We start from the raw sequence: 72,089 nt of genomic DNA, 5'->3' as shown, positions 1-72,089 counted from the left end.
ATTGAGCCAGATCCACTACTGGCTATGTTTGGATCCGTGGCATTCAATCCCTCTATTAAATCATTCGAGGGTCAAGCCATCTCCTTGTGCACACTGCTGGCCAAACGTTTAATTTTGCAACAATGGAAATCTGAATCTAGTCCTCTGTTCCAGCAGTGGCTTAGAGACTTGGGCAATGTCCTACACATGGAGAGAATTCGGTATGCAATCATCAAAAAAGATAAGGTCTTCCTGAAAATATGGCAACCCCTGTTGGACAGGTGGTCGGTCTCCATGAGTGACGGAGCCCGTGCTCGAGGTGGCCCCTCAAGTGTTTGAGAACAGTGTGGGTTGAGCTTTCTCTGTGCCTCGTTTGTATATCACAAGCTGTCATGTCATCTAATTTGATACTCTTTTGGCTGAGTTTTTTTTCTTTTTCTTTTTCTTTGTTTTTTTGTCTTTTTCTTTTTGTCTTTTTCTTTTTTGCCCTCTTTCCTGTACTTTTTAATACATTGTCAATTGCAACCTTGTGAGGGGCGGGTGGGGGGGTTTGTGTTTGTCTTGTGCGTTTGTTTTTTGTTTCACAGAAAATCTGAAGAGTCCTTTGTCATTGTTTATTCTCCTGTACAACTGAAATCTTCAATAAAAATTATGTGAAAATAAAAATAAAGTGTCCTCTCCTATATTCAGTCTATATATAAATACAATACATTATTTTAAACATAATCTTTGTCACAGTAATTTATAGTAGTCCATGCACTGCATTGAGGCATGCAAGGAGAGAAATGAACTATCAGCTTTTGAGACAGAATAAGTGTGCACAATATATTACAATGTATATAATTGTATTATGCTTTATATCATACAACGCCATAAAGCCAGTGGCTTGTTGCGTCTTTTCTGTTAATTTACACTGTGTGTGTGTGTGTGTGTGTGTGTGTGTGTGTGTGTGTGTGTGTGTGTGTGTGTGTGTGTGTGTGTGAGATGCGCAACGAGTGATCGGCGGGGGCGAAGGGGGGGGGGGGGGCAGCCGGTGTTTCGGCATGGTTTCGCGTTTCAAGCATTGTTTGTGTGGCCACATGTGGAGGAGGACCATGTATACGTCACGGGAGAAGGGAAAAAACAAAAAAAACGTGTACACGTGATGCGGAAGTCTGCCGCGGAGGAGCTGTGGAGAGTGGTCGAGCGTACACTTGATGTACACTCGCTAAATGCGGAAGTGGAGAGCCTCCTCGGCTCCTCCACTCGACTCCACTCGCCTCCTCCAAGAAGCAACTGAATAATTGGACCCTGACTACTTCCGGTTTGAAGTCGGAGTGACCGAGTGGGAGTGAGCGAGTGGCCTAGATTTTTGGGTTTGGAATTTGACTTATGTGAGGAGGACATCAGGTCGCCATGGTTACTCCACATGTTAGTGACTCTAGGGTTGATATGTTTAACTCTTTCCTCTCCTACTGCTGTGAGCATGTTGTTGGTTGATTACTTTACTTAAGTAAAAGTATCAATACTGCAGTATAGAAATACTCTGTAAGTAAAAGTCCAGAATCCAAAATTTACTTAAGTAAAAGTACAAAAGTATTGGAATCAAAATGTACTTAAAGGGATATTTCACTTTCAAAAAAACTTTTGGTCATTTTATCGTCTACTCAGGCTTTTGTGAGCCCCCCAGACCGTTTTTAAGTTGCTTGATTTAGTATTTAGATATTTGATAATCATTTTATCAGACACGCCCCTTCCTATACAAACCCCTTATAACTTCAAACTCCATTTTTAACCTGTTAGATTCATCAAAAACACCCGTCCTTGGTTCTGCTGACTCACCCTGCCCTCATAATACGTGAGGGGGCCATGTTTTTTCGATAACTTTTTTCATTTTTTATTTTTTTTTTAAGTATTACATTTTTTTAATTTTCCAAAAAAATCGAAAAAACACGGCCCCCTCGTGTATTAGGAGTATTGAAAAATGAAAATACTCCACTAAAGCAAAAAATCCTAAAATTGGTACTTGAATACGGTACTTGAGTAAATGTACTTTCCACCACTGCTCTCATGTTCTCTTTGTAAATCACTCTGGATTCAAACATCTACTAAATGTCTGCATTCATTCATTGATGACATTCAAATCATTCATTGTTCATCTATTGATTAATTATTAGATCATTATGTTATTGTTGTTTTTATTTGAATATTCATTCCATATTATTCTCATTCTTCACATGTTATTGTATGATCATCTGTAGATGTTTAATTGTTCAATAAATGGATTCTTAAAAGTCTGATATTGTTCTTGTGTATTAATATTCATAATGTTGTCATGACAACATGGCCTCAGCTCATTGGTCATGATTGTTATTTCATGATTACAAATATAGAGTAATCCATTACTGATTGATTACAAATATAATGTAATCAATACTATTTGATTACAAATATAGAGTAATCCAATACTATATATATTATAGGTTTAATAATAATAGACCCTGGTCGCTTATTTCTCTCGCAACAATCTGGCAACAACGCCAGAACCGGAAGGACGGACGTAAAGACGTAGTACTTGAGTAAATGTACTTAGTTACTTTACACCACTGTTACACTCATACATATAATACGTGTTATTACCAGTGGTGTAAAGTACATTTACTCAAATACTGTACTTAAGTACAATTTTGAGGTACTTTTACTTTACTGGAGTATTTCCAATTGTCTATACTTTTACTCCACTACAATTATTTGTAAACATTACTTACTAGTTACTTTGCAGATATAAATGATTACATCATAAAACATACATTAACCACATTAACCCTATTTTATACCTAGGCTATTTGAAAATAGCAGGTCTACAAGCTCACAACGTGTTGTGAGCTTGTAGATCTGCTATTTTCAAACATTTGAGTACTTTTACTTTGATTTTGAAGTTCAATATTGACTCATTTTGTCCATCGGGGGCGACAAAGACCGTTGAATAAAACAGATCTATAGACCCCTGAGAACTAGATGTTACGTAGGTAACCCCGGTTCTTTTAGTTTAGGAGTGAGACACTCACTATGGGAAACAGCGCCATCTGGCGATGCAACAGAGCTACACAATACGCTCCCGGGGCCCAAGTATTGGGCAAGAGGGTATGTCACGTGACCGGCTGTCCCTTCCCCTTTCCGGAAGGACATATAAGGCCCGGTCGTGACGTAATACTTCCTCTTAACACAGTTCCTCTGTTCGCAGTGGCGAAACAAAAGGGATGTTTGGTGAGTGTCTCACTCCTAAACTAAAAGAACCGGGGTTACCTACGTAACCTCTAGTTCTTTGTCGTTTTGAGTCGTGAGACACTCACTATGGGATCTATAAACCCCCCGGAAGCGTTAAAAACGTTCAATCCCTGAAAGAAAACCGCACATGCCCCCTCCGGCCCTGGGGCCCACACACGGCGGGGCCCCGACCTCTGGGGCGCCCAGACCCACCGGGCCCGGACGCGGCATAAGGGATAAGATAAAGGAGGCTCTGACAGACCGAAGTCTGCCTTATTCAGCTAATAGACAACAAGGTCCGTCACCTACCAACCCTTCAACAAGGGAACAGGGCCCCCTGCTCCCGAGACCAATAGATCGTTAGCCCCCAGGATCACATCAGGAGGAGAAGGCACCTCAAGTAGATGCGGCTGCCACGCCCAGGACTGCGTGCACCACTGAGGAAGCCGCCACGTCCAGGCTGTAAAAGGCCGCAAAGGTCGAAGGTGACGACCAGTTAGCGGCCGTGCAAATCTCCTGGACCGAAACCCCCCTAGAGAGGGCCCAGGATGCAGCCACCCCCCTAGTCGAGTGAGCCCTCAGTCCATCAGGTACTGGGGTCCCACCACTAGTATAGGCGAGCCTTATAGCCTCAACTATCCACCTGGAAAGCGTTGGCTTGGCAACCGCCTTCCGCTGGTCACCGCGGCCATAGGAGACAAACAGCTGCGTAGACGACCTGCTGGCCGCCGTCTCCCGACAGTAGAGCCTCAAGGCCCTCACTGGACAAAGACAATGCAACCGCTCATCCTCCGCCGAAGCGAAAGGAGGTGGATGAAAAGCTACCAACTCGACCGGAGCCGGTGCTACCACCCCGGTCTTGGTAACAAAGGCCAGGTTCGGTTTCAACAGAACCCTCCTGTCATCACCAGAGAACCTCAAGCACTCCGAACTTACCGAGAGTGCATGCAGGTCACTAACCCTCTTAGCCGTAGACAGGGCCACCAGGAGGATCGTCTTAAGACTCACTATTGTCAGGCTCGCAGTCTCGAGAGGCTCAAAAGGAGAGAGGCAAAGTGCATTCAGCACCACCGCCAAATCCCAGGCTGGAAACAGAGGCCTGTTAGTCGGCCTGGCCCGTCTGGCGCCGCCCATGAAACGCCGCACCAGGGGATGTTTGCCAACCGTCCCGACATCGAAACCTTCGCGGCAGGCGGAGATGGCCCCCAGGTACACCTTGACCGTCGAGAAAGCCAAGCCCTGATTTAACCTGCTTTGCAGGAAAATAAGAATGCTGCGCACCGGAGCCCGAAAAGCCACCACCACCGGTGACTGTTCCCGGCACCATGACACAAAAATATTTCATTTAATGTCATAGGCAGCCCTCGTAGATCCGGCCCTGGCCCCTTGAATGGTAGCTACCACGTCAGGGGGCAAACTGCACGAGTCTAAGTTGGCCCTCTCACGGGCTAGACCCACAGGTCCAGGTCCCGGGGGCTGGGGTGGTTGATCTCGTTCCCTGCTTGCTGCAGCAGGTCCTCGATCGGAGGAAGGTGCCACGGCTCTGCGTAGAGGAGAGGAGTTATTTCTGATCTCCAAACGCCCCATGCTGGATCTACTAGCAGCACAGACAGACCCTGAAGTCTGACCCTCTCTAATGTTGGGCGGATCAGTTCCAGCGGCGGGAATGCATACAGCAGTTCCCTCGGCCAGCTGTGAGCCAACGCGTCCAGCCCCAACGAGAGGTATGTCGCCTTCACTGAGAAAAAGCGAGAGCACTTCGCGTTCTCTGCTGAGGAAAACAAATCGACCTGTGGCCGGCCGAACCTGGTCCAAATCATGTCCGCTACTTTCGGATTGAGTGACCAATCCGTGTACCAATACCTGCCCCTGGACAGCAGATCCGCCCGCTGTTCTGGAGGCCTGGGACATGGACCGCACGGATCGACAGCAGGCGCGAAACGCACCACATTGTCAGCTTGCGCGCCAGGTTGTCCAACACTCGGGAGCCTCCCTGCTTGTTGATGTAGCACATGGTCGTAGTGTTGTCCGGCCTGACCAGGACATGACAACCGCTGATGCCCGCCTCGAACCACTTGAGTGCGTGAAACACCGCCATCAGCTCCAGGTAGTTGATGTGGGCCAGTTGTAGACTGGAGTCCCACACTCCCCTGGCTGCACGGCCCTCGTGAACGGCGCCCCAGCCTGTCAGGCTGGCGTCCGTCGTGACAACCTTCCGTGAAATCACCGCACCCACACTGACACCCTCTGACAGAAAAAGTGCGCGTGACCACGGTCTGAGTGACTCCATGCAACGTGGAGACACCACAACCCGTCGAGACCCCATGGAGGGTGGAATGTTGAGATCCCGCACCCACCTCTGAAAAGGTCTCATAAAGAGCCTGCCTAGGCGGATCAGGTGTATGGCCGAAGCCATGAGACCTGCCTGCATGCACAGCCTGTACGTGACTTTCTTTCCTACTTGAAAAGACCTCACACAGGCTAGGAAACCTTGGATAGGCGTGCCACCAGCGTAGTTGAATCCAGTGAAATCCCTATGAAAGAGGTTTGTTGACATGGAATCAGCACGCTCTTCTGAAAATTGACGGTGAAACCCAACGACGTCAGATGCGAGATAGCTATCTCTGTGTGTCTCGCCACCTCTTGACCGGAGTCTCCTGCCAAGAGCCAGTCGTCGATGTAAGTCGACAGACGTATCCCCTGTCTCCTCAACGGAGCTATAGCCGCCTGCGTTTATTTCACGAACACACAGGGGCTCAGGGACATTCCAAACGGGAGGACCGTGTACTCGTACACTCGTCCCTCGAACCCGAAGCGCAGAAACTTTCTGTGCGGTGGGTAGATAGGAACGTGGAAATAAGCATCCTTCAGGTCTATGCTGGTCCACCAGTCGCCCTGAAGCACCGTGCGTAACAACGTCGCGGTTGTCAGCATGCGAAACTTGAATTTTGTTAGAAATTTGTTGAGACTTCTCAGATCCAGGATGGGTCGTACACCCCCCCCCCACCCCCCCCCCCCCCCTTTTTCTTGACCAGAAAATATTTCGAGTAGAAACCCAGTCGTTTCTGATCCGGAGATAATTCTCTGATGGCGCCTTTGCTTAGGAGAGAGAGAACCTCCTCTCGTAACGTTATCGCCGCTCCGCCCTTTGCATGGGAGAACAATACCTTGTCTGACATAGGAGGTTTCGCGGAGAATTGTATCTTGTAACCCTTCTGTATGGTGCGAAGCACCCAAGGAGACAAGTGGCAAGCTTTCCACTGCGCCAAGCAACGCGCTAGAGGGTGGGGGAGGGGTGCTGGTGTCACTCGTCCCACAGACCGTTCGGCCGTTGTCATGGAAACTAGTGACGTGGTCGATCGCTCCGGTGGGACCACACGTGTGGTGCCCACTAGAGACAGTATAGGCGTTAAATGACTGACTGGAAGTCACGTGACCCCCTCCCTGACGTCAACTTCCTGTCTAGACAGGTTGTCGCCATCTTGCCTACCTTCCGTGCGGCCATCTTGTGGAACCCTCTTACTACAATGGCGTTTTGGCGCCCTCTCTCGGATGGGAGAAATGGGAGATAAAACCGGCGTGACCCCTGTGCCAAGGTGCAAAGGCGCCCTCTGGCGGACAGAGGTGATACTGATTTTTTTGTAATTTTCAACAAATTTATTGGAACAATTACAGGGGATTGCATTACAGACCTCACAGAAATGTGCGACATTTTTTGCTGCTTGGCTGTGGAGGAGTGGTCCAAGACTCTGTCCTTGAGGTGCAAAAAGGGTCCCTGTCTCTTCCCCGTTAAAACCCACGGGGGTCCGCGTCCGTCCAGTCTGACCGCGCAGCTCTGGGTGGAGAGGTTGGCAGTGTTGTGTCTCCTCCCATGCCTGCCTGACATTGGGAGGAACAAGGGGGCAAATGTCACTTCCCCCGCCCGCGACGGGAGCGGGTGGCGTCGCGACGTGGAGCCCTGGCAGCAGGGGTGGGGCGAGAGGCTTGAGGTCGAGTACCAACGTCCTCTTGGGACCTCTCCTTGTCCCTGGACGTTGCCGGTATGGGTGCGTTCTGGGGACGTCCTGACCTGGTCTGGCGGGAGGAGGAGCGCCCTCCTCTCGCCGCAGGTCTCTCCCCTCGGGGTCTGATGTTGGAGGAGGAGGTGAGTGGTTCGAAGACGCCCGTGGCGGCCTCCTGGGTCGTCCTTCTCTCCTCAGTGAAGGACTTTATGAAGTTAGCACCTCCCTTGAAGAGGTTCTCAGCGTCCAGGTCGAGGGTCAGAAGCTGCTTTCTGTTCTCCTGGCCGGCTTCGCCTGGGAAATGGACGAGGTCCAGCCACCTGTTCCGTTCCTGCATGGCGCAGAGGTCCAAGGACCTTCCGGTCCAGTGAGTGGCATGCAGGTTCAGCTGAATGATGAGCTGCATGACCAGCTCGATCTCCTCAGCGTGTTCGCCCAGTGCGGGTTTCAGGTCCTGAAGCAGTGCGCTCAGGGAGCCTTGTAACAGGGTGCTGGCGTTGAGAGTCTTGGCGACGACGGCCGTCGCTTTAAAAGACTTCTCTGTGGCTGCTGAAGCAGCTTTCTCTTTCTGGAGGGCGAAGGTAGGCTTGGAGGTGAGGGAGACGCGTCCCCTACTCATCGCCCCCAGACTGGTGGCCAGAACAGAGTCCATGGGGGGGAGACTGAGTCCCAGTCCCACCCCCCCTGCCACGTTGGTGTCGAAGCTGAGCTTTATTGGATCAGCGTGGCCCTTCCAGGAGGACTGAAGAGCTTCCTTGAAGCCCGTGGCCACTGGGAGCTTTCTGATCCGCGGGCGGCGAGGCTCCTGGGCAACCATCCCCGGGAACGAGGGTGTAGCTGCAGCGGCGGAAGCCTGTGGTTCCTCTACCTGGAGCTGCTGGCCGCATCTGATTACCGCCCGCTCGAAGGCTGTAGAGACGGAGAGCTTAGGAGCGCTCGGGGCCTCGTTAGCCTCGTCGGTAGGAGCTTGGAGAGAGAGTTGGCCCGGGAGAGAGGAGGGGGGGGAGCGGGGGTGCCGGTGGAAACAGCCCGTCCGTCGTCTCCTGCTACCGGGCTGAGCATGGCGACGTCCGAGGAGTCCTGAGCACATGAGAGCTCCTCATCGTCGTATTCCTCCTCGTTGTATTCACCCTCCTCACAATAGAAATGATGACGCACGACACACATGTATGAGTCAGGAGATTTGTGATGCTATGACACAGTGACCTGTATCTTGCGTCATGACCCACATTTTACCAGTGGTGGAAGTATTCACATATTTTGATTAAGTAAAAGTAGAATAACCACAATATAAAAATACTCTGTTACAAGTAAAAGGCCTGTGTTCAAAATGTTACTTGAGTATAAGTACAAAAGTATTGGAATCCATACAGACAGGCAGGCAGGCAGGCAGGCACGCAGGCACGCAGGCACGCACGCACGCACACACACACAACCTACCCTGGAAAGGATAGAAAAGTTCGCAGTGCTAAAGTCATTATTCAAGGTGGAGAATACATACGCCCAGTTTCAGATGAATCCCACTCCCTGAAATCACTGAAGAAACCAAATGAACGTATTTGCTGCACAAATCCGGGGGCGGCTGTCAGAAACTGCAAGCTTCATTCCCCCTCCGCTCCAGAAGGAGACGCCACAATGGGGTTCAGTGGTACCTGTGGCGGTGACCTCACTTCCTCCCACTATAAAAGCAGGACTGGATTCCCGTTCTCCCGTTCTCCCCTTGTCCTTTGTCCTCTGTTAAAGCTGCTATAATAGTAAGTTCCAGTGTTTTACTTCTAGTGATGTGGATTATATTTAAGAATTGATGAACTTGAGTTATATGGATATTTAGACGTGTTTGATATTATGAAGTAAATACGTGGCCAATTATTATTTTGATGATATACAATACCTTCATGTATAATATGATTTAAAGGCCATATTTGTGTTTGATATTTTATCTGGCATGATATTATAATGCGTTTCTTTGTCTTTGTTTAGAACCATGGCAATCATCATGAAACCCAATGTCGACGCTATACATCATTATCCGGCTAAATAAACTGGATATTTGATTGCAACCTTTGTTTCCTGGTGGTTTGTGGCTCCAGTTTGAACTTTAAATCCTAACACACAACACACAACCATACACACACTCTCTCTTGTGAGAGTTGAACAGAGCTGGTGTCACTGCTGTCGTGATTCACCACAGGCTTGTTCTTGGAGAAACAGATCAGCAGTTGAATAGGAAGTTGCAAAGGGCATCAATGTGAAAACTTTAGCAAAGTGACGAGGTGATTTCTTTACAAGCCCTCAGTCGGCAGTGTTGCCAGATTTTGTGAGAAATAAGCAAGCAGGTCTAGGAAGACAAGCCCCAGAAAGAAGCAACTATAGATCACATGAACGCTTTAACCCATTTAGACCGGGGAACGCATCTGTGTCATTTTAGATTTTAACCACTTTGGCTGTTCAAAAATAGCAGATCTTACAAGCTCATAGCGCGAGCTTGTAGATCTGCTATTTTAGAAAAATCTTGAAAATGTGTGCAAATCTTTGAATATAGCCTATGTATTTTATTTTTTTTAAACACCAAAAGTTAGAATATGGAGATAAGAGGCTTCTGCCCAGCAGCGATGATATAATACGTCCACTCTCATTCCTGTGACAGTGTTTCTCAACCTGGGGTCCGGGGCCCCCTTGGGGAGGTGCCAAAGATCACGGGGTGGGGAGGCGGGTGTGAGGACTTGTCTGTTACTGGTTGTCCAACATTATAAAAATCTTTCACAAAATCATAATTGGATTTCATTAACTTTAAATCTGGCGTCCCTATAGTTTGGGCATGTCATTATATTGTCAAAAATAGTCAAACATTTTTTTTTATCAAAATAAATGACGAGTAGGCCTGTAGTTCGGCTGTTTTCACTGTTCGTCATACGAGAACTACATAGTCACTGTTGGGCAGAAACCAGCTTTCTCCATTTTTCAAATCTATTTTTCAAATCTATATATATTTTATAAACCAGTACTATTGAACACTCTTTAAATCTCTGTGTGAACCAATCAAAAGTATTAAAAAGCGCTTCTGACTAAACCTCCTAACTCCATTGGATCCTCAAACTGTCGTTCAAACCACCTAACTCCAATTTAGTTTTTTCCACATGTGAACACTATCGCGCAAGTGGTGGAAAAAGTACTCAAATGCTTTACTTAAGTAAAAGTATCAGTACTATAGTAAGTATCCATCCATCCATCCTTTTGACAGCAAATTTTGATTTAGTTTTAGTCATAGTCTTTTGAATAAAATTCCATTTAGTTTTATTAATATTTTAGTCATCTGAATTTTTTTAGTTTTAGTCTAGTTTTAGTCGACTAAATATCATAAGATTATAGTAGACTAAATCTACAGTTGATTTAGTCGACTAACATGTATTGTGGCGGTGCCTTGATGGCGTCGTAATGGCTGATTTTACACTTGGTTGCGTGCTGAAAATAGCAGATCTACAAGCTCACAACGCGTCGCAGCGCGACACGTTGTGAGCTTGTAGATCTGCTATTTTCAGAGCACAACACCCGAGCGCAACCAAACATAAAATGACTTGTCTTTTAGTTCTACTGGATCTCTTCTCCACTCGTCCCTCACTAACATTTTAGTCTAGTTTTTATTTGTTGACGAAATTGTCAATATATTTAGTCTTATTTAGTTTTTATTTAGTTTTTATTTAGTTCTTATATAGTTTTCGTAAGTGAAAAAAGGTGGTCGAACAACATTTTTCGTCATAGTTTTAGTCGACGAAATCAACACTGCATCCATCCATCCATCCATCCATCCATCCATCTGTTCATCCATTCATCCTTCTCTTTTGGGAGTGAGGGAGGGAGGGGGGGGGTTCTCCTGTCTCTCAGCAGCCTTTAGAGGCCCTCTCTCTATATCTCACACTTCCTCAAAGGGAGTCATAAACTGACTATAGACACACACTATTGCTGTAATGTTAGTATAGTGCTTTAAATGAGTTAATAAAGTTAGTAATGTTTTGTGGTCTTAACTATTTTATACTATTATTATAATGCTAACTGGTTATAGTTAAGAGCTTTAGTGGATAACAAGTGAAATGGATGGACCAACAGCGACTCCTGTTGATGATTCTCTATAGAACCGCACTGAACCATGTACCTTGTTTATCTATGATTTACTAGACCTTTTATGGTGTGAAGGTTCAGCTCATAATCTAACAGGGTCAAACCCCCCAAAACCCCCGAAATGCATAGAAAACTATGCATTATACCAATAACACAATGGTCTTACACCTGCATTAGGCTACTACATCACATTGTACATCAGCATGTTCAAATCGGATACAGGATAGGTGGGCACTAGGGACATCTGGAAACCTCCATGTACAATTGGCTATTTTGTCCAAAATGTTAAAAAAAAAATATTTGAAAAATGGTATAAGTAATGTAAAGTATAGATGATGTGAACATGCACTGTACATCATTATTAGACTTAATGTTATCCTTCAACCAACCATTTTCCCATCAATCAGCTGACTCTCTCTCTCACTCACACACACACACACACACACACACACACACACACACACACACACACACACACACACACACACACACACACACACACACACACACACACACACACACACACACACACACACACACACACACAGGGGGTGCATTTACTTACAGTGTTGGGGCTGTTATCATCTCAGCATTGGATTTTCTTTGGCTTAAGATACACCTTTATACCTTGGCCTTTTAACCCTGCTTGAGAGTTTCTGTGGTCTATGTCTTATTTGTTTTTCTGTGTGTTTTGTTGGTGTTTTCTGTGTTTTTGCCTATGATTTTCTGTACAGCACTTTGTAAACCTTGGTTGTGAAATGTGCTATACAAATAAAGTGGATTGGATTGGATTGCACTGTTCAGCTTGTTAGTGCAGTCCATGCTGTTGCAGCCCTGTCCGTGTCTAACTAACTATAAGCTAGTATGATATATTAACGTAACCTCATGCAGCAACGTATTTTCGGTAGAGCAATGTTAGATGCACCTTATTTTGTTTCGCCCGCTTGAGCATGTCTGTGCCGGCATGTTATGAAACCTCTCTCTGACATACAGTAGCTCTGGTCCAGAACGTTGCAGGGAGTTCTAACGTGGCCGTCCGACACAATGTGCAGATTCAAAAGGCTCTGACACATGAACCTGATGTAGTCGTGGTGTGTTGTGGAGGTGGAGGCCTGCTGCAAATTGCATGATGGCGTCGACAGTCCACCTTGCAAAATTATGATTTTGCAACCCCATCTTTTTTCACCCGGTGCCAATTCTCTAGGTGATCCTGGGCACTACACTCCCCCCACCAGCCTAGGGAGCCCAGGGCCGAGCTCATGCCTCCTTCAATGCATGAGAGCCAACTGACCTTCTTGTCACCGGACAGGGGAGAGTTTCCCTGGTTGGACGTAGCGCGTGGAAGGAACACGTTATTCCAACCAGTTCCTTTCCCCTCCATCAGGCGCCCCGGCTGACCAGGGGGAGGCAGTATTGTGACCAGGATTACTACATGTTTTTGTGAGGGTATTAACTACCCTGGGAGACGCGGGGAGAACATTCGCCAACCCCACCTAGGGTATGGGCGCTGGTGACGCGGAGGAGAAGACACGCCCCCAGTGCCCACAGCGTCCCCGGCGGGAATCGAACCCAGGACCTTCTAGCTGTGAGGCGACCATGTCATTTTTGAATAAGATTCTGTATTTAAGCCATTAAATTAAAAAAAATAGCAGATATACAAGCCCACAGTGTGTCACTTCGTACTGTGCTGCAAGCTTGTAGATCTGCTATTTTTGGAAAAATCGTGAAAATGTGTGCATGTCATTGAATATACAGTATATGCTTTTGAAAGCTAACATTGTCAACTCAAATCTTTGCTTCTGGGTCCCTGGAACAAAATATTTTGAGATGGGGGTCGCCGACTAAATGCATAATTTATGGGGTCCTTGATATTAAAAAGTTTGAGAACCACTGATATAGCAACATACGTTTTTCAGAAAACTGTTAGGATTTAGAAGACCATTTTAGAATCAGCCTTAGGTCTTAATGGGTTGAGCATGACTTGGCCACATGGCAGCTTTACAATAAAGTACAGGCTACAAGAAACAGAGAGACAAGAAGATAAAATTCAAGGTCATGTTTATGAGATACATATACTGTACACTACTATACAGTAATCAACATTATCCCATCTCAACCCTTGCCACAGTTTTTCCCCTACCATCGTCCAAGGCGAGTACATTTTATATTAATACCAAGTCACAAAAGAAGTAAACTGTGAAGGCACTTTTCACATAGAGGTCTAGGCCGTATTCTTTAATTAAATACACTTTTTTAATTGATGTGCTTTCAGACCACTGAATGTTTTATTCAATTCAATTTGGATCTTTTGAATCTCCCTAAAACTGTCAAAAACAAAGATACACATTCTGTTCTATTCCCGAAACAACTACTGTATATACAGCACAATTTATAGCATTGCTTGCAGTGTTTTATGGGAACAACAATATCATTCTGAGATGCAGGCATAGATGACATGAGAGTTTGTAGACGTGAGATGGTCAAAATTGTATTTCACAAAGTAGAATTAGAAACTTAACAAGATTATTGTGAAAAAAAGATTTTGCACCCTTGTGATACTGACTCAAATCCCCTCTTGCATGTGAACCCCCATCCTGCCCAGACCCCCACCCAAAAAAAGCAGTAAACCTAGGAAAAACACTGCTTTAACTGCATCTTTAAGTTCAGATAAAGTAATAAAAGTCTGCAGTTTCTGAGTTCTCTTTTCTTTTTTTTAAGTTCATTCCAGGCAAAGGGAGCACAGTACATGAAGGCCTTTTTCCCAAACTCAGTGCAGGTTCTGGTACTGAGACACGTCAGTACGATCATAGGCTGTAGTCCAGTGAGGCCTGCCTGTCAGTCACTTGGTTGTGGGAATACAGTAGATCCAGCTCTCTTTCTACAATCCCCAGTGTTCATTCATCTATTTGTATAACAGAGAGCGTACAGATGTAACCAAATGGACCCTTATGGATAGATAGAAGGTTGTTGACTCGATACTGAAGGTATTAAAGTACATTGGTACAGCTTTATATCAACCCAAGATGTCCACAGAGGAATGGGTCGATATCACAGAGAATCGATATCATGGTTGAACTCGCATCAGGTCCTTTTCTCCTCACCGTATCGATGACAAAACGTGCCATATCCTTCCCCTGCATCCCATTGGCCTCTTCCAGCTCAGAGTCAGTTAGCATCCTCTTCTCGAAAAGTTTGTCGACGACACATTTGAGATTGGGAGCTGAAATGCTGTCGATGAAGCTGCTCCGCACAGAAAACAGTCTGTCTTTCACTTCAAGACTCAGTGTGCGAGCAGGAGCTTGAAGGGATACAAAATGTTCCCATGCACAGACTGAGGTGTTAGTGTCTCCAACAGGCATTTCATGGGAGTGGGAAAGGGTTTTAGAAGGTTTTAGAAGCAGCCTAACATCCCTAAACCTTTCCTTTAAGTTCACGTCAAAAGTTGGCACGTAATTTGAATAGGATGATTCATCAACTTCAAATGTTGTCTTCTTTGGTTGAATTATGATGGAATCGTGTTGAGGGGAAGTGGAGAGGGTGTATTCTTCATTTGGGATTAGTTTGCAGGTAGCTGGGACTTCGATGTAAATCTCTTCTCCATGTAAATATCTCCTCCTCCTTACGTTCAGCACTTCATCTAGCACAACGTTCCCAGGAAGCAGCAATATTTTCAGTGTTGAACGTGGATTATCATTGGTTGGTGGTGTATAAAACGGCAACACCAATGCACGGATAGGACTGTTGAAAAATGATTTGACCAATTCTTTTAAACCTGTAATTATAATACCATAGAGTGAAAATTCTGTTATATTTATGATGACATGAGTTTCTGTGATCACATCAGGCTTGATAAGCTCAATGCCATCATCCATCACATGGACCACAGACAAGGACTTGCCTCCACCCATGGGGAGGATCTCACAGTGTGGAAGGTGTAACTGACACACAGACCCCTGAGGACATTTTAAGTCAAACAGTGGTCCTGCAGGCCTCTTGCCAATCTGGGCTTGAATCCTTTGGTTCCAAGGGACTGTCCTGTAAGTCACATCTGTCTCTGCCTCCATCTTAAACACCAGGCCAGTCACGTTGCATTGCAACAGTCCTGCTTGGGTGCAGTGCAAGCCGTAGCTTTCCTTGTTTTCTACAACAATGATGTCAGGTGTAACGTTCTGTGTTTTGTCCAGTAGAGTAACATCATTGAAACTGTGGGAGCACTTTGCTGTGAAACTTGCGTTGTTCTCTATGCATGGAATTTGGCTCAGTGAGGGTAAGCTGTGAGAACGAGGCAGGGAGTTGGATTCTCCCGTCCTCAAACCACTGACACATCTACTTAGATCTGTTTCATTTTGGTGCTCCAATGAGGGATGTGGAGAGGACAGTGACTCTGTAACAGGATGGTCTGTGGTTGAGAAATCACAGGCAGTGTCACATGACATTTCTTCTGGGGAATGTTGTGATACGGATGGGGAAGGCAACATGGGGGGATGGGGGGACACTATAGCAACAGAGGGTGGAACTATTTCCTGAAGAAATAAGAAATAATCTTGGGATGAGTGACCTTTAAGCCGTTTCTGGTATGGACTTGTGGATGCAGCATCATCATGATCAGAATCAGCTTCCCTCTTCTTCCTCAGCTTCTAAAAAAAGAGAACAGAGAAAATCAAATCAAATCATGGATATTAAATAAACATAAATAAATATGAACCAAATAAGGCTGTTCTACAGCACCAGTTCTTGAAAAGGTCACTCCCTGCCGACTGACTGACTGTGTGATTTCTGACTCTCTGCTGATGTTAGATGAACCGCTACTACCGCTCTATAGATGAACATTCTGGCATGTAGGTTTGTTTTGAAACTAGAAACCATGCACACATTATCTGATCTACCACAATATTGAATTGCATATTGAGGTGCCTCTAAGTAACGCAGAGACAAAAGCGCTTTCACTTAGACACTTAGCCACGAATATGAAAACAAATGTGATTTCTTTTTTTTAGGGACTAATTTTATATTTCAGATTTTTGGCATAACTTTTCAATTAAAAGCATGTGGCAATGCCCGACAACTACAAATCTTTCTAATTCTGTGAATTAGACACAAATGTACTCTGCCTCCTCTTGCCCCTCCCCTTTTGACTTGGCAGGGACACAGAGGTCCTTCCATCTCATCTAAGGAGCAAGGAAACAATGTGAGGAGGGAAAATAGAACGAGAATTAATATCACTACAGGTTAAACATGGATGCAGAGCAGCATTCAAACATTAGGTGACAGACAGACAGACAGACAGATTAACAGGTAATGATAATGATAATGTTTGCCCTAAATCTCAACATTGTTTGTCAATGTGGTGAAATGAAAACAATACTGAAACATCTCAATAACAACATTATTGCTGATGTCTGTATTTAGGACACATTTTCAAAACAAATATTAATTAATTAAAAATATCCGATCTACAACTGCCCAGCGCATCACATCGTTGCGCTTTGTGAGCTTGTAGATCGGCTATTGTCATGTTCCTAAACTTTTTTATTTGACAACCATAAGAGAAATTTGATGTCTCCCCGGGACCCAAACTAGTGAAAATAGCTAAATACAAGCTCACAGTGTGTCGCATTGCGATGCGTTGTGAGCTTGTAGATCTGATTTTTTCTTTATAATTCCTGAAAATTATTTATTTTTGAATAATAACAAAAACGCATATATTTAATAACCCGTGAAAAATTGGTCTTTTGTTCCCCAAACACCCATGGCCTACAGGGCTAAAGCTTAATACTAGACTCAAAGGCAAAAATCTGACAAAATCTCATTTTTCAAGTTCCAATGTTATTAGTGAAATCGAGTAAAAGGACCACCCCCCAGCCACCCCCTACCCCACCCCCCCCCCACCCCCCCCCACACACACACACACACACACACACACACACACACACACACACACACACACACACACACACACACACGGGTGGGTGACGTGACATGCTGTCCCTGGCTGTCCTCAGTGTCAAACATGTATAAATAAAAAATATATTTGTCAAAAACCTTCTGAATATTGTGCAGGACATTATGCTTCATGTGAACATACTCGAGATTAAAACATCTCATTCCTCATTTCTTCAGAATTTTCAACCAAACATAGTAAAACTCATATGGTGTGACCGTCCCGGCCTTGTTTCTCAAAGTAGGAACTTGAATAAAACTAAGAAAAAAAATTGCTAAAATTATTAAATAAATTCCATACATATAATATAGATGTCTATTTGTGAGCCTAGTCTTTTCAGAATCCAAGCATAATGTTTTCAGTAAGTTCTGATCAAAAAGATTTTGTCCCTCAAACCAAAATCATATTGTGTGACACCATTTTGGGAAATTTCAAGAGAAATTGTTTGGACACCCTTTGGGATAGAGAGGTCCTTCTTCAGTAAGGCTGTACAGCACTTCCCCAACACAACAGCATGACAGGTGTCTGAGGTGAGTTATCATTTAAACTTTTTCATGAAATACCATGTTGTTGGAACTCTGACAAATGCGACTCTTCCGGGTGTCTGTTGGTGTGACATCTTTTTCATTAAAAAAGCTAAAGTTATTAGATTTTAGGGTCATAATTTCATGTAAATCTAGGTTGCATTGTTATAGCTAGCATGTTGTTAGCATGCTAATGTGTAGCTAGTAGCTTCAAGGTTAGCCTAAATGCAAAAAACGTAATATGGTGTGACACTTCATCATAATGGTGTGACATGTCTGCCTGTCACGCCATATGACTTGATTGTCACACCATATGATATGAACTGTATTTTCGTACAGATATAACGATAAATAACAAAGTCCCATGTTTATTTTGTCCATTTAAACATTTGTTTTAAACATGTTTACATACAATCTATATCCACAATAAATTGTGTTTAATTTAGTTTTATTCTGGGATATTTCAAATTCATCAGACAGACCGGGAACCCCTTCACAAAAACTTTCAAATACTGTTTCAATCTAAACATTTTTTTCTCTTTGTCTTAAACTATACATTCCATGTTCTTCTGTCAGTTTGAAGATGGCAATTACAGAGAGAACAAGGAGATACAGGGAGAAACTGAACTCAGACCCAGCAAAGAGAGAGGAGTTGCTGAGGCGCAGAAAGGAAAAGTAAACAAGAACTATCTGTTGCCATTTGCTGACCATTAGGAAGGTCTGATGGAGATAGGGTCATTGTTGACTCAAAAGGCCTTGGAGCAGATTTACTGAAACATGGCAATACATTATAGCTAAAATGTCAGTGGACTAGAACTCTGTAAGCAGTGCTACTAAGAGGAACGTAGTTATGAAATTAAGAGATTAGACTATGGGTGGGTAATAATGATGTATTGATTCAGGCCAGCAATGAACACTTGCTGGCATGATTGGCTCACCACTGTTAAAATATTCACACTATTCTCTTTGCCTTTCAACAGATACCAAGACAAGAAATATAAGGGAGAAATCCCACAATTCAAAATAAAGACTCTTCCGCCATCACAGAGAGAGAAGCTGAGGGAGTCATGGAGAAATGCCCAACTAAAGTACAGAACAAAACGAAGGAATTTAGAACAATTACTGAACTTGACTCCATCCCCAGATAACTCAATATATGATGGAGAGATTGACCCAAATCCAGCCCCAGATCGAAGTCCAGCCCCAGATCAAAGTCCAGCCCCAGGTCCAAGTCCAGCCCCAGATCAAAGTCCAGCCCCAGATCAAAGTCCAGCCCCAGGTCCAAGTCCAGCCTCGGATACAAGTCCAGTCTCAGATACAAGTCCAGTCTCAGAATCTGAGACTGGACTTGTATCTGATACAAGTCCGGTCTCAGATACAAGTCATGTCCAGGTCCATGTCCAGTCCAGGTCCAAGTCCAGTCTCAGGTCCAAGTCCAGTGCAGGTCCAAGTCCAGTCTCAGATCCTAAACTAGCACCTCCAGACCAGATGCTGCAGATGAAGAGAGCTCTAAAGAGACTGAAGTCGCAGAACAAAAGACTCCAGGGAAAGCTCAGCGAAGAAAAGAAGAGGGCTGAAAATTTTAAGAAACAATCTGCAAGAAAACAAACTGCCAGTGAAAAATACCACTTGCCACCCAAGAAAAAAATGATACCTGAGAAAAAAGCTCAAGTGGAAGCCTTCCTGCTGTTGGATGAAAACAGCATCCTGCTTCCTGGAAAGAAGGACACTGTTGGCAGGAAAGATAAAAGACAAAGACGAGTGCTGACTTCTTCACTAAAAGACCTTCATAAGGCCTACATGCAAAAATGTGGAAAAAAACACCAACTCTCCTACAGACAATTCATAAGGTATAAACCTTTTTACATCACAGAGGCTAAGTCCAGTGACCGCAACACATGTGCGTGCTGGGAACATGCAAACATCTCTCTCCTAATTGATGCTCTTTCAAGCAGAGGCTTGATCACATCAAAAAGCTTGTCAGCACTGCTGTCAGCTATCACATGTGATACTGAAAATGCAAAATGCATGAAACGTGTATGCGCAAAGTGCTGTTATGATGAGCCCAACATGCAAGAACACAACCCAGCTGACACTGCAACATGGGAGCAATGGGAAAAGCAGGATGTTGTAGTGGGAGAGAAAACATACAAGAACTGGGTGAAGAAAAAGAAGACTGGGACAGTGGGAGAACTCACTGATGTGTTCACCCAGAGGCTCAATGTGATTGCAAGTCATCAGCTCAACTGGCTTCATCAGGTGAAGCAGTTCAGGCACATCAAGGAGAACATCCAACCCAATGAAATGGTCTTGCATATAGACTTTTCGGAGAACTATGCGTGTAAACTAAACACTGAGATTCAGGCGTTTCATTTTGGTGGCAATAGGCAGCAGGCAACAGTGCATACCGGAGTTGCCTACTCAGTCAGTGGCTCCCAGTGCTATGCCACCATTTCACAGTCCTTGCGTCATGATGAGCGTGCTGTGTGGGCACACATCAAGCCAGTTATTGATGATTTCCGAGGAAGACAAGAAAATGCAATTGACACCCTGCATGTCCTCAGTGATGGGCCAGCAACCCAGTACCGGAATCGCACAAACTGCTTCCTCATGAGCAGCATTCCTTATACATGGGGATTCAAGAGGGTCACCTGGAACTTTTCAGAGCGTTCCCATGGAAAGGGCGCACCTGACGGTGTGGGAGGGGTGCTGAAGCGTAAGGCAGACATGCATGTCCTCGGAGGCAGTGATCTACAAACACCGAGGGATCTGTATGAGTATTTATACAAGTCCTCCGATACTGTCACTGTCATGTGGATCGAGGAAGAGAAGATATCCACCATGGATGAAATGCTCCCTCCGACAGTGCGTCCAGTGACTGGGATCAGCACTACGCACCAGGTTCTTTCTTTCTCCCCAGGAAAGATATTTTACAGAGACCTGAGTTGTTTTTGCCAGTTTCCTCAGATCTGCACCTGTCACAACCCGCGAAGACTACAGTTTGACCAAGTCTCCCGGGCTGAGGTGCCAGGTGACAAGACAAGTGATGAGTAAGTAACTAAATGATTACCTTTGCCAATTTCCTGAGACCTATACTTGTACCTGTATAGTGACAATAAAGTAACTTAATGCATCCATTCATTCTTTCTCTTCCTTAACTAAGTGGTGGCCCATCTGAGGAAGTGCCCCCTTCCCAGCTCGGCAGGCCCAAAACAGCCTCCGGAACTCAGTGAGTACAACGTACTTGGCAAATTTGAGGACCTGCTAGTACAATTACATTTTGCTGCTAAAAACATCTCCCTGACAAATAAATGTCTTTCTTTGACTTTAGTGATGGTGGCTCTGCTGATGAGGTGCCTTCCTGTTCATTCAGCTCGCCCACCAGAGAACCCCAAACCCAGTTAGTACAGTAGTATAATCCCTACATATTTACAAAATGTTATGGAGTAGAAGCTAGATATTGCAATCACTGAACTGAAGACAATTAAGTGTGTCACTAACATTTGAATATCTCCTCCTGAAGGTCTTCTACTCAGGTGCTGTACACAAGTGCATCAATTGGAGAGGCCCAAGATGGAATTGAGGATTCAGACACCAGTTCAGATGAATACACAAAAGGACAGTTTGTCCTTATAAAATATGAGGGGAAACCATATGTGGGGCAGATTGTGGACATTAATAAGGAAGGAATGGACGTAAACTGCATGAAACAAAGTGGAAAAATGAAAAATGGTTTTGTCTGGCCAAAGAGGCGTGATTGCATTTTGTACCAGGAGCATGAGGTTGTCTGTGGCATATCACAGCCGCAGCAAGGCAGCCGATTTGCTGCCCTCAATAAATACGACTGGCTGATGTACAACAATACAGTCTAAATGTATACTAATCTAATACTTTTGGACTTTCCCTCCAAGTATGTTTTGACTTCCAGACTTTTACTTGTATTGCAGCATCAATTGATATTTTTACTAAGTAAACAACGCAAGTCCTTTTTCTACCACTGCCGTTAGGTTGGTTTTGATAAAATGTTGGCACTTTGGCTCCCAGTTTGTGTGGCTATGCACCTTATTGTCTCTTGAAGATCCTTCTGCCGTGGGTCGGCACCACTATAAAGACTTTGGTGTGTGTACCATTCCTGTGCACATCCTCATCATCCTTCTAGCTATTACCGGCTCATTAGAAACAGAAAGGCATTATTGTTGACTCACTCGCTAGCTTGTTTGCCTTTGTACATCTGTGTATGGTTGCTTATTATTTTGCAACATCAGGTTGTCAGGCTGCTATGGCCTATAAATCTAGTTTAAAGTTGTCTCTGTGTACAGTATACAGTATAGGCTGTGTTACGACACCCCATATATGGGCATGTTACGTTTGTGATGCCCACCATCCACATATTTTGTGCCGTACAATACTGTAACTATAAAATAAAGCACAACTAACCTTGAACTGTTAACCTTGAACTGTTAGTCTAACTGATTATTTGTTTCCACAATCGTATCCTGTTCGGGGATATTGAATTCCTTGTTATCCCATGTTAAAGCCCTACAATAATATCCTGTTCAGAGATATTAAGGCCATGTTATTCAATGTAAAAGCAATTTTCCTGTTGCTGTTTTTCCTAAGTAATTGTTTAATCAATCCGTAAAGTTCAGTACTCACTAATAGGTAGGTTAAAACACAGTTTCCTTTGAAACATGAAGATATCATCATACGGTGTGACACTAAATCATTTGGTGTGACGTTCCAAATAGTGAAAAAATCATACCTTTATTAATGATGAAAACAAAAATACACAAATATTATTATTTTAAAATATTATTATAAAAATTACACAAATATTTGTGTAATTTTAGAGAGTTTTGTCACAATAAATACAAAATATGTTGAAAGGCCGACAACATTGAGTGTTGATTGAGTGTTGATTACGAAAATAATATACAGATTTAATACATTTTCACAAAACTATAGTGGATTACAGGTTAGTTATGATAAAGGACTTTGATAAAGGGAGTAACTTAAGAAAGGTGTACTCCATTTTCATTTTATAAACAATTATTGTCATGTCACACCATATGACGATTTTAGGCACAAGCACAGCAAAATGCTGAATAAACTCTGATTTCAATAAAATATCTAAAAACAAAATATGTTTCCATAAAGATGAGAGTGAGTAGAACAAAAGTAAATCATTTGTATTCCTGTTATTTAAAGGTTTTTAAAAAACACTTTTTTTGGTGTGTCACGTCACTGACCCACTAAAGCTCTGTTTCCTAAACAATTAGCAAAATATTATGCTGTTTAAGTATTATCACAAGTAAGACGCGCGAACGCTGGAGGCGAACGCAGATTCGCCTCGATCTCCAGGCTTTTATTGCTTAGTTTTGCTAAAAAATAAAAGCCTGGCCCAGCGGGTCGGTGTACTCGGAGGTGGAAAGACTGCTCGAAAATTGTGTGTGTGTGTGTGTGTGTGTGTGTGTGTGTGTGTGTGTGTGTGTGTGTGTGTGTGTGTGTGTGTGTGTGTGTGTGTGTGTGTGTGTGTGTGTGTGTGTGTGTGTGTGTGTGTGTGTGTGTGTGTGTGTGTGGCAGGCTGTGTCTGCTGCACTCTGGCGCTGCACTCTGGCGCCCTCTACTAGGTAGTGCATGAACACAGACACACCGGACACACACACACACACACTCACAAGCCGAGCAGAGTTTCATAGTAGGCTCCACTTGGGCGGAGGCGCGGCGAACAATTATGAACCTACTGTATTCTCACTGTTCGACACATGTATGCTATTGCTAGTTTGATCCTTCTAATAATATTTCATCTTGTAATAATGACTGAAATCAGTCATGGCGATTGAGAACTTGAATCCATGTAAACTAGATTGATTGCATGTTGTTAAAATACTAAATTAGCTGGGACATAGATGTCAAATTCATGTACTTTACATAATTGTAAGCATTATTGTCCCTACTGGTATTCTGTCATTCTTTGACAGATATTATCGTGAAATTGGTATTAGATTGCATTTACAGTATGTGGTATTTAAAGGTATCAAAAATGATTGAATTTATTTAAGTGAACATGTGGTGCTTGGACCTCATTGTACTTGCTTGCAATACATGTATTATTAAGCAAGTGCAATGAGGCAAAGTACAATGAGTACCATTTCAAAGCGCTTATCTCTCAGGAAGGGGGTTGTGTCCTTGAAGCAGTTGTTGAAGAGTCTGGAAAGACATAAAAGGATGAAGCATTTTAATTCAACAGGTATGTTGCGTGTAGTAAACCATGTTGATGACTGAGTTCTCTACACACCGGGGAACAATAAGTTATTCTATTAATAATGCACACATTCAAACACAACTCCATTCTACTCACCGTACAGTCTGGATGGAGGTATTGATGGAGAGCAGCTGGACTAATCTGTCTGTTTGAGCATCAGTGAGATTATTGTGACTCAGACTACAATAACAAAAGAAAGAGAAAGGACAAAGGAATAGAATAGTACCTCATGGTCTCTCTCTCACACACACACACACACACACACACACACACACACACACACACACACACACACACACACACACACACGCACACGCGCGTGTGCACGCAAATGCTAGCCTGGTTCCAGATGAATCTGCCTTTGCAAAATTGCATCGCACTTTAGCCCTCGGCAGATTAGGTCTGGCCCCCCTCCATAGAGATTCCATTTCTCTCCCTCCGCAGTTGTGCGGAACCAACCAGGGCCCAGTATCCAAATGTGGGCGGGCTTATCACCTTATTTGGAGCAATGACGTACAAGGAAGCACTGCTCTGATTGGTTCGTGAACAAGGAAGCACTGCTCTGATTGGTTTAGGTCTAACCAATAGAGTCCGTTTGGATCTTTTTGTAACCGCCCCTTGGAAAAAAATCTATCGTTGATAGGGACCAGACTAATATCCACGCAGTGTGTCGTGTGATATTGTCTGGCCACGCGAGGCTACGCAAATGCACGCACACACACACACACACACACACACACACACACACACACACACACACACACACACACACACACACACACACACACACACACACACACACACACACACACACACACACACACACACACATACACACACACACACACACACACACACACACACACACACAGAGAATAGAACTCCATTCTATAAGACTACTCACTCCAGGACTTGTGCTTTTTGCAGGTGGGGGATCAGAGTTTCTAGTAGCTGGTCAGTGAGTTGACAGTGACTGAGGTCCAGTTCTGTCAGTCCCTCAGAGTGTTCCAGAACCAGGGCTAAACCTCTACAGGCCTCTCCTCCCAGGGCCCCAGCCAGGGAACCTGCTCGTATCACTGCAAATCTGTTTTGAGATATGCAGGGGAAGGAAAGACAGACAGACAGCCACAATCACACACACACACACACACACACACACACACACACACACACACACACACACACACACACACACACACACACAGTGCATTTAGAGTATACAATTACATATGTCCCTTGTAAATTCAGTGCAAGTGACAAAATAATCAGTTCATAATTAATTTAAGTGGATTATCAAACCTCATTATGTTTAGAGAAGGTAGATGGCTTTCATATGTAGACAAATATGAAATGAAAGGAAACACATTAACCTCAGTTGTGAGATGTAGGGTAGACACTGAAGGAAGATCCTCACTTCACTCTCTCCATCTGACCAGTCTGTCAGCTCTACTGGTTTCTTCTCTGGTTGGAGTTTCATCACCTCTAGGAGGAGGGAGACCTTTCTCTCTGAGAGGTCTATGGACCAGACTGTAGGAACTGACTGGTAAACTGATTGTAATGCTGTGAGAACACTTCTGCCTGTTTGAGTCTCATAGTTCTTCACATAGGAGTATAAGTCCAGTAGTACATCACATTGATACTTCCTGTGTTTCCAATCATCTTGCCAGTCAATAAAGGGGAATGTTTTGTAATTACACAGAGAAGACAACAATTCCAGAATCTTCTCTCCTGTTTCTTCTTTCTGTTCTGCTGCCTCACAGATGAGCTTCCCCAGGATCTTGGTTGATGCTGACATTACTGAGCTTCGATCAGCAACACTGCAAACGTTTAAATGAAAACCAAAATTAAATATTGATCTCTGTATCATAAACATAATAAATAAATAATAAAATGAAAATGAAACCGTCAACACTGTACATCCATCAATTTCAGGTTAAAGAGTCAGTGGAAAATGAAAGAATTTTTAAAGTGTATGATATACTAAACTTCTAAACCTATCATAAAGAATAACCAAGCTATGAAGACAGATAGTGTATCATTTGATGCTGGGATAAAATCACAAAAGTTACAAATAATAAATCCCTTTTAACCACTTAAGTCCTATTTCATACTTTGTCATTTACTCGAGTACTCGAGTCCTTTTTTATGGGAGAAGTTGTACTTTTACTTGAGTAAAGATTTCCACTACTCTACCCTCCCCTGGTATAGCATACTTATAGGGCATAGCAGTGGCGGCCATTTTGTGGTGCCACAGATATAAAACCCATTCATTCTTCCCATAGAGATTTCCAAAAATATTTATATAAATTGTTTTAAGCCTGGAACCAAGCCATCCAGGTTCCGTGTGAATCATAACACATTTGATTCTGTGTCAAAAAATATTTGAAAACCACAAAAAGGATATTTATTAAATATAGTATATAGTATAATTAAATAGTCAAATATGTTTCTATCTGTGGCACCACAAAATGGCCACCAATGCTATGCCTTATAGCATATAATTTCTTGTGTTGTCTCTGGATATGCTGCTCAGCTCTTTACATTAAACGAGCAGACTTTGGACTGTCATCATGACTACACAGTAAAATCCCCAGTGTTATTACATCTATTTGTAACTCTGAGAGTGTACAAATGTAACTAATACCATTTGGTTACATTTCTCTCAAAGCTAAATGAACGCTCAAGATTTTACTGTGTACAGATCCCATAGCCCATGGCAAAAACGCTAATAAACAGCTTACATTTGGGACAGTTTGATAATCAGATTTGTAGATCCTTGCATATACCAATAATCAATACCCATTTGCCATTTCAGATCGATTGGTCAACCCTAGGCCTGTCACAAGTATTATATAATCGCCTAGTCGCAATTATTTCAGACAATCACAATGATTTTTGCGTAATTGTCATAATCGTTAAATGTTAAAACATTTTTTTTAAATAATTGAAATAGCAGATCTACAAGCTGTGAGCTTTCAATGGGCTTTTAATGTATTTTTTAGAGTAGAAAGTTATTAAATATGTCAGCAATTTCTTTGTATATTAAGGTTATTTGCCATGTCTGCCTTGTCCAACTTCAAAGCCTAAAAGCCAAACATAAATTATATATTTTTTCGTATGTTCCAATGTTCAACGACAGAAACACAATTAAATCGTTAATCACAATTATTTGTGTGACAATTAATCGTCATGTAAAATGTCATAATCGTGACAGCCCTAGTCAACCCACTGAGGAGAACAAATGGACTGAGGGGTGGACTGAGACCATACTGACAGTTTTCTAGATTTTATAGCTAGATTTATAATAGGATAATGAACTTCGAAATTATAGTTGTCTGTTGTAAATTCAGTGCACAAAAAGTGACAAATAATCATTTCATAATTCATTTAATTTGATAATCACACCTCATTATCTTCATATTAAACCTGGATGGCTTTTATATATAGACAAATATGAAATGAAAGGAAACACATTAACCTGAGCTGTGATGTGTAGGGTAGACACTGAAGGAAGATCCTCACTTCACTTTCTTCATCTGACCAGCCTCTCAGCTCTACTGGTTTTTTCTCTGGTTGAAGTTTCATCAACTCTATGAGGAGGGAGACCTTTCTCTCTGAGAGGTCTATGGACCAGACTGTAGGAGCTGACTGGTAAACTGGTTGTAATGCTGGAAGAACACTTCTGCCTGTTTGAGTCTCATAGTTCTTCACATAGGTGTATAAGTCCAGTAGTACATCACATTGATACATCCTGTGTTGCCAATCATCATTCCAGTCAATGAAGGGGAATGTTTTGTAATTACACACAGAATACAACAATTCCAGAATCTTCTCTCCTGTTTTTTCTTCCTGTTCTGCTGCTTCACAGATTAGCTTCCCCAGGAACTCTGACCGTCCTGACCATCGATCACAAACTGCAACACTGCAACAGTTTAAATGAAAACCAACATTAACTATTGATCTATGTATAATAAACACATTAAAATCAAGTAAAATAAAAAGGTCACAACTGTATATATTAGATTTCAGGTTAAAGAGTCAATGGAAAATGAAAGAAAACTTTTTATATACTAAACTTCTAAACCTATCATAAAAAATAACCAAGCAATGAAGACACAGTGGCCCTCATTTATCAAAGTGGTGTAGACCAAATAATGGGCGTACTGCAGATCACCGCAATTTTCGGCATTTATCAATCTATCGTGACTTTGACTTCAGCGTACGGCCCGCTCAGATCTCACGACAGGTCTGAGGGCATGTAGACTTTGGCTGCACCTGTTTGTTCCATCGTAGACCTTTGGAACAGCATTGTCTGACCATCTGAGAGGCATCTGGACACATGTATCGACTCCAAAATGTATAACTAACACACTAATAAATAATCCCTGTGAAAATATAACATTTTATAAAGGCATGGACATACACGCCTATTTTATTTGCTTGACAATGACAAGCAATTAAAATCAGCCTATTTGCAATGTTACAAGTTAGGTGCTTAATCATCCACTCATATAAACAAACTGCTTTAACAGTCATTCAGCTCACAACGCGACACATTTTTTCATCAATCACTCCATAAACGTTCAGATTATGAGTGCCTCTCTCATTAACGTGGCGGCACAGGACTGCAGCCCGAGTCTCACGGGGAATACATGACTGCTTTATTTTAGTGTAACTCGAACGTGCACTACTCGGTATGGGTTAAATAAATTAATATACAAACGTATTCCATTCAGCGATGTGTACCAAGATTGTACCGTTACGGAATACATGAATGACACAGTTGGGCTTGCAAGTAGGTGGTATAATGATATGCCTAAAATAGGGACACCAGGTTTAAAGTGGTTAAATACCTAACAGTTCATAAATCATACATCATTATCTTTAAACAAAAAAAAAACATCTTCAATGAAAGGAAACACATTAACCTAAGTTGTGAGATGTAAGGTAAACATTGAAGGAGGATCCTCACTTCACTCTCTTCATATGACTAGACTGTCATCTCTACTGGTTTCATTTTTACTTTTACTCAAGTACTTTTTCATGGGAGAAGTTGTACTTTTACTTGAGTAGAGATTTCCAGTGCTCTACCCTCCCCTGTTATAGCATACTTATAGCATATACAATCTCTTGTTGTCTCTGGATATGCTGCACAGCTCTTTACATTAAAACGTGCAGACTCTGGACCGTCACCACCACAACTACAATGTCAAATCCTCATTTTCCTCATCCTCATGTTATTATATCCATTTGTAACTCTGAGAGTACAAATGTAACTTACTGGAACATTACAGGTCCATTTGGTTGCATTTCTCTCAAAGTTAAATGAACACTAAAGATTTTACTGTACAGATCCCATAGCCCATGGCAAAAATGCTAATAAATAGCTTAAATTTGGTACAGTTTGAAAATATGATTTGTAGATCCTTGCATATACCAATGATCCATACCCATGTGCCGTTTCAGATCGATTGGTCAACCCACTGAGGAGAACAAATGGTCTGAGGGACGGACTGAGGACATACTGAAATGTTTCTACATTTTATAGCTAGATTTATAATAGGATAATATAATTCAAAATGACATTTGTCTGTTGTAAATTCAGTGCACAAAACGAGACAAATAATCATTTCATAATTAATTCAATTTGATAATCATGCCTCATTATATTTATATTAAATCTGGATGGCTTTTATTTACATAGACAAATATTAAATGAAAGGAAACACATTAACCTGAGCTGTGAGATGTAGGGTAGACACTGAAGGAAGATCCTCAATTCACTCTCATCTGACCAGCCTCTCAGCTGTACTGGTTTCTTCTCTGATTGGAGTTTCATCACCTCTAGGAGGAGGGAGACCTTTCCCTCTGAGAGGTTTAAGGACCAGACTGTAGGAAGTGACTGATAAACTGGTTGTAATGCTGGAAGAACACTTCTGCCTGTTTGAGTCTCATAGTTCTTCACATAGGAGTATAGATGCAGCAGTACATCACATTGATACATCCTGTCTTCCCTATTATCATCATCATCATCATCATCATCATCATCATCGAAGTCAATGAGGGGGAATGTTTTGTAATTACACACAGAAGACAACAACTCCAGAATCTTCTCTCCTGTTTTTTCTTCCTGTTCTGCTGCTTCACAGATGAGCTTCCCCAGGAACTTGGTTGATGCTGACCTTCCTGACCTTCTATGGACACTGCAAAATATTAAATGGAAACCAACATTAAATATTGATCTCTGTATCATGAACATCATAAAATAAAATAAAACGGTCAACACTGTATTCATCAGGTTTCGGGTTAAAGAGCCAGGTCTAGAAGTTTAGTATATCATACAATTTAAAGTTTTCGTAAATTTTCCACAATCATAAATAATATACAAGCTATGAAGACAGATAGTGTATCATTTGAAATAAATCCCTTTTAACTACTTAAGCCCTTTTTCATACTTTTATCATTTGACAGTGTTAAGTGATGAAGATTGCTGATATACAAGTTCACAACACATCACTTAATGATGCTTTTGAGAGCTTGTAGATCTGTCATTTTGGAAATGTTTGCCTATAATGATGTGACCAAAATAGGGACACCATGATGAAAGTGATTAAATAAATACTTAAGAGTACATAAATCATACCTCATTATCTTAAAAAAAACTTAAATGACAGAAAAGCACATTAACCTAAGTTGTGAGATGTAGGGTAGACACTGAAGGAAGATCCTCAATTCACTCTCTTCTTATGACTAGTCTATCATCTCTACTGGTTTCATTTTTACTTTTACTCAAGTACTTTGTTCATGGGAGAAGTTTCACTTTCACTTGAGTAAATATTTCCAGTACTCTACCCTCCCCTGGTATAGCACACTTAATAGGACATGGCAGTGGCGGCCATTTTGTGGTGCCACAGATATAAACCCCATTCATTCTTCCCATAGAGATTTCCGAAAATATTTATGTAAATTATTTTAAGCCTGGAACCAAGCCATCCAGGCTCCTGGTTAATCATGACCGTAAAACATTTGATTCTGTGTATTTTTTTTGTTTGAAAACCGCAAAACAAGGGTATTTATTAAATGTGTTGCTCCATTTTTGAGCTTTTCCAGTTTTTTTTTCATACATCAGTGCTATTGAACAGCCTTTACGTCTGTGTGTTGGTTAAACAAATATTGAACCAATGAAAAGTATTAAAAAGCGCTTCTGACAAAACCAGCTAATTCCATTGGATCCTCAAACTGTCTGCTAAACCAGCTAACACCACCAAAGGGGGGTGGAGTTAGCTGGTTTTGCTGACTCCAGGCTCCACACCCTTTTGACCTCCAACCTCATTGTGAGCTTGGAAGTCCATTCTTTCTGCCCGACAGCAGAGATATAGTAGGCTATATAATATAATTAAATATTCAAATATGTTTCTAAAATGGCCACCACTGCTATGCCTTATAGCATATAATATCTCTTGTTGTCTCTGGATATGCTGCACAGCTCTTTACATTAAAACGTGCAGACTTTGGACCGTCACCACAACTACACAGTAAAATCGTCAGTGTTATTATATCCATTTGTAACACTGAGAGTGTACAAATATAACCAAATGGACCCTTAAAGGTCCATTTGGTTACATTTGTCTGTGTACAAATCCCATAGCCCATGGCAAAAATCTAAAATGCTAATAAACAGCTTAAAATTGGGAATATACCAATGATCAATACCCATGTGCCATTTCAGATTGATTGGTCAACACACTGAGGAGAATGGACTGATAGAACATGGACTGATAGAACATACAGAGCTTTCTCCATTTTACAGCTAGATTTATAGTACGATAATACAATTAAAATTGATATTTGTCTGTTGCAAAATCAGTGCACAAAAAGTGACAAATAATCAGTTAATAATGAATTCAATAGGATAATTATACCTCATTATATTTACATTAAAGCTGGGGTGGCTTTTATATATACTGTAAACAAATATTAAATGAAAGGAAACACATTAACCTGAGTTGTGAGATGTAGGGTAGACACTGAAGGAAGATCCTCACTTCACTCTCTTCATCTGACCAGTCTGTCAAATCTACTGGTTTCTTCTCTGGTTGGAGTTTCAGCACCTCTAGGAGGAGGGAGACCTTTCTCTCTGAGAGGTCTATGGACCAGACTGTAGGAGCTGACTGGTAAACTGGTTGTATTGCTGGAAGAACACTTCTGCCTGTTTGAGTCTCATAGTTCTTCACATAGGAGTATAAGTCCAGTAGTACATCACATTGATACTTCCTGTGTTTCCAATCATCTTGCCAGTCAATAAAGGGGAATGTTTTGTAATTACACACAGAAGACAACAATTCCAGAATCTTCTCTCCTGTTTCTTCTTCCTGTTCTACTGCTTCACAGATGAGCTTCCCCAGGAACTTGGTTGATGCTGACATTCCTGACCATCCATCAGCAAAACTGTAAAAGTTTAAATAAAACCAACATTAAATATTGATCTCTGTATCATAAACAGAATAAATTAAAATAAAAAGGTCAACATCTATCAGTATCTATCAGATTGCAGGTTAAATAGTCATTGGAAAATGAAAGAAAACTAGAAAAAGTGCTCCTCGGAGCACAGGTCTCCGCCAGGTCAGGTAGGTTATTTTGGCCTCCTGGTGGCACTATAATAGGCCAATGTGAAAAGGGTGCCATTTCTTCCTAGGCCATGCACGGCAATCGGACACTGCATTCGTGATTTGAGGCAGTTTGTTCTAAAAATGTGTTTTGCTAAATTTGACCTGCTGGTGGCGCTACAACAGGCCAATGTTAAAAGGGTGGCATTTGTTCCTCAACATAGTGTGAATGTGGGTGGAAAGTTTCACCACAATCAGACGCAGCGTTCATGATTTGCGGCATTTTGTTCAAAACAAGCCACTACTGCAAACTTTAGATGTTAATATTAGCCAATCAGGATGGAATATGAAAAATCAAACAGATCAGTCTTGATCACATGACTATAGAGATCACGTGTACCGATTTGCGTGAAATTTGGATAAAATAGGAAGGAGTAATATAAATAAATGAGTTTTACATAAGTCGACCTCTTGGTGGCGCTATAAAAGGCAGATGTGAAAAATGCAGGGCATAGGTTTTTCCTTGGCCTCTAGGGAGTGCGCATACAAACTTTGGAAGATATTTTTAGCCAATCAGGATGGAATATGAAAAATCTGAAATACCGGTTTCGTTTAATTGCGAACGCGGAAGGGCGCCTCCGACCAAGTGGAGCTTACTATGTCACCCTGCTCAGGTTGTGTGTGTGTGTGTGTGTGTGTGTCTGTCTGTAATTCTGTCTGTGTTCATGCTCTCATTGGCTCAGGCCCCCATGTGACTCACATGCGTGCACTGCCTGTAAGCAGCCTCCAGAGTGCGCCAGAGTGCAGGAATTTAGACAATGCACACCAGCCTGCCACACACACACACACACACACACACACACACACACACACACACACACACACAATATTTTCGCGCTGCGTTCGCTTCCAGCGTTCACGCGTCTTACTTGTGACTATAGAGATACTGTGTACCGATTTGCGTGATGTTTGGACAAAATCTGTAGGAGTACTGTCAAAAAATGTGTTTTGGAAAAAGCGGCCTCCTGGTGGCGCTATAACAGGCCCATGTGAAATATTTGGGGCAAAGGTTCTGAATTGGCATCCAGGGAGTGTGTGTGCACAGTTTCGCTGCGATCAAGCCAACGGTGTCGGAGATTAGCTGTTCACAGGCGGACACACACACACGGACACACACACGGACGGACGGACGGACGGACGGACGGACAGGGTGCAAAACATACTCTCTCGCCATGCCTTTCGGCCTGGCGGAGACAACTAAAGCGTATGATATAATAAACTTCTAAACCTATCATAAAGAATAACCAAACTATGACGACATATAGTGTATCATTTGATGATGGGATCAAATCAGAAAAGTTAAAAATAATCAATCCCTTTGAACAACTTAAGCCCTATTTCATACATCGTCATTCGACGGTGTCACATGAATCTTGATGAAAATAGCTGATCTACAAGCTCACAACGTATTACTTCATGATGCTTTTGTGAGCTTGTAGATCTGCTATTTTTGGACATTCTTGCCTATAATGACATGGCCAAAATAGGGACACCATATTCAAAGTGGTTAAATACATAAGAGTACATAAATCATACATGATCATTATCTTTAAAAAAAAAAGTAGGGTAGACACTGAAGGAAGCAAAGAGCCTAACTTCACTCTCTTTATATTATGACTAGTCTATCTCTACTGGTTTCATTATAACTTTTACACAAATACTTTTTTATGGGAGAAGTTGCACTTTTACTTGAGTACAGATTTTCAGTACCCTCCCCTGGTATAGCATACTTATAGCATATAATATCTCTTGTTGTCTCGCAGACTTTGGACCGACACCACGACTACACAGTAAAATCCTCAGTGTTATTATATCCAAGTGTAACTCTGAGAGTACAAATGTAACCTTATGGACTCTTACAGGTCCATTTGGTCTCTCCAAGGAACCATAACCTTATCGTGGTGGAGAGATTTGTGTGCCCCAATGAACCTGGGAGCTGTGTTGTCTGGAGCCTAGTGCTCCTGGTAGGGTCTCCCATGGCAAAGTGGTCTCGGGTGAGGGGCCAGACAAAGAATGGTTCACCAAACACTTCATGGACTATCGAAGACGAAGTGATGTGACCCGGCCCGGAGGAAGCCCGGGACCCTCCTCTGGAGCCAGGCCCAGAGAAAGGGCTCGACAGCGAGCGCCTGATGGCCGGGCTAACCATGGAGCCCGTTCGGGCACAGCCCGAAGAAGGAGCGTATAGGCAGATCTTCACCGCCACGTGGGCCCACCACCCGCGGTCAGAACCAGTGGGGTCGGGTGCACTGCCAGATGGGTGGCAGTGACAGCGGAGGCATATGGACCAATCCGGGGCAGCAGAGGCTGACTTTGGGGACGCGGTTAGTAACAAAGCTGTTGGGGAAGGAGCCTGAGCTAGTGCGGGAGGCGGAGCGCTACTGGTTAGACCTGCTGGGGCTCGCCTCCAGGCATAGCAAGGACTCTGGAACCAAACTCCTGGACAAGGGGTGGACCTTGTTCTATTCTGGAGTTGCTCAGGGTGTGAGGTCTAAGGCGGGTGTGGGGATACTCACGAGCCCCCGGTTCAGTGCCACTACGTTGGGATTCACCCTTGTGGACAAGAGGGTCACCTCCCTCCGCCTTAGGGTTGGAGGGGGGAAAACTCTGACTGTTGTCTGTGCGTACGCGCCAAACAAGAGTTCAGAGTATTCGGCCTTCTTGAATACCCTGCAGGGGGTCATGCAGGGGGTCCTGCAGGGGGTCCTGCATGGGGCATCGGTGGGGGATTCCACAGTCTTACTGGGGGACTACTTACTGGGGACCACAGTCTTACTGGGCAACACACATGTGGGCAATGACAGACTTGGACAGTGGACTTGGACACCTCCTCCTCCTCCTCGCGCCACCTCGTATCAAAGCCCTGCTTCGCGCTTCGCGCCTCCTCCTCCTCCTCGCGCCGCCTCGTATCAAAGCCCCGCCTCGCGCCTCCTCCTCCTCCTCCTCCTCCTCGCGAGCCTCGCGTAAAAAACCCTGTCTCGAAAAGCCCCGCCTCGCGCCGAAGCCCTGTGCCTAAAAGCGAGCGCTCCTCTTTCAATTTCCCTGGAATGCCAATTTCCCTGTGACATATATACTGTATACTGGCAGTGAAAGCGTTAATAGTCATACCTCATTATTGTTCAATTATCCAAGCCATAAGGCAAGAGAAAAGTGAAATTATTGTTACAGCAATGTGCTTTTATCATTCCTACTGTTCCTAGAAAATGTACTGCTTAAGTTGGGTCTAGGGGGACGTTTGCATACCAATGCAGACCCCTGCTGTGCTAGGAACCTCAAAGGAGAGCTTGCATTCCAGGGCGGGGGTAGGGTTGTAGATAAGACAAAGCAACTGGTTTGACTGGGTAGAATGCAGTCTGCTTGTGTGGCAGGAAATGGAAGGAATCGCAAGGCTTTGTGGGTAATCACAACTTCCAGTTTGCTGGAACCTCCCTGGAGGAGGGTCTTAGGCGGGAAGTTGATAAATAGACTTGCTTTGGAGCAGGGATTCAGATTCGGATAAGTAACTGAACCGTGGGTGTTCTGGAGTATGGGCTTCAGAGGGACCCACTGATCATTTGGAAAGAGTGTGAGATTAATAGTGAGTATTGAACACTGTAATGATTGTATGTTTGATGGGTTCATGATTGTGTAAAGTCATATCCTTAATACTGTAAATGTTCTGTACTTGTTTTATCTCTCAGGTTTAATTACCTACTAACTGACCTAAAGGTCTAACTAACTAACAACCTAAGTATTAGAATAGAGATATATGTTTGTGATTGTGATTAGTAATAAAACACCTTAAAAGACACCAGTTTGAGTAATTTGCTTAAACCCTCCACACTCTGACCTACCCTTTCATTGGGCTAGCACCGTAGCTTAACTCTGCACAAAGCCGAAAGCGCGATTCGCTATAAAAATGAACAATTATGTTTATATTAAATCTAGATGGCTTTTATTTATATAGACACATATTAAAAGAAAGGAAGCTCATTAACCTGAGTTGTGAGATGTAGGGTAGACACTGAAGGAAGATCCTCACTTCACTCTCTTCAGATGACAGGCCTTTCAGCTGTACTGGTTTCTTCTCTGGTTGGAGTTTCAGCACCTCTAGGAGGAGGGAGACCTTTCTCTCTGAGAGGTCTATGGACCAGACTGTAGGAACTGACTGGTAAACTGGTTGTAATGCTGGAAGAACACTTCTGCCTGTTTGAGTCTCATAGTTCTTCACATAGGAGTATAGATACAGTAGTACATGACATTGATACTTCCTGTCTTCCCAATCATCATTCCAGTCAATGAGGGGGAATGTTTTGTAATTACACGCAGAAGACAACAATTCCAGAATCTTCTCTCCTGTTTCTTCTTCCTGTTCTGCTGCTTCAGAGATGAGCTTCCCCAGGATCTTGTTTGTTTCTGATGTTCCTGACCTTCCATCAGCAACACTGCAAAAGTTTGAATAAAACCAACATTAAATATTGATCTCTGTATCATAAATTAGAATAAAAAATACAATGAGACGGATGAATTGATGTGTTGTGAACTTGTAGATCAGCTATCTTCATCACGTGACACCGTCGAATGACAAAGTATGAAAAGGGGCTTAAGTGGTTAAAATTATTATTATTATATTATTAATTATTATTTATTTTTAACTTGTGTGATTTGATCCCAGCATCAAATGATACACTAACTGTCTTCATAGCTTGGTTATTCTTTATGATAGGTTTAGAAGTTTAGTATCATACACTTTAAAGTTTTCTTTAATTTTCCACTGACTCTTTAACATGAAATCTGATAGATACAGTGTTGTATCTATCAGACTTCAGGTTAAAGAGTCAGTGGAAAATAAATAAATAATAATAATATTATAATAATAGTTGTATCCACTTAAGCCCCTTTTCATACTTTGTCATTCGACGGTGTCACGTGATTTTTTTTTTTGAGAGATTGTGGCTAGCAACCCAGGGTTAAGAACCTTACTCATGGACACCTCAACCCATAGCCATAGACAGGATTCGAACGCTCAACCTTCGGACTCGCAGGCTGTCACAGTAGTGATTTAGCTAAGGCTTCATGCCTTCTGCCATGAACCGAGCCCCTGTTTCACTAACACTAAGATCAGTAGTTCTTCTCCCTTTCTCCGTGAGACACTCACTGTGGGATACAGCGCCCCCTGGCGATGCAGAGAGCTACACACGTATGCTACTGCGACCATAAATGGTCGAGAGAGGGTATGTCACGCGAACCGGATGTCCCTCCCACATCTGGAAGAGCATAAAGGTTCCCGCGTGACGTGGCTACTTCCTCTTCAGCTTCTCTGTCTCGCAGATGAACAGTGCTCACACAGCTATATTAAATAATTCAAGCAAATCTTTGAGAAATAATTCAACTCATGACCAAAGCGGCGATTAGGAGAATCGCCCACAGGTTTCTCCTCTTAGACTGCTTCTAAGCAAGCTCCCGCGGCTAAAATCAACGCTTTCTTCGCTCGTGGTGAGTTAGCCCTGACTAGCTACGTTAGCTGCTAGGTTAGCGTAGCCTCCAGTCCAGGCTATTGTTGTTTAGCTTAGCGGCTAGCTAGCCCCGGCTTGTTAGCAGTGTTGTTAGCTTAGCGCCTAACTAGCCTCGCTAAAGCAACACCGGTTTTTAGCCTTCTCAACACGAGCAGCAAGCGACCCGTCTCCACGCTCAGTTGCCCCCTACCACCGCGACGGTGTAGCCTCCCGGACTGCAAGGCCAACCCGGCCTTTCTCCCAAGATACACCGTGGAGACGTCGGGACCTACGATGCTAGCGGTACTAGCGGCTCTCACTATGTACCGCTGCAGCATTCCCGGCCCCCATCTTCGGCCTCAGCAGCTGCGAGGCCGAAGCGTCTGAATATGGCCCGTCACTGACCATGGCCTCTGTGGATGGCGGGCCTAGCCACTCATAGCACTACCACGGTCCCCCTTTCGACCACTGCCACTGTGGTTGATGGAACTAACCACCCACAGCGCCGCCACGGCCCACCACCGCCCACCACCGCCCATCGCTGCTGTTTTTGACGATACCCGTCATGCACAGCAGCGTAGCGGCCCTCTTCCCTCCTCCTCCCCTGCCTGCACAGCTGCCGCTCCCGAGCGGCAGATGGGTCGATTCCCCGAAGAGCACTGCCTACTCCGACGAGGACATCGACAACATGCGTAAGAAGGAGGAGAAGGAAGACTTACCATCTCTCCAGTACTCCAGGGAGGTTGTCATGAGCCCTGACCATGACAACGCCCCTGGAGCCACTGCAGGGGTCCAGCCTGGGTCGACGGCCTCGCCTGGCTCTGCCCCTCCTGTCGGGGTCATCAGGCCTGCTCTCTCTCCAGGAGTATGGAGACGCTGACGCCCCAGCTAACCCAACGCTTTTCTTTGCTCGTGGATGAGTTAGCTCTGACTAGCTACGTTAGCTGCCAGGTTAACGTAGCCCCACTCCAGACGGTTGTTGTTAGCTTAGCGCCTAGCTAGCCTCGCTAAGGCAACACCGGCTCTTAGCAGTACTGTTTAGCTTAGCGCCTAGCTAGCCTCGCTAAAACAATACCAGCTTGTTAGCCTTCTCACCATGTGTAGCAAGCGACCCCTTTCGGTGGCCCTCTGAGGGCCACAACCCCATCACCCTGACCCCCGAGCTGGTGTTTCACCGACCTGAAGGACAAGGCCACCTCCAGGGCAGCAGAGAGGGCCTACAAGGCTTCCGCCCTGACTGCCCGCGCCCTCAACGTGGCCACGCTGCTCCAGGGCTCCCTCAGCGTCCTACTGGGGGAGCTCAGGCCCAGGTAGGGCGAGCAAGCAGTTGAGGTGGAGAGGTTGGTGCAGCTCATCATCCAACTGAACTGCCACGATGGACAGGGAAGGGCGATGCACGTCTGCGCCGGGCTGGAGAGAGCGAGGTGACTCGACCTCGCGAATCTCTCACACGACGCCGGCCAAGACGCCATAGGCCCAGCGGGAGGCAGCCTCGGACGTGTTCGAGCCTACGCCTCCTCCCAGCTCCAGGCCCCGCACTGGCAGGTCTACCGTCAGCGATATGTAATGGAAAAGTAATTAAACCCCTCTTTCTCTTTCGGCCTGGCGAGAGAGTATGTTTTGCCCCCTGTCCGTCCGGCTAATCTCCGGCACCGTTGGCCCAGTCGCTGCGAAATTGTGCACACACACTCCCTGGATGCCAATTCAGAACCTCTGCCCCAAATTTTTCACATGGGCCTGTTATAGCGCCACCAGGAGGCCGATTTGTGCAAAACCCATTTTTTTAGATTACTCCTACAGATTTTATCCAAACAGCTAGCCAGATCTGGACCAGGTTTGGCCGGCCGCAGGTCGATTTGTTTGCTTCTGAGGAGAACGCGAAGTGTTCTCGGTTCTTCTCGGTGAGGGCTCCCCTCCCCCACTGGGTTTGGACGCCCTAGCGCACAGTTGGCCGAACGGACTGCTTTACGCCTTCCCGCCACTGGAGCTGATCCTCCCAACATTGAGTCAGACTCTACGGACTGTCAATGTTACTGGTGGCACCGGCATGGGGCGGAGATGTCTCCTCCCCTCTACGACGAGCCCTGGCCCCTCCCCTCGGTCAGACAATCCGAGGCTCACATTCAGGGCTGTCATGTCTTGATCAGGACCGACAACACCACGACCATGTGCTACGTCAACAAGCAGGGAGGCCTGGCCTCTCCGTTGTTGGACAAGCTGGTGTGCGATCTGACGCGTTGGTGCGACTCGCGTCTTGCGTCGATCAGAGCCTTACATGTACCGGGTCTCCTGAACAGCGGAGCAGATTTGCTGTCCAGGGGCAGGTTCTGGTACGCGGATTGGTCTCTCCATCCGGCGGTGGCTAGCCAGATCTGGACCAGGTTTGGCCGGCCGCAGGTCGATTTGTTTGCTTCTGAGGAGAACGCGAAGTGTTCTCGGTTTTTCTCGTGAGGGCCCCCCTCCCCCACTGGGTTTGGACGCCCTAGCGCACAGCTAGCCGAACGGACTGCTTTACGCGTTCCCGCCACTGGAGCTGATCCTCCCAACATTGAGTCAGACTCTACGGACTGTCAATGTTTTTTTTTTTTTTTTTTTTTTTTTTTTGTGACATACATGACATCTACTTTCACACACATTCATACACATATACCCCTTGCACTTGCAATTAAAAAAAAAAACATTCACATTGTTACTGGTGGCACCGGCGTGGGGCGGAGATGTCTCCTCCCCTCTATGACGAGCCCTGGCCCCTCCCCCCGATCAGAGTCCTGCTGCGGCAGCCAGGGGAGGAGATCTTCTAAACACGTATGCTCCCGCGACCATAAATGGTCGAGAGAGCATACGTGTGTAGCTCTGTGCATCGCCAGGGGGCGCTGTATCCCATAGTGAGTGTCTCACTCTGAAATAGGTCCAAAGGTACATGTCTAGACATTTTTGTTTACATTGCTCAAAAATCCCAGGAGGAGTTTGATTTTAACAGTTTTTCATATAATTAAAAGTGGTGGGAGATCTAAAGGCCAGAGGTCAAAAGTCAGACCACAAAAGTTGTTAGGCATGAGGAGACGCATGTGTGTATCGAAGTTTCATGGCTGTAGGTCAAACAGGGCATGAGTTGTACCTGTTCAAAGTTGGCACTTTCAATTGATTGCTATAGCGCCACCCTTTGGCCAATGGATGTATGTTTTGTGCCTTGGACGTTTGGCATGGCCCTCTACCATATTGACGATTTTCGTAAAAAGTTACTGCACGGTTAGGCCGTGACAGAAAAAAACGGCAGAAGAATAATAATAATAGTGAAAGTGTAGAGATGCAAAGAGGATCCTCGCCCCTTTGGCCTTGGCCCCTCAAAAAACACATTAACCTAAGTTGTGAGATTTAGGTTAGACACTGAGGGAAGATCCTCACTTCACTCTCTTTATATGACTAGTCTATCATCTCTACTGGTTTCATTTAGACTTTTAATTTAATGTGATGACCTTAATGACTAATTGATGTGTTGTTTATGTATTTGAATTATGACTGCGCTTTTTGTGTACAAATTGGTTGGAAGTTGTTGATTTCTACATGGACAGGGGAAGTTGTCTTACCGGGACACTATAAATTGGACACTTCCGGTACCCACGGCACACAATGCTGATGAAGGCTTAACGCTGAAACACGTCCGTTGTTATCTGTTCTGCAGCATACTACCATGCTTAAAATATATAAAATGTATAAATAAAAGTGCCTTAAAAGGACTGTTCCGTGAGTGCTGGTATTCTCTTACTGAGATTTATTGTAAAAGTTACTTTTCCCGACCGTGCACCCGGTAAAAAAGTTGAGTATTGTTGAAAAGACCCGCCGGGCAGCGCCCGGGAAACCAAAGTCTTTGGGTTCCGGGGGGAGTATGGTTGCACCCTCTATTATAAAAATTTAGATAAAATAAAAAGACTGCCAGAGTCACCACCCTCCTGAAGAAACCAACACTTGACCCCTCTGAGATCAAGAACTACAGACCGGTTTCCCTTCTATCCTTCAAAAACTCTTGGACGTTCTGTCTTCAATCAACTGTCCTCGTACCTCCACCAGAACGACCTCCTGAACTCCCACCAGTCTGGGTTCAAAGTGGGTCACTCGACCGAGACTGCCCTCCTGGCAGTGACGGAGTCGCTCCATACCGCTAGAGCGAACTCTCTCTCCTCGGTCCTGATACTCCTGGACCTGTCCGCAGCGTTCGACACAGTGAACCATCAGATCCTCCTCTCCACCCTTGAGAGGATGGGTGTCTCAGGCTCTGCACTTGGTTGCATCCTACCTGACGGGTCGCTGCTACCAAGTGACTGTCTGTGTCAGAACCACGCAAACTCACTACTGGGGTCCTGCAAGGCCCGATTTGGGTTCCTCTTCTTTTCTCTCTCTATACTACATCTCTTGGCGCAGTTATCCACTCCCATGACTTTTCCTACCACTGCTATGCCGATGACACCCAGCTGATCCTGTCATCCCCTCCCTCTGACACACAAGTGGAGGCACGCGTTGCTGCATGTCTGGCTGAAATCTCGGAGTGGATGTCGACGCACCTCCTGAAGCTCAACCTGGATGAGACCGAGCTGATGTTCCTCCAGGGGAAGGGCTGTCCACACCGAGACATGGCCATCACCATTGATAATGCTGTGGTGACGTCAACTCGGACTGCAAGGAATCTGGGTGTGACCCTGGACGACCAACTGTCGTTCTCGGCAAACATTGCATCAGTGACACGGTCCTGCAGATTCCTCCTCTACAAAATCAGGAGGATTCGCACCTTCCTCACTGAAAAGGCAGCACAAGTGCTCATTCAGGCTCTCGTCATCTCCCGCCTGGACTACTGCAACTCCCTCCTTGCTGGTGCCCCGGCGTCTGTCAGACTTCTGGAGCTTATTCAGAAAGCTGCGGCTCGTCTGGTGTTCAACCGCCCCAAGTTCTCCCACACAACTCCCCTTCTTCGTTCTCTACACTGGCTCCCCGTAGCGGCTCGCATCCAGTTTAAAACCCTGGTGCTAGCCTATAGGGCAGTTACCTACGGGCTATGGTCGAGGCTTACACCCCTGCCCGACCACTTCGGTCTGCCGCCTTGGGGCGACTGGTTTCCTCGTCGCTCAGTGGTCCTTCTGGACGATCTACGTGGTCACAGCTTTTTTCTTTTCTGGCCCCACAGTGGTGGAATGAACTCCCCACTGACGTCAGGACAGCAGAGTCACTGCCCATCTTTCGCCGCAGGCTGAAAACCTACCTCTTCAGGAAACACTACCCTGACCCTTCCACTTAGCCTTGCCTACTTGTTTTCAATTATTTGTACAAGCTCTTGTTTTATTGGATCTTGTTTATTTTGATACAATTATTGGTTTTAGCTCTTGCTCATTTGAATTTGACTCATCTGTTTAAGAAAGTAGGTAGTTGATATATTGCACTTTTACCTTTAGCGCTAGGTATACTCGTATACTAGTTACTTGTTTTAGAAGAGAATGCACTTAAGACTTCCGTGATTAGTAGTTTTCTTGCCTACCTATGTTGAATGCACTTATTGTAAGTCGCTTTGGATAAAAGCGTCTGCTAAATGACCGTAATGTAACCCATGTGCCATTGCAGATTGATTGGTCAAGCCACTGAGGAGAAAATATGGATTGAGGGATTGACTGAGAACATACAGACGTATTGTCCATTGTATAGATAGATTTATAATAGTATAATACATTTCAAATTTATATTTGTCTGTTGTAAATTCATTACACAAAAAGTGACAAATAATAAGTTCATAATTAATTCAATTGGTTAATAATACCTCATGATCTTTATGTAAAAGCTGGGTGGCTTTTATATATAGACAAATATTAAATGAAAGGAAACACATTAACCTGAGCTGTGAGATGTAGGGTAGACACTGAAGGAAGATCCTCACTTCACTCTTTTCATCTGACCAGCTTGTCAGCTCTACTGGTTTCTTCTCTGGTTGTTGTTTCAGCACCTCTAGGAGGAAGGAGACCTTTCTCTCTGAGAGGTTTATGGACCAGACTGTAGGAGCTGACTTGTAAACTGGTTGTAATGCTGGAAGAACACGTCTGCCTGTTTGAGTCTCATAGTTCCTCACATAGGAGTATAGGTCCAGTAGTTCATCACATTGATACTTCCTGTCTGTCCAATCATCACGCCAGTCAATAAAGGGGAATGTTGTGTAATTACACACAGAATACAATGATTCTAGAATCTTCTCTCCTGTTTCTTCTTCCTGTTCTGCTGCTTCACAGATGAGCATCCCCAAGAACTTGGTTGATGCTGACCTTCCTGACCATGTGAAACTGCAACAGTTCAAATGAAAAACAACAATATTGATCTCTGCATCACAAACAGAACCAAACAATGATGGACACTGTATCCATCTGTAGATCAAAGAGAGAGTCAATAGAAAACAAAGACTTTTTTAAAGTGTATGATATATTTAACTTATACAACTATTATAAAGAATAACAAAACTATAAAGAAACACATAATGTATAATTTGATGCTGGGATGTCACAAAAGTCACAAAGGTTGTGATAATCAATCTCTTACCACTTACGTCCTATTTTATACTTTGTCATTTAGCAATGTCAAGTGAAAAAAATAGCCGCTCTACAAGCTCACAATGCATTGCTTCATGAATCGTTGTGAGCTTATAGATCTGCTATTTTCGATATTTTTGGGGGAAATCTTTGCCTAAATTGATATGCCCAAAATGGGGACACCAGGTTGAACTTTGTTAAACACACATGCGTGCATATATCATACCTAATTCTTCAAATAAATATGTTGAGATAGATTTTACATTTATTAAAGGTTCTATGACATTCATTTTTATCCTTTCCTTTGGGGGGGGGGGGGCGTAGCAGAGGCGATGATTGACAGGCAAAATCACTCAACAGCGACACCCGCAGGCAAAGATTACTTTTGACATTGCAGTTGAAAAGACTTTAGAAATGTGAGAGAAAAACACCTGCAATGGCTCACTGGAGTGGAATTTTCAGTTAAAACTTGTTATACACATTTGAAGGACCATGAAAAAGACTTGTGTTGTGAAACTGAATGTCATGAAACCTTTAAATGAAAGGAAACACATTAACCTGAGTTGTGAGATGTAAGGTAGACACTGAAGGAAGATCCTCACTTCACACTCTTCATCTGACCAGCCTCTCAGCTCTATTGGTTTCTTCTCTGGTTGGACTTTCAGTGCCTCTAGGAGGAGGGAGACCTTTCCCTCTGAGAGGTCTATGGACCAGACTGCAGGAGATGGTGGGTAAAGTGGCATCAGGTTTATATGATTTATTATTTATATTGGCTTTGTATTTTAACACTCTCACAACTCCACATTATTTTCACATTTTCCATGCAAAGAAAGTTACTCAATTCATATCATTGTTAAATACTAATTATGTTTTCCTTTACACACAGTACTACCGTACCTTTAGAATAGGAGATTTCCACGTCATCTATGAAAAAAAAGCAGCTGATCCAAAGGTGTAGGTCGAAACTGCTCTTCTGCATGGAGGTGGAGGCTTCTTCTTTGGATACTGGTGTCTCTAAGAGGGTCCTCTTCCTGGTTATGTCAATGACCTTCAGTAATTCATAGCAGGCTGCCTCCCCTTTGTTTGTGACCCAGTCCAGTATTGTTCTTGCCTTATTAAAGTCATCTTTCTCTGAGTTTATTTTACTGACCTCCTCCTCAGTGAACACTTCTCTCTGATACAGATTGTCCACAATAACAGACATATTCGGTAATTCTCCCACCAGGTGTGTTCTGGCGTTCTTGATGTATTCCACAGCTGACTGACTTGTAGACGCCATGTTCTCACTTTATTCTCAAGCATGTAGTGTAACAAGTGAAGACTTATGCTGCTTGCTGGTCCAGGATCTCTTTGAAACTGATCTCTGTTTATTTTTGTCTCTGACATGAATGAAAGAAAGACATTCATTTAGAGATTAAAGGGATATTTCACTTTCATGGTCATTTTATCGTCTACTCAAGCTTTTAGGAGCACCCCAGACAGTTTTAAGTTGCTTGATTCAGTATTTAGATATTTGATATTCATTTTATCAGACACGCCCCCTTCCTATACAAACCCATTGTAACTCCATTTTTAACATGTTAGATTCATCGGAAACACCCGTCATTGGTTCTGGTGACTGATATTGTCTTTCTAATACGTGAGGAGACCGTGTTTTTTCAATTACTTTTTTCATTTATTTTTAATGTCTTTTTTGGAAAATAAAATAAAATTAAATACAATAAATAAATAAAATAAAATCGAAAAGTTATCGAAAAAACACGGTGCCCTCACGTATGTGGCTGAGATTTCAGTTCCTTTTTCTCAGCTTTTCCAGGGTCTGCTGGAAAGGTCAAATGATTTATGGTTTGTCAGAAGTGTCTTTCCAAGTTCCCTTTCTTAAGTTGTTGCAATTTATTTTCCCATCAAAAATAATGTGTTGTTTACTATGTATTTTGTCTCGTGAGGTCTGTTCCCAAACGCATTCAACTAATGTCTTGTCTCATTAGATGTGGTTGAAAGATAGTTGTAGCTTAATAGACAGGTAACACACGTGTACCATTGATATGCTGCCAGGGTCAATCCTGTGTTAATTCACACTGCCCTACTAATTTGTTAGTTTCAAGAGTTGTGGTTTCCGTTAAGTTGAACAAGTATTCGATGCACCTCTACGTTGTTGAGAAAGTCTCATACCATGCGTATGATGTAAGGTAAGCCAGTGGAACAATGAAAGAATTAAGGCAGCTATTAGCAAATATTACTTATAGCCGCCTGTCTTGTCTTGCATCCTCACCTGATGTATGGGTACCAACACAACAAATCTCCTGCAGCATATTAATGAGCATGTCATCCCGACACTTTACCAGTCACCAAAATCATACAAACACATTTTACTATATAAAATATTGTGAATATTTAGGATAGATACGAACATATTATAACCAAAATACAAAATGTGTCACGGACATGGCCAACTCCTGCCATGGACACGTTTGTCCGTGTACGGACATGTTGCTGACCCCTGACCGATTTTATTACCTTTTCAAGTAGTCACAGAATATTTATCTCCAGTATGATCAATCCCCTGATCATTGGTAATTACGGGGGGTTTCACTGTGCAACCTCGGGAAAAAAAAGAGAAAAAAAATAGCATGTCTCGTCAAAAAGACATAGTAAAACACAGGAGGCAAGATACAGGCGATTTCACAAATCCGTTAAAGGATCTATACCATGAATAAAAAAAAAAAATCATATCATAATTATTTATGTTCCTCAAACGTTTTTCAAAAGGTTTGAGCCTAAATCAAGCCTCAGATATACTCATTCCAACTAACTTCTCTCTGGCTTATAAAGCACTTTCACCTGTAATACCACATTGTCCTGATTTGGCACGTGGTGCTATTGAGCCAGTTTGTATGCACGTTATCTCTTAGTTCTGTGTGGAAAAAGTAAAAAAAAAAAAAAAAAAAAGACTAAACCGTTAAACCGTTAAAAAAAAATAAAAAAATAATGTTGGAACTGAAAAACGGGAGGGATTGTATCGCTTGTGACGTCACGTGCGGGGGCAAATCAGTTTGGCCTTTTTGAGACCAATTTACATAAAACCCCAGATATGCTGTGAAAGCCTGAGTGCTCAAACTGGGGTATTTGGGATAGAAGAGAGGTAGGGGAGACCAAAAACACACAAAAAATAAGGAAATGTAAAAATTCATGGTGTAGGCCCTTTAACCAGGAAGTGAATGGAGATCAAATATGGCAAATATGCCAGGTTCCTAGCTGACAGACAGTGAAATGCAAATGATCCCATTAACTTGAACAATGAGGGTATGTAGGTGGTCTGAAGGTGTGAAGAGCTCTCTGGCTGGGGGAGAAAGGGTGAGAGCAGACAAATTTGCCGTAAAATAACGTCAGGAATGGTAGGAGTATGACTTATTTCATATTTAGAAAATGTTTCAGATGAAAAAAAAAAAACAGATGATTTGAATCGAATATTTAGGAAAAGTCATGGAACTGATGGAAGGGGAACCTTCTGAAAGCTTCATGAGAAAAAATTATTCACTTCAAAGTCTCAAAATCGGTCAGATTGACTGTTTAGACACCCAAGTGTTAAAGGATGAAGTTTATAATGTCCATAGATTAAACCATTAATGGATGAAGTTTATAATATCCATAGATTAAACCATTAATGGATAACGTTTATAATGTCCATAGATTAAACCATTAAAGGGTGAAGTTTATAATGTCAATATAGTCCAGCAGCTTAGCTCCCAAATATAAAGGAATCGTTCAGTTTGCGATAAAAGCATGACATTTGGTACACTTATAGCCAAAGGCATTCCCAGAAGATTTGGACATGGAGGCATCATGAATTTTCAACATGGCGCCCATGTCAGCCATTTTTTAAAATGGCCACCAGCAACAATTGTTTTCTAATGAGTGATGGATATGATATGATATTGCAGACAAAATTAGTTGAATTTATTTACCTTATGTACTTGCTTGGTAATGTATTTTTTGGATAATTGAACATTTTCATTAAATTCAAAATGGCCGCCATTTTTTCAGACTGGTTAGATATGGATGAATTCTGTGTCAAATTATACATTTTTCTTGATGCAGAATTTGAATTAGGAACTTTAGATTTTCTAAGAAGCTTCCTTCTATCTCACAAGACTCATATTAAGTGAGGCCAAACCTAGGGTCTATCACAGGGAACTGAGGGAAGACTATTCACACTCGCCTTCACAGAAACAGAGGGCTGTGCTTTTTTTGTAACTGAGCTTTTTGCATTTGCACTGCCCAACACAACCCTTCTTACATTTGCAAGAGACAAGTTCATAACTGGACTAGCCTGCATCTGGTAAGCATGTCCAGAAGGGTTCATAGTCTCCTTCAGATGTCTTTGACCAGCCCCATTTGCACAGTGAAGGTAGTTCTGGTTTTGACACCAGCACTTGACCCCACACGTGGCCTCCTTGGTATACAGCTCTCTTGACATGCTCTTCTAGGGCAGCCTTGGTCGGAGGGATTGATTGTACTTTGTGCCTCTTTGCAAATGTGGGAGACCTTGATATAGCTAGCAACAAGGGGGACCTCAGTGTTGTATGCTGGCAAGCGGTCAATGGTCTTGGAACATCCTCCCTCAGGTCCACTGAGTACAAGAATGCTTCGGTAAGTCCCTTCACCAACAAAAGACGGGATGTTGGATCATAGAGATTGACGTGCCATGGAAAGAATCCCTAGCTGTTATTGAACTGGGATTATGATCAATATTGTCAACAGCAGCAGTGGTAAACACATGACTGCACAACTGTGGAGGGCATACCACTTGTTCTCTATGAAACTGCTGGCAGACGTGGTTCATCATCTGAATTGAGAACTGAAAAACACGATCATAGGATACGCTCAAGCCCAGATGTGCCATTTTATCTACAAGTTCCCTTTTACGTGTGTGGGCATGCAACATCAGTCCTATGTATAATGGAACTGGTACTGCGTCTGACAAAAGCTGCTGTGTCTGGTGCCCGCTTGAGCTTAACACTGTTGAATTTTAGCAACTGAGCAATCGTAAGTGCAGGAGATGTTGGTTCTTCCATCTAGTCTTTGATGCTGGGTCCCTCTAGGACCATGTTCACAAGGGTAAGCAACAGCTGTGGCACAGAGTCCTCTTGGCATTGTTAGGGAAAACCATTAAATGGTTTGGCCTCACCAATATGTGTCGGCGGACAATCTGTGCAGCACGTTCAATGTGCATAGCATCTTTGTTGTTATGCTGCTCACAGGCTTTGGCAAAAGCAGTGCCGATGTCGTATTCAAAGGCCATCAAGACATCTCTTCCCTTGTTGTAAGCTTGCATATCAGGGAACTCGGCAAGAAGTCCCTCTTTCAGCCGTGTAGAGTTAACTCTGTTATCAACCTCTACGCCTAGCTGTTCCATTCGTGACTTGTAGAGCTTGGAAAGTTCAGCTAGTTTGAATACAGGTGCTGACCCATCATGTTGTCTGGTCTCTTTTATGTAAAGCACCAACTCAGCAAACACAGCACCAGAGGTTGATGCTGCATGTCCCTGGCCATTATCTTCAAGACCTTCTTAGTTAGCCTTTCTGGCACTATTATAGAGACCTACTACTTTTAGCACCTTTTACTACAGGGAAACACAGTCAAGCATGGGATACAACTAGGTTCGGATAAGAAAATTGCCCTACACCTAGCCTGATCGTTCATCCAGTACCATTTAATGCCTGTGCGATCTGTACACCATCCGGGTAACTATATGAAAGTCATATAAAGCCCTGTTACCCTTGGCTCGGCTGTCCCGCGCTGACGCATCCTGTCCATTCAGGTGTGGCTATCTAACTACATCTTAATATGTAAACTATTAAGTAGATGTGGGGCTAACATTAGATAGCATTTAGGACACTAAACTACACTACCACTAAACTATCACCACAACCAGCACATTAATTACAGAAAATATGGCATTATTAAGCAGAGTGTATTTAGCTGGCACTGAACCCGCATCAGTGGTGTTACCAGTGTGCCCTGGCTGTGCTTCAACATCCACTCTTACATTTCCATTCAACGAATGGTTCAGTTGTTTTCATTTTGCAGATATAAGGATTTTTGAGTTTATTGGATCAACATTTGAATTCCAATAAAATAGACAATAGCTCTATTTTCTTGCAATTTTGATTTTGGCCATATGGCTGCCATCTTGAAAGAAACAGTGGTCATATTCAGTTGTGAGGTAGAAGGAAGCTTCTGGCCAATTCCAAAGTTCCAAATTTGAATTCCGCATCATAAAAAACGATTTGACACCGAGATCACCCATATCCGACAGTCGTACAAGTGACGGCTGCCATCTTGAATATTCAATGACAATTTTCAATTATCCAAAAGACATTGACCAAGTACTATGTACGGTAAATAAGTCTGAAATATCATATTATATCCATCACTCATAAGAAAACAGTTCTTGCTGGCGGCCATTTTGAAAAATGGCTGCCATGGGCGCCATGTTGAAAATTCATGATGCCTCCATATCCAATTCTTTTTGGAATGCCTTTGGCTATAAGTGTACCAAATGTCATGCTTTTATCACAAACTGAACGATTGTTATGGTTATCTGCTGCACTAATAGATAAAACCATTACAGGATGCTGGGTGAAGTTTATAATGTCCATAGATATAACCATTAAAGGGATTATGACATGGCCCAAAAATATCATATAAGATAGGCCTACTGTACGTCAGGTGGTCTCTCTGAAAACAGTCTAAAAAGAGGCGGGACCTACCACAGATTGATTGGCATTTGCTCTCAGTTCGCCTCTCGTACTCGCATCAAACAGACTAGAAATATGGGGAAGTGACAAACTATTCATTTCAGCTAATAAATAGATCAAGTAGTTGTTCAACATTGATTGGGCAAAAACTTCATGTGCCCGCCCCCTACATCTGGTCCAGAGCGTTAGCGAGTTCTCCCTAACACCCTGCCAGGTGCGCTGCTCTGCTCATAGAGACACACGGCCGGAAGCGGAAGGCCTACAAATCCACGCCCACTTTTGAGACAGCGCCGCTACTCGAGGTCCGTTAGAACGATGAACTGCAGCTGCCAATGCAATCCCTATGAGAGGATATGAGAATTAGCCTACTTTTAAAATATTCCTACATTAACTGAAGACGATATTGATTTAAATACAAATATGTTTCCGAATGTATGGAGTGTGTTTGTCAACATATCTTCTTGTTTTCTTAATAGTTGATGTGTTTCACATTTAATTGGCCACTTTAACGAGTTACCCATAATGTTAACACAGCAGAGGCGAGACGGCAGACAGACAAGTTGTCGCATTTCAGTGACATCACTGTCTTTACGAGCGCCGAGCGCCGAACAGTGGCGTACCCACTGTAGAGGTAGGACAGGCGGTCGCCTGCCCAACTAAGATCTCGCCTCCCCTAGAAACCCCAAACAACCCGAAAATGTGTCATTGCGTGCTTATGTCCTCAAAGTCACGCATCCAACAAGCTTTGAACTGAGCAGATTGGACCCTTTGTTCCAGAGATAATGACCAAAACATAGTGAAAACGGCCACTTTCGCCGGTTTTCTGGGTATTGAAAACCTCAAGGGATGCGTCCGTGACGTATATACCATGCGACCACTTAAACTCTCCGATGCTAGCGGTTTTGACATACTGATGGAGTATATTATAGTATATTGTGGGTAGTATATCGAGATGACAGATATGGGACATTAAAAAGGATAAATTAAACAAATGGGACACTTTACACAAAAAACACAAACACAAACACAAAAAAAATCGCTACAGCCTCAGTAGTTAACCAGTGAAATGACGGTATTTTACAATGCCTCTCATAGAGATTGCATTGAGAGCTGCAGTTCATCGTTCTAACGGACCTCGAGTAGCGGCGCTGTGTCAAAAGTGGGCGTGGATTTGTAGGCCTTCCGCTTCCGGCCGTGTGTCTCTATAGACCGAAAATTCCACTGCCGTGCAAGGTCTCCGTCTTTAGTAAAAATAAACAAAACTATTTCGCTACTCACTGAAACAAAGGCTGTTTTGTGTTGTTGAAAGACTATTCTCCACGGTGGGAAACACCTCAGCACCCCACCTTCTCTGTATAAAACATTTTTTGGGCGAAAATAAAATATGTCCGCCAGACGGAAATTATTTTATTTACTCCATTGCGCCTTCTACAGATCAGATCTGTAGAGGGCGCAGTGGAGTAAATCAAATTATTTCCATTTGGCGGACATAATTCATTTTCTGCCCAAAATGTGTATTATGCAGAGAAGGTGGGGTGCTGAGAGGCTACCCAACCTGGATAATAGAGCAGTGCGCCTGGTAGGGCGTTAAGAGAGAACTCACTCACTGACGTCAGTAGTCGAACTTCAACTTTTATTTGTAATTCTGTGTATATATTCCCCTTCAAATCTCTTAGTTACACCAACATCGTTCATGAGAAATAGTTTGTTTATGCTTATTTATTGAAACGAGAGAAATCGCTATGGTTTGAACGCTGCATGGGTCTCCGTCTCTCAGAGGAGGCTCAGCTCCCCAGAGCCGCTTCTGTGTCCCTAGGGAGAAATACACGCATTGTATCTCCAGCCAGCGGCAATCAAATACATCAATAATATCAACCAGAGCGAGCTCTGGTTGATATTAGGATAAATATATATAAAATAATGAATCGTTTGTTAAGAAACACGCTGGCAGTCACGCGATGAGTGTACATGTCAATCAGACAAAAGTACATTATAAGCTATAAAATATACCTCATTTACGGCGGGACGTCATCAATATTTGCCTTTGAGATGTAGTGGAGTAGAAGTAAAAGTATTGAAAATTGGAAATACTCCAGTAAAGTAAAATTACCTCAAAATTAGTAGTTCTTGTACAGTACTTGAGTAAATGTACTTAGTTACTTTACACCACTGCGAGATAGAGGGGCTCGAGTTGCAAAGCGAGTGTTAATTCGGCCAAACTCTTTCTCTTGCGTTTCAAATCGTATAGTTTGATCGGCTGGTGATATAACTTAAACAGGGCCTATGGATCCTGCAGGAGTCTCCTGGATTTAGACCACATCTCCTTCTGTACTCCTGGATTGTCCCTGGATTTGCTATCAAACTCCCAAAATTCACCAGAACACAGGAAATCACATCTATTATGTTAAAAAAAAAGTCGGGGGGTGGACCCCCATACCCCCCGTTTGGGGTCAGTGTATGCAATCATACAGTCAGAGATATTCACTTTTAAGCAGTGGTGGACAGTAACAGAGTACATTTACTTGAGTAGGCCTAGAGTGCTTAAGTAAAGATTTTGTGTATTTGTTTAGATTAGATTAGATTTTTGTAATACTTTTTATGTTCACTCAAGTACATTTCCAAGACAAATCTTTTACTTTTACTCAAGTACATGTCTAGGAAGGCTGTGAAGTACCAGTTACTTTTAGGTTGGCTGTTCTTTTAAAATTTTTCCCCTTCTTCCCCAAAATGTAATTGGCCACACGCTGTGTTCTTCAAAGAAGGAAACCACAGTACACACTCTCATACACACAACACAATGTATAAAGATCTTTTGAAAATAGCAGATCTACAAGGTCACAATGAGTCACATTGAGGATTGTGTGCTTGTAGATCGGCTATTTTCAAATAGCCAACGTTTAAATAGGGCTGAAGTGGTTGGGGATGAAATAATATAAATATAAATCTACATTGTAACTTACGTTTTCGAATAATTGTCGTGTATTAAAAGTACAATATTTGCCTCTGAGATGTAGTGGAGTAGAAGTAAAAGTATAGAAAAATGGAAATACTCCAGTAATAATAGTCTATTATTGCAATAGTAAGGTCTATTATAGTAAGGGTAATAATAATAATAATAATAATAATATATTTTTAATATTCAAAATGGTGGGTCCTTTTTATAATCGGAATGGAGGTTAATCTGAATAGTGATGTTTGACTGTCGGACTGGCGACGTCTTAAAAAGAACTTGAAAACCCTGCTAGTCCGAACAATGGAAGTCTATGATCGGAATGCCGATGTGTCGAACTGGCGGTGCGTAACCTGGGCGTGGGAGGTGGGGTGGCGGTGGAGTATGGGGTGTATGTGTGTCTGTGTGTGTGTGTGTGTGTGTTTGGGGGGGGGGGGTGTAGTTTGGAGCTTACAGTGTACAAATGTTTTAGCATCAAAATATACTTTGAGTACCAAAGTAAAAGTACTCAAATTTTCAGAAAATAGCCGATTTACAAGCTCATAACACGTCACATTGTAGATCGGCTGTATGTGGTTATTGTAGGTTTTGTATTAATAATAAAATCTGCAAAGTAACAAGTAACTAAAGCTGTTAAAGCTGTCATTGTAGTGGAGTAGAAGTAACAAAAATGGAAAGTAAAGTAAAAGTACCTCAAAATTGTACTGTGCAATGTAAGCACTTGTATAGTACTTGAGTAAATATACTTAGTTACTTTGCAGCACCACTGAGCAGCCAATGACTGACAGGTAAGTATCAACAGGTGTATTGATTGCTAGATTGAAGAGAGACATGGGTTTATATTAATGGTTTTAACTTAAAATGTATACATCACACAGCTTAGATCTTTGGATTAAATGATCAGACCGGTGCAAACTTGTTATGTAAAAAGCATATTTGTAGTGTAAACAATGCGGCCGCAGTGACTTTATGAAAACATGGGGCATTTCTCATCTCAAGTGAAAGAAAAAGGGGTTATGTTTCCCCTCATTGGATCACTCCAATGTGGGTATCACTCCGCAGCGGAGGGATACATTCGAGGTAAGGATGAACTGATTCACTACTGTGCGCACCTGTGCGTGCGTGGGGGTGTGGCCTCCCCTATATAGGCACACCACACCCACGCGCGCCTGCTTTTTCATTTCTCGGCGGAACATTCAGGTTCAAGGTCGGTAAGTGAGCAGAGAAGGTATGTAACCTCTACTATAGCACAATTATTTCACATCCAAGTGTTCTCAGTGGCTAGGTTTAGCCTGGAGCTGCTAACTTTGTAGCCCTCCTCACGAGAACTCTTGATTATTGTGCCGTGTGTACCATTTATGCTGGTTGCTAAATGTTTGTAGCGCTGTTAGCGCTGGTTAGCAGCCGGCTGCACTAACCAAGCCTCAGCTTGTACTAGCTTTGCTAGCTGTTCTGAGGTCGTTTTGGGCTTTCTTTCCTTGTTTTGCAGGAATCCCAATTAAAGGAAATTCTGCTTTATATTCCAAGGTTTGTATTTACAGTCAGTTTTACCATAACCCGGTGCTGACTGTTATTCACCCTTAGCTGACAGGCATCTCCATAACCTGGAAGCCTGGTCAGTCTGTTGTGCTTTATATTTCAAGTTTTGTGCTTTTCAGTCAGTTTTACCATAACCCGGTGCTGACTGTTATTCCCCTTAGCTGACAGGCATCTCCATAACCTGGAAGCCTGGTCAGTCTGTGCTGTATATTTCAAACTTTGTGTTTTCAGTCAGTTTTACCATAACCTGGTGCTGACTGTTATTCTCCCTTAGCTGACAGGCATCTCCATAACCTGGACGCCTGGTCAGTCTGTTGTTTGCTGACTACATTTATTACTGTTTAAAAAATAAGTATATTGTTTTCAGTTACAAGCGTGACACAGGTGTAAGACCCTTACGGGGCGGCCATTGTCATTGGGCGGGGGGGCTTCGCCCTATTCTCGATCTGCGAAGGGTGAATCGCTGGCTAAAGCGGTTAAAGTTCCGTATGCTTTCCCCAGCTCATGTTCTTCAGGCCGTGTCGAAAGGCCTATGGTTCATGATGATCGACTTGAAGGATGCGTATTTCCAAATTCCCATCCACCCATCCTGTTGGAAGTACCTCCGGTTCGCCTTCGAAGGGACGGCTTACGAATTCATGGTCCTTCCCTTCGGGCTTGCGCTGGCGCCACGGACATTTACCAAATGCATGGTGGCAGTCCTCGCGCCCCTGGCAGCCAGAGGTCTGACTATACTAAACTATCTGGACGACTGGCTAATTTGCGCTCACTCCGAGGAGGAAGCGAATTTAGCCACACACAAGGTTGTGCTCCACATACAGCAGTTGGTGTTGAACCACGAGAAGAGTCACTTGACTCCATCCCAGGCTGTGACATTCATAGGGATGTCTTTGGATGCACAGACAATGAGGGCGTCTCTACCGCAGGTAAGGGTAGAGACGATCCTCTCATTCCTGAGCCGCTTTCAGCGGGGTCAGAAGGTGACAGTGTGGGAGTGCCAGCGTCTGTTAGGCTTGCTAACAGCGGCCTCACTGCTGGTTCCTCTAGGCCTGCTCCATCTCAGGCCTCTACAACTGTGGTTCAACTCCCACAGATTTCACCCGAAACGACACAGACATCGTCGCCTTGTGGTGACAGCACAGTGCCTGAGGGCGCTGTCGAGGTGGCACTCACGCTCCTTTCTATATCAAGGAGTGGAGCTGCACAGGGTGTGTCGCAGGGAGCTAGTGTGCACGGACGCCTCCCTGGCAGGTTGGGGAGCAGTGCACAATGGCAGGTCAGCGAGTGGCCAGTGGAAGGCCCCGTGGCTGGACAGACACATCAACGTCTTAGAGCTCAGGGCAGTGCACCTGGCTCTTCAGAGTTTCCTCCCGTCCCTAAGGGACAGACAGACATGTGTTGGTGAGGACAGACAATGCCTCAGTGGTGGCCTACATCAACCACCAGGGCGGGGTGAGATCTCCCTGTCTGCACAGAGTGGCAGAGAGGTTGCTCTTGTGGGCTCATGCGCATCTAGCTTCTCTACATGCAGCGTTCATTCCTGGGGCTCACAACACAGCAGCGGACATGCTCTCGAGGGCAGGGCCGCAAGAGGGGGACCCTCAGGTGGTGCAGCAGCTGTGGATGAGGTTTGGCCAGGCCCAAGTGGACCTCTTTGCCGCCTCAGGGAACTCTCAGTGCCCCCACTGGTTCTCAGTGACGGGGCCTCCGGGACCCCTGGGACTGGATGCTCTGGCCCACGACTGGCCAGAGGAACCGCTGTATGCATTTCCTCCAATTCCCTTGATCCCTGCAGTGCTGGACAGGACCAAGCAGGCAGGTCACAGGTTGATACTAATTGCCCCGTTTTGGCCGAGGCGCCCATGGTTCAGTCTCCTGTCGTCTCTCCTTGCAGGGACTCCATGGCAGTTGCCCCTGAGGCACCCTGAACCACGGCGGCTCAATCTGTGGGCCTGGCCCCTGAGCGGCGCCAGTGGTCAGAGCTAGGCCTCCAAGAGGGGGTGATAGCTACTTTGCAGGGAGCCAGGGCTCCTTCTACTAATGCAGCATATCACTTGCGCTGGCGAATCTTTAGTTCTTGGTGTGCAGCGCACAGCCTGGACCCAGAATCCTGCAATGTGCAGGCCATATTGCAGTTCTTGCAATCCTGTCTGGATAAGGGATTGTCTGCCTCCACTGTGAGGGTGTACTTGGCAGCCATCTCTGTTGGTCATGTCCAGCTTCCAGAGGGTTCGGTGGGGAGACACCCCTTGGTCTCTAGGTTCATGAAGGGGGCCAGACGTCTGCGTCCAGCCAGAGCTAAGAAGGCTGTACGCTGGGAGCTGGACATTGTTTTGTCAGCCCTTACTAGGCCTCCCCTGGTGGCTCATTCCACCAGGGGAATGGCCACATCTAGAGCCCTCCTGCGGGGGGTTCCACTCTCTGAGGTGTGTGCCGCAGCCAGTTGGGCCTCATCTGCCACCTTTGCCAGATTTTATAATATCAACGTGGCGACACCTAATGCAGTGGTGTCGGCAGTTCTGGGCAGCTCCTCCTGACCTCACAGACGAGGGCTAAACATAACGAAGGTTACGAAGGTAACCACGGTTATGTGACCCTATTGGATCACTCCAATCCTGTCGTGGTGCTTGAGGCGCCTCGAAATGTTCTTCAAGCAGGCGCGCATGGGTGTGGTGTGCCTATATAGGGGAGGCCACACCCCCACGCACGCACAGGTGCGCACGGTAGTGAATCAGTTAATCCTTACCTCGAATGTATCCCTCCGCTGCGGAGTGATACCCACATTGGAGTGATCCAATAGGGTCACATAACCGTGGTTACCTTCGTAACCTTCGTTTTCAGTTCAAAGTAGAAATATTGTTCCTGAAGAAACAATGTGGGCTCGCTTTAAAGCCAAAAAACTGTAGTTATAAAAAGTACAAATTCAGTTTGACTTGGTATCTCTGTCTTTGTGTTGTGTGTGGGTGCAGACTTGACTCCGATTGATCAAATCGGGGCACCCGTTATGATTCTCCTAATTGTCATCAGTTAAAACGCCTACTTGAATAGCTGATGGTAGTAAGGGGATGGAGGGGTATAGGGGGCAGGAGTGATGGGTGTGGGGTGCTTCCCCCTGGCTCCAGTGAGCTTGTAGATTAGCTATTTACTATGGTTTAATGTGTGTGTGTGTGTGTGTGCTTGCGTGCGTGTGTGTGAGATGAGAGAGTTGTGTGGGGTTATGTTGACCAATACACACCATTTAGTGTTAAATTGGAGCTTGAAATTTACAGAATTATTGCCATCAAAATTTCACCCATTTACACACCGATGGCGGAGGAAACCATGTAAGGCACCTGCTCATCGGGAGCAATTAGGGGTTCAGCATCTTGCTTAAGGACACTTCGACATTCATTCTGGGGGAGCCCGGGATCGGACTGTCAACCTTTTTCCAAAATAGCAGATCTACAAGCTCATCACGCATCACATTGTAGATCGGCTTTTCTTTTGTATAGTTTGTATGACAGAGGGGGGTATGTAATATGATGTGGGAGGGGGGTGGCGGTGGAATATGGTGTGTGTGTGTGGGGGAGGGGGGGGAGTTTTGGAGCTTGCAGTGTACGAACGTTGTAGCATCAAAATATACTTTGAGTAGCAAAGTAAAAGTACTAAAAATTTCAGGAAATAGCCAATCTACAAGCTCATAACGCGTCACGACAGCCAATGACTGACAGATTAGGTAGCACCAGCTGCTACTGATTGCTAGAGTGTTTAGGTACATGGGTTTATATTAATGGTCTTAACTAAAAAATGTATACATCACACAGCTTAGATCTTTGGATTAAATTGGAGAGCAGACCTGTGCGCACTTGGTGATGTAAAATAAATATCTGTAGTGTAAATAATGTAGCCACAGTGACTTTACGAAAAGACAGGGCATTTCTCCTCTGTCCTTCTCTCTCCCCACTAGAAATAACATTGACTTTCCCATAGACTTTTAAAGTTAAATATTTCAAAAACTACAAATGATTTCAAAAAGAAAAGTACAAGCACCCATGTCCACAGTAAGCTGGATTTTTTTACAGTTTGAATGGAGTTTCTAAGTCAAAGTATGTAGGAGTAGGGGAGACCAGAGACAAAAGTAACACTTTTTGTATTTGCCTTCATAATTCACAGACCACTTGAAATATCCTAGTCATCTTTTGCTATAAGAAACATATATATGTGCCCTAATTAATAATACAATTTTTAAGCTTTCACTAATAAGGACAAGTCTAAAATATTAATTTGAATGCAATGAGTCACAGTGTTACAATTGCCCCCGTGACGGGGGCAGTTGTAACAGTGGTTGGGGAAAATTGTAACACTGTAAAAATAAGTCATATTAAAACATTTTATCTCAAATAAAAGCACATCACTAAGGTTGGGAAACTGCAATTCAGAACCACTCCACATCCTTAACCACGAAAAGCATCCTAGATAGATAGATCGCGAGTGAGAGCGAGTGAGAGCGAGCTCAGAGTTTGTCCCGTCTGCTGCTCCTTTTAAATTTTTACTACAATTTTAGCAACTTTTTTCTACTAACAACGCTGGATACTGGTTGCTAAATCAGCCTACTTTTATATGATCAGTAGATCCAAGCAATCGGGTGCTTAGATCCCGTGTTCTATGCAGTTTTTATACCGACTATCTGTCGCACGTCTGTCATCTACCGGCTTTTTAGCCCCAGAGCTAGTTTGACAGCTAGCCTTCTGAGCGCTAGCCACGGCTGCTAGTTTTTGACAGCTTCTCAGCATCGTGAGGATTTCACCTTCAGACACCGAGAGAAGACATCAAACCATACTATTCGCAGAATAAACGCATTAGGCCCATACTCTGGGCCTACGCCGGTGAGTGTCGCTCCGTTTGGGACCTTTCTGCTGTATGCTCTGAGTCTACTTCTCGCTGTGGGCTACCGTTGTGTAGCCCTTGCGGGTACGTTTTTCTGAGCTGCACCGCTGCCTGACAGCCAACGTTTCCTCACCTAGCCTGCTGCATCATCACAATCATATTACTGTTACACTTTCACTGGCCATAGCTCTTTTGTTTTCCTCAGCACCTCTACAATGGCATCACATACCTCATCCAACTGTGATAGCTGCCTCCGCCTGTCTCAGCAAGTGGCTGCTCTGCAAGAAAGGGTCTCCGTGCTGCAAATACAGAACGACGAGACGCTTCTGGATTCGCTGTGCCTGGTCCCTGATGCCGCCACTTTAGCTCCAGAACTGGACTCATCATACAACACTGACCACGTAGTCACAGCCGGCCCCGCTGCCTCATCCAAGGCAGCGCGCGACTTGGATCTCACGGTCCCTATGGCTGTGCGTAATGGCCCTGCCGTCTCCAAAACGTTGACGCGCGACCTGGACCTTACTGTCCCGATGATACCATCCGAGCCTGACTCCAGAAATGGAGCCAAGACCAAAGTTCGTCCGCCTCCTCAGTCCTGTTCCACTCCTGTCCCTTGGTCAACAGTCTGCTGGCGCAAAAATGGGAAAATTGTACATCCCTCCTATAACCCACCAAAACAGGCTCCATTATTATTATCCACCAGCAACAGGTACTCCTTGCTGGGTGTAGGTGAGGAGGATTTTCCCATCCTCTCGGGTCGCATTTCTCCTCTCGCGGGGGTCTTGTCTTCTCACTCACGCGCTATCCCCGTTAAAAAGCCCAACCCCCCCCCCCCCGATCACCGACCGCCGCTCCCCGGAGCACACTCCCCCCCCCCAACCTGGTTCCACGCCGGTCCCAGCTTCTGCTGGGGCCATCGGGGGGTCGGGGAGCAAGTATAAGGAGCAGCCCCCCTCTGCCCGGCGGATGATGTTGCTGTCGGCGGCTGTAAAAAGGCAGTCCGGGGCCCCTCCTCCCCCTCCTCAATCTCAAGAGGACCCCTCTTTATCACACCACTCTCATGTCCCTGTCCAGTCTGGTGCTGGGATGGCCGCACTGGTGCCCAATATTTCCACTCAGCCATCGCCGTTACAGGTGCCCCCCACTCCTACCCCCCCCTCTTTGTTGATCGTCGGGGATTCCATCATAAGGCATGTCCACCTCAATAATGCAATAACCCACTGTTACCCTGGAGCCACTGTTCCTGTCCTCCTCAACAAACTCCCTGGTGTCCTTAACTCATTACCACCATCCATCACTACAGTCCTTGTCCACATCGGATCAAATGATTCAGCCCTTCGCACCTCTGAACTGTCCAAACAGCATTTTCTCAAACTCATAGATCTCCTTGATAGTAGTGGTTTGACATTTTTTATTTCTGGTCCCATCCCAACCTTCTCTGGCCGTGATGAGCGGTTTAGTCGGATCGCAAGCCTGAACACCTGGCTCCTACGGCTATGCCGCAACCAGTTCATTAATTTCATCGATAATTTTAATTTATTTTGGGGCCGCTCACTACTGTTCAACTCTGACGGTCTCCATCCCAATAGGCTAGGTAGCCAAATGCTGGCAGCTAACCTAGCCCGTGGTGTACGCCACTACACTGCAATGTGCTCTGACACAAACACGTCCGGCAGTAAATGACTTCCCCCTGGTCCCTTTTCCATGCACTTTAGTTCCACCCTGCTCCCTAGTTGTTTTCTTATTGAGCGTGAACCAAAAAATGCACCTATTAATTTTAATGTTCAAAACATGCTTCCCTGCCTCCCAGTGACCGTATTTCCTTCTCATTATCCCATCTTAATTCCTATTTTAATTAGCCATAGACACTTTAAGCTAGCCATAGACACTTTAAGCCCCCGCATGTCAATCGTGGGGTTGACCATGCTCTGCTCCGCCCGCTCAGGCGGGTCACACCTACACCCCCCAGCCAAAACACTATTTTCCAGATGGCTCTCCTCAATGTTCGCTCAATAAATAAAATGGAAAAGGCCCTGTGGTTAAAAGATTTATTCACAACTCGCAATCTGGACTTCCTGCTATTAACTGAAACCTGGGTAAATCCGGGTGACTGTACATCCTTCTCTCACCTCCTTCCACCCAACTGCTCATTTTTTAGCTCCCCCCGGACCTCCAAGAAGGGCGGGGGTCTAGCGACAGTTTTTAAATCAAGTCTTCAATGCCAGCTGCTTCAACCAGAGGTCACGTACTCGAGCTTCGAGCTTCAGCTTTTTAAATTGAACCTGTCGTCTCCTGTTTTATGTGTGCTGCTTTACAGGCCTCCAAAAAGCAATAAGGATTTTATCAATGAGTTTAGTGATTTTTTATCTGGTATAATGGTCTCATATGACACCTTCATAATAAGTGGTGATTTTAATGTGCATCCATGTTGCCCATCGAATCCCCTGGCAAAGGACTTTTTAAGCCTCATTGACACTTTTAATCTCACTCAATCAGTTAATGTGCCTACCCATGAAAAGGGCCACATCCTGGATCTTGTGTTGTCATTTGGTTTAACTGTTTCTGTCACAAATGTCACTCCAACTTGCATTTCCGACCACTCATCCATCTTTTTCACCGCCACAATTCCCTGTTCTGTAAAAAACACTATTTCACTTACTCGCCGCACGCGTACTATCGACTCCTCAACTCCCTCACACTTCTCTCTCAGTTTTGATGAGCTGGTGCCAACTGCCCTGGCCCCAACTCATTCTTCCAACCCAGATACACTTCTCGACATTTTTAACTCCACATGCACTACTATTTTAGATTCCATTGCCCCTTTTAAAAATAAACGCCCCAAAACCCTCTCTGAACCATGGCTAAACGAGTCCACTCGCACCCTACGACGCACCTGCAGGCGCGCTGAGCGAAAATGGCTCACAGACAAACTCCACATCTCCCTTGAAATATTTCGAAACTCCCTCTCCGACTACCACAAAGCAGTAAAAGCTGCAAAATCAGAATACATCTCCAGTCTAGTCACTAATAACTGCCATAAACCCCAGGTTCTATTTAATATCTTAAACTCCTTCACAAATCCACGTGACGATCCTCTCATTCCTCCCTCATCCACTCTCTGTGCTGATTTTTTAGTTTTCTTCACAGACAAAATCTCAACCCTCAGATCCGCTCATACCCCCCATACTTCTGATCCAGTGCCTTCTCCATGCCCACCCGCTAACACCTTAGATAATTTCACGCCAATAACCTTGACCTCCCTCACTGACATAATTATGCATCTTCGACCCACAAATTGCCTTTCAGACTGCATACCTTCCCGGCTCCTAAAGGAGGTCTCCGGTACTGTCGGCCCAAGCATCCTCACTTTAATTAATAGTTGCCTCACCTCTGGATGTGTCCCAGCTGCTTTTAAGCACGCTGTTGTTAACCCGTTAATTAAAAAGAAAAATCTCGATCCATCAATCCTGTCAAATTTTAGGCCAATTTCTCAGCTACCGTTTTTATCCAAGGTTCTGGAAAAAGTAGTTTACGCACAATTACAATCATTCCTACTCACCCATAACCTACACGAAAAGTTTCAATCAGGCTTCAAACCAGGCCACAGCACGGAGACAGCTCTCCTCAAAGTTTTTAATGATTTGAACAGTTGACAATGGTAACCCTGCCATCCTTGTGCTCCTCGACCTATCTGCTGCATTTGACACAATAGACCACCAAATACTTTTAAATAGGCTCCAACATCACATCGGTATCACTGGCTTAGCCCTAACCTGGTTTGAGTCATACCTCTCAAACAGAACCTTCTCTGTTCATTTGGGCGATTTCTCCTCACCTAGCGCCCCCCTTACTTGTGGGGTCCCCCAAGGTTCCATCTTAGGCCCACTCCTGTTCCTCTTATACATGTTGCCTCTAGGGTCCATATTTGAAAAACACAACATATCATTCCACTCCTATTCCGATGATATCCAAATTTACTTACCCATACAAACAAACTCCGCCAACTCTTTCCAGTCTTTACTTGGATGTCTACATGACATTAAATCATGGATGAATGATAACTTTCTTACTCTCAACGACAATAAAACAGAAATTCTACTATTTGGCCATATCCCACCCTGCAATATCCCGGATACCGTCACCCCTCTTATTCGCCCATCTGCCAAAAATCTTGGTGTAACCCTTGATAGCTCATTCAAATTTAATCAACACATCAGCTCCGTGGTTAAAACCAGCTTCTTTCAGTTAAGGCTTCTGGCCAAGATTAAGCCTTACCTCCCTCGTCACCAACTGGAAATGGCTATCCATGCCTTCATTTCTTCTAGATTAGATTACTGCAACTCTCTATACACCGGTTTGGATCACACATCACTCAGACGCCTTCAATTAGTACAAAACGCTGCCGCCCGCCTCCTTACAGGTACAAGAAGGCGTGAGCATATTACCCCTGTCCTTGCCTCTCTACATTGGCTCCCCGTGAATTTTAGAATAGATTTTAAGGTATTTTTATTTATCTATAAATCAATAAATGGGCTCGCTCCATCCTACCTCTCCGCACTTATAAAACCATATGTCCCAACCAGGGAATTGAGGTCTGCTGAACATTTTTTGCTGGAAGTTCCAACCAAAAAAATTAAAAAGACTAGGGGTGACCGCTCTTTCACGGCCACGGCCCCGCGACTCTGGAACAGCCTGCCCCTCCACATCCGATCCCCCCAATCGATCGGTGCTTTCAAGGCCAAACTTAAAACCCATCTCTTTTCCCTCGCTTTTAATAGCATTTAATTTCCATGTATGTAATGTAACCTCCACTTATACGTATTTCTGTTTGTGTTTGTCTTTTAAAAGTGTCTTCCTTTGCTGCTCCTAAATATTTTGTGAACTTGTTTCTGTTGTTTTTGCATTGATGTTTTTAAATTTGCCTGTACAGCACTTTGGTTCAGCTTTGCCTGTTTGTAAATGTGCTATATAAATAAAGCTTGATTTGATTTGATTTGATAATATATTTTTTTAAATAATTTACCATTTTTACTTACGAATGTTTTATATACATAATTACAATTATTTTGTATTTTTATTCGAATGATTTTATTTTTTAATTTAGTTTTTTCAAATGTATGTCTATTTTTAATTTAAATGTATTTTTACTTTGAAATGTAGTGACATTTAGTGAAATATGTTCATTTACTAACATAAAAGTATGAAATCCCAGACAAAAAATCTGCTTGCATTGAAAACACTTTGTTAGAATTGCCCCCGATGGGGCAACCATGATAAAATCCAATATTCTAGCTAGAAACACCTATACTAGCATAGGCTGCTGACGTTAATTTGTGACCAATAACATAGAGATACAATTCATCCAAGTTTAAATTAGCTGACATCTTATCTTTAGAAAGCAGAAGGAAAATACCGTACACTCAAAAATTTACATTTACACCTCAAAATCAGTTTTTTGTTGAAAACTTCTGCTGAGATGAAATGATCATTCTATCCTTCCATAGGCAGAGAGAGGACCCTACTGAGCATGTGCACAAGAAGTCTCACCCCTCTAGCTTATTTCTAATTAGTTATTGAGTCTGTTACTTTTGCCCCCTGTTACTTTTTACCTGGTCTCCCCTAGTTAGGTGCCAAACTTTTGCGGAGAAGATAGAAAAAAATGACATTGGCCGCGTTTCCCAAAGAGATGCGTAGAGATGCTGCGGAGAGATGCTGCACAGGTCCTACGAAGGGTCTTACGTGCGTCCACACAGGCTGCGCAGTACCTTAGCAGGCACGTAAGAGCCGGGTTTTCCTAAAGCGATTTCAGGTCGTGCGTACTGCGTAGCCTACGCAGCTTGCGTAAAAGCCTCCTATACAGCTGGGACCCGGCAAAACCTACGCTCTACCCTCATTAGTAGCAGCTGGTTGTGCCCTAAGTGCTATCTAAACTGGCTTCAGGAAACACCATCGTCGTAGGTTCTCAAGTGCACAGCGTTACGTGTCTGCTAAAACTAAATTCGGGAAACAGCATGCACGGAGAGGCTGTATCCCTGAGTGCTGTCCTACGCAGCAGTTTGTTACAACACCCTTCGTAGCGAAATAGATCTATGAAAAGACAGACCCCACACACACACACACACACACACACACACACACACACACACACACACACACACACACACACACACACACACACACACATAATGTATATATATCTATATCTATCTATCTATATATATATCTATAGATAGATAGATCTATATATATATATATATATATATATATATATATATATATATATATATATAGGTGTGTGTGTGTGGTATTTTTATGATCCATTTCACTGTATATATTCGCAAAGGGTGTTTAAACTGCTGTGTAGCATAGGACAGCACTACATAGTTTACGTAGGCTTTACGTAGGCTTCGTCCAGGAGGTCTTTACGTGCATGAAGAACATGAAGGAGAGTTGGAGGAGATAAGGAAGTCTCTTGGAAGCGGGCAAGCCCACGTGGTTCCCGCGTGGGCACAAGCAAATACAACAGTTTAAAAGGTGAAAAAAACACAACAAAAATAAGGAGTTCAGCACAAGGGCTGTATTTAACCAAATTCAGGCTCTATGTCCTTTGTTTGAGTTTCTCCAACTGACTAATGCTACCATACTTTACAACTTTTGATAACATCTTTCATTTGTTTTATAGAGTCAATGGAGGAGTCCTTAATTGACAGTCCCAGCAAAACGGGCCTGTTGCCAGCTTCTTGCGACACAGTATTTTTGGCAAAGAGGTTTGGTGTAGAGGGGGGAAAAAGAGCAGACCAAGTACAAGTTTACTAAGGGTTTAAGTGGTTAAAGCCCAACTCACTTTTTCTTAGATTTTAACAAGTATAAATGTGTCGTTTGTGATAGGGAGCAATGATAATACAATTTGTTCATAAGCTTGTGGATTCAGAGCTTTCTGCTTTCTTTCAGTTACATGTGCTGCTTCAAGTCAAAGCACATTTGTATTATCCTGGTCAAGTCCAGACTAAATCCCCTCCCCCTGACTGCCTGTTAATGGCCCTATCTGAGTGTGACCCTGTGGGGGTCACACACAGATAGCAACAATGGAACAATGGGTATTCAAATTATCACTTCAAGGCATGCCAGACTAGTCTGGGTTTGGAGCGGTGGGTGGTTTAGTTTATTTATTTCTTTAAAGGTTAGTTTAAATGTTTTATTGTAATATGGATCAGTCAGAAAAGTTTTTTTAAATAGCCGATCTACAAGCTCTTTTTCAGATAGATTGTTTTAGTTACCTTTGAAAATACACAATCCTGTTTCAGTTAGTTATATTTTTTTGTAAAGCCTTGTTTCTTGGCTTAGGCCGCAGTGGGGACACACATATCTTCCTTTTAGAAAGACAGAGAGTCTTTTTTTAAAACATAATGAAAACAAGAAGAACAGTTGGAGGGGGTACAGCATTGTGTTAAACAGAGGTGTGTGTGTGTGTGTGTGTGTGTGTGTGTGTGTGTGTGTGTGTGTGTGTGTGTGTGTGTGTGTGCGTGTGTGCGTGCGTGCGTGCGAGCGCGCTCGGGTGTTCATTTAGAAAGTCGAATCTTTACATCAGCACAGTTTATGTTGATAAAGGCTGGTGATGTTTGCTTTTATGCAGTATTACACACTTTACTTAAGACAGGCAAGGCCATTGTATTTAGTTTTCAGTTAGTATTTTATTGTTATTTATTTATTGTTTATTTGCTCAGGCATTTCTAAGGACAGCTAAAGGTCCTGCTTGCGTTGGGTCCTAAAGGCCCCTCTTTGTGTCCACTAAATTCAAATTTAAACTGACAAAGGAATCAAGGAGCAAACAGCAAAGCAGAGAGGAGGATTGCCTTGTGATGGATTTCTGCTTGCATAACTAAGTAAGTACATATTTAAATGCAGTACTGATCTCTTTAAGTAGTAGATTGTGCGTCGTTGTTCTTCTTCCACAGTTAGTGGATGTGAATATCACTATCAAATGGATGATATTTTTCATTGCTATTCATGTTTTATTATTATCAGCAGCTCTTAATGTACTGACACTTTACTGTAAGACATCTATCTCGTGTCCAGGCTACAAAGGGCAACTAGAAGCCTGTTGTGAGGGTTAATGTAGAGATATTGACAAAATGTGAACTTTCCCATTCTTTGCAAATGTTTCATTCATTCATTGTAACATGTATATTTGTAATTGCTCTGTATAATTCTGCTTTGAAATGAATAAAAGTCTCAAATTGAAATGGGTCAGCTTGCAGCTCTGCTATTTTCTCTACTTTTATGTGACACTTGTATGAGGAAGCAGGCCATTATTTTACAACAAAACATAAACACGTTGTAAAATGTACTGTTCAAATATATAAGGTTTTTATGAAATGCATGCTGGATAGAATCCTTCTGTGGTTAGTCGATGCTGATATTTTGTCTCACAAGCAAAAAGCATACACTAACAGGCAAGGAATGAATGAGCATGTGGTCTGCCTAGACGATTTCAAGCATGAGTCTGTACCAGACTGTACCAAGTCTTCCTTGATTTTAGAGATGCATTTGGGACTCTTTCTCATGATCAGGTCACTTGAGGAAATACAACTACCTCAAGTCTACATTGACATAGTGAAATACATTTACAGTTAGTCCTTCAACCAAGTCATCTGCGGAAAACAGCTGACTCAACCTATACAACTTAAGACAGGCATTAAGACTGGCTGCCCATGGAATGCCGTTAACTTTATAATTGCCATCAACCAGTGGTTATGTCTGTGTGCCCCCCACGGTGAGATTTCCCCATACCCAGTACATGTATGATCTAAAAACACACATGCGCACTCATACAGGGAAAACACCCTATAAAGAATGTAGTCCACTGGATAATCAAAAAATTCACATGAGGATACACGGTAAAAGTCATTTAATTTTAAGACATGTATGGGGTATTAAGCTAGACTGATGTTGATGGGCAGGCCATAACCTATGCATAATGTTGTGTTCTTCCATAACCCTATACTGTATTTTATACTCTGGCCCATCTGACTTGTTGTGGGATGGAAGTGATGACACAATCGTAACTTTACTCTCTGACTCCCTGTAGGATTTTTAGGGAACATGACAATGGTTTGGGCTGATTGAAGGTTTGAGGCTGTGGAAATGTGTAAATACACACAGGGAAGATTCCTCCCTCATCCACTCTCTGTGCTGATTTTTTAGTTTTCTTCACAGACAAAATCTCAACCCTCAGATCCGCTCATACCCCCCATACTTCTGATCCAGTGCCTTCTCCATGCCCACCCGCTAACACCTTAGATAATTTCACGCCAATAACCTTGACCTCCCTCACTGACATAATTATGCATCTTCGACCCACAAATTGCCTTTCAGACTGCATACCTTCCCGGCTCCTAAAGGAGGTCTCCGGTACTGTCGGCCCAAGCATCCTCACTTTAATTAATAGTTGCCTCACCTCTGGATGTGTCCCAGCTGCTTTTAAGCACGCTGTTGTTAACCCGTTAATTAAAAAGAAAAATCTCGATCCATCAATCCTGTCAAATTTTAGGCCAATTTCTCAGCTACCGTTTTTATCCAAGGTTCTGGAAAAAGTAGTTTACGCACAATTACAATCATTCCTACTCACCCATAACCTACACGAAAAGTTTCAATCAGGCTTCAAACCAGGCCACAGCACGGAGACAGCTCTCCTCAAAGTTTTTAATGATTTGAACAGTTGACAATGGTAACCCTGCCATCCTTGTGCTCCTCGACCTATCTGCTGCATTTGACACAATAGACCACCAAATACTTTTAAATAGGCTCCAACATCACATCGGTATCACTGGCTTAGCCCTAACCTGGTTTGAGTCATACCTCTCAAACAGAACCTTCTCTGTTCATTTGGGCGATTTCTCCTCACCTAGCGCCCCCCTTACTTGTGGGGTCCCCCAAGGTTCCATCTTAGGCCCACTCCTGTTCCTCTTATACATGTTGCCTCTAGGGTCCATATTTGAAAAACACAACATATCATTCCACTCCTATTCCGATGATATCCAAATTTACTTACCCATACAAACAAACTCCGCCAACTCTTTCCAGTCTTTACTTGGATGTCTACATGACATTAAATCATGGATGAATGATAACTTTCTTACTCTCAACGACAATAAAACAGAAATTCTACTATTTGGCCATATCCCACCCTGCAATATCCCGGATACCGTCACCCCTCTTATTCGCCCATCTGCCAAAAATCTTGGTGTAACCCTTGATAGCTCATTCAAATTTAATCAACACATCAGCTCCGTGGTTAAAACCAGCTTCTTTCAGTTAAGGCTTCTGGCCAAGATTAAGCCTTACCTCCCTCGTCACCAACTGGAAATGGCTATCCATGCCTTCATTTCTTCTAGATTAGATTACTGCAACTCTCTATACACCGGTTTGGATCACACATCACTCAGACGCCTTCAATTAGTACAAAACGCTGCCGCCCGCCTCCTTACAGGTACAAGAAGGCGTGAGCATATTACCCCTGTCCTTGCCTCTCTACATTGGCTCCCCGTGAATTTTAGAATAGATTTTAAGGTATTTTTATTTATCTATAAATCAATAAATGGGCTCGCTCCATCCTACCTCTCCGCACTTATAAAACCATATGTCCCAACCAGGGAATTGAGGTCTGCTGAACATTTTTTGCTGGAAGTTCCAACCAAAAAAATTAAAAAGACTAGGGGTGACCGCTCTTTCACGGCCACGGCCCCGCGACTCTGGAACAGCCTGCCCCTCCACATCCGATCCCCCCAATCGATCGGTGCTTTCAAGGCCAAACTTAAAACCCATCTCTTTTCCCTCGCTTTTAATAGCATTTAATTTCCATGTATGTAATGTAACCTCCACTTATACGTATTTCTGTTTGTGTTTGTCTTTTAAAAGTGTCTTCCTTTGCTGCTCCTAAATATTTTGTGAACTTGTTTCTGTTGTTTTTGCATTGATGTTTTTAAATTTGCCTGTACAGCACTTTGGTTCAGCTTTGCCTGTTTGTAAATGTGCTATATAAATAAAGCTTGATTTGATTTGATTTGATAATATATTTTTTTAAATAATTTACCATTTTTACTTACGAATGTTTTATATACATAATTACAATTATTTTGTATTTTTATTCGAATGATTTTATTTTTTAATTTAGTTTTTTCAAATGTATGTCTATTTTTAATTTA

The 72,089-nt window shown here is 43.6% G+C and overlaps 1 protein-coding gene across 1 annotated transcript; it reads right to left on the bottom strand.

Annotated features, from left to right (window-relative positions):
• Positions 1-23,783: 23,783 nt before the first annotated feature.
• On the bottom strand, positions 23,784-50,185 carry LOC308079572 (uncharacterized protein; the record flags this gene model as incomplete). The annotated part of the gene is made up of 12 exons (XM_080421121.1): positions 23,784-24,017; positions 24,169-24,252; positions 24,977-25,156; positions 25,443-25,889; positions 27,551-27,602; positions 29,857-30,275; positions 32,074-32,520; positions 36,716-37,162; positions 44,086-44,526; positions 45,328-45,484; positions 45,667-45,943; positions 49,958-50,185. The coding sequence occupies 12 exons, from the start codon at positions 50,183-50,185 to the stop codon at positions 23,921-23,923; spliced, it is 3,276 nt and encodes a 1,091-aa protein (XP_080277247.1). The 3' UTR covers positions 23,784-23,920.
• Positions 50,186-72,089: the final 21,904 nt, after the last annotated feature.

This window comes from Gymnoscopelus braueri (assembly GCF_963280865.1).
Source record: "Gymnoscopelus braueri genome assembly, chromosome: 23".
Lineage (NCBI taxonomy): Eukaryota > Metazoa > Chordata > Actinopteri > Myctophiformes > Myctophidae > Gymnoscopelus > Gymnoscopelus braueri.
The sequence above is the reverse complement of the archived record's forward strand: the minus strand, read 5'-3'. Positions and strand labels throughout refer to the sequence as shown.